Genomic DNA, 72,089 nt, shown 5'->3' on the forward strand with positions numbered 1-72,089 from the left:
TAACCGGATCGCAAATCGATCTTAGAGAAAACCCCAGCTCCTTGTAACTGGTCCATGAGATCATCAATCCTCGGCAATGGGTACTTATTCTTTATGGTGATCTTGTTCAGCTGCCTGTAATCCACACAGAGTTGCATACTTCCATCTTTCTTCTTTACCAGTAACACTGGAGCACCCCACGGGGAAACACTTGGTCGGATAAAGTTCTTACCCAACAATTCCTCTAACTGAGACTTTAGCTCGGCCATCTCTAACGGTGACATCCTATAAGGAGCACTTGAGATTGATCCCGCCCCAAGCACCAACTCAATAGCAAACTCGACCTCTCGGTTAGGTGAAAATTCCTCAATATCATCGGAAAACACTTCCGGAAACTCACACACTACCGGAATCTGATCCAACCTTTGATCATCACCCGAAACACCCGCGGTTAACAACAGGATACCCTGACATTTGATTCCAGAACAGTTCACCATCATCGAATTCAAGTAATAATTATTCACCACGACCGGCCCTTCTGTATCTTCCGGCATAAAGTACACCGACTTTGTAGAGCAATCAAGCAGGACATGGTTCTCGGATAACCAGTCCAATCCCAAGATAAGATCAAGACCGATCATCGGTAAGCAGATTAAATTATGGACAAAATCACGCTGCTTGAACCTAAACGAAACTTTCGGGCATCCTAGCCTAGTTACCATGGCTTCATGGGTAGCATTATACACTTTTAAGTCATAACCTAAGGTTATGATCTTCAATCCTAATTCATGGGCTTTCTCAAATGCAATAAATGAATGCGATGCTCCCGAATCAAATAAAGCATTTAAAGTTTGACCAGCCATTTCACAGTTACCTCGAATGAGTGTCTCAGATCCTTCTGCACCCACAGCTGAGGTGGTGAACACCCGACTAGTCTATTGTGCTTTCCCAGCACCTTACTTTTGCTTCTCCGGACAACTTGTGGCTTTATGCCCCGCTTTTCCACAATTGTAGCACAAACCCCATCCGGCCTTGCATGGTACTCCCGGATGGTGACTTCCACACCTAGTACAAGCTTGATCATTCTGAGGCTGCTTCCCAAACCTTTTCCCTTGGGAGTAGTTGTTGTTGGGCCTCCTAAAAGAACCTCCCCTCTTGAAAGACGGACCTCTAGGTGCAAAGCTCTTCCCTCGGTTCTGTGGAAATGATCCTTTGTGACTTCCTTTCTCAGCGGCTGCCCTCTTCACATACTCTTCAGCAACTCTACACTTGTTCACCAATTCGGAGAAAGTCCTAATCTCCATTGGCCCCACTGAACCGAAAATATCGCTCTGGAGTCCTCCTTCGTACTTAACACACTTCCACTCCTCATATTCCACCGGAGTCCCTTGACACATACGAGAGAATCTGAACAGCTCCTCAAACTTGTCAGTATACTCAGATACGGACATGGTACCCTGCTTCAGCTGCAACAATTCAAGCTCCTTGGCCGTCCTAGCAGAAGTTGGAAAGTACTTCTTATAGAACTCCTCTTGGAAGACATCCCAGGTGATATAATCATCACCCTGCTGCAGGAGGAGTCGGATTCCTTGCCACCAATGCGACGCTTCCCCAGTGAGCAAATAGGTAGCGAACTCTACACGCTGCCCTTCAGGTACCACCTGCGCTTGCAGTGCTCGTTTCATGGCCTGAAACCATGTATCGGCTTCAGTCGGGCTAGTAGTTCCTTTGAACTTCGGTGGATTAACCTTCAAAAAGTTTGCCAGTGTCATCGGGCCCTGAACTCCACCTCCATCATTACCATGGTTGTTCATCTGTTGACCAAGAGCCTCAGCAGTGGCTTGCATAGCAGCAGCCATGTTCTCCAACGCAGTCATAAAGTTCACCGGATCATTAGGGTTAGTCTCTGGCGCATGAGCATTCGTATGTCCTCTCCCACGGCCTCTACCGCGTCCACGAGGCGCCATCTGGTTCCTATACACACCAAACAATCGATATTAAGTTGATCAGTCTCAATATCGAAAGTTTAGTGCTTCAAAGTCCCAAATGCATGCTCATGAACGTTTATGCCAACTATATCAAGTAGATATACTAACAGCACATGACACACATACAGAGAATGCACAGAAGCATAGTCAGTCCATTCCTCAGGCTCTACAGGAACGAACTGCTCTGATACCATAATGTAACACCCTACCATACAGAGTCTTATGCTTAAGTCATAATTCAGAGATGGCAAGGTATTACGACCTCTAAAATAAAAATTTAGTACGTATAGTAGTATGAATAATTGATTATAACTAGGAGCCTTGTAGAAAAGGGGGTAAACAAAAACCGTAACTCGAATGCGCAACACTCCGATCGATAACGTAACGAACAAGGATAAACCAACGCGAGATAATATATATAAAGGAGTGTCAAAAACAGGAATATCAAGACTCAAAATCCGGCTGCGAAGAGAACCGGTCCGAGCATAGCAATATATACATATGATAAAATAAGGAAACCCCAAAGGAAACCCAAAGGGACACAAATACAGAAAACCTATTCTCCAAAAATCCCCTCTAGAAGGAGTCATCACAGTTTGTATTATTTAATGGAGATAAAAGTATCTAAACAAGATATATAACCCAAAACAGAGTCCCGAGAACAAAGGATCTTCGCTAATCCAGAAGTCTCCAGCATGCCTCAACGAGAAGCCTCGCGTCCTGCATCTGAAAACCACAAAATCCGCATGGGTGAGAACCAGAGGTCCCCAGCACGGTAACAGCTTCCACATATATAATACATAATAATAGAGGAAAGCCAAAGGCAATCCTAGAGCTTCCTCCAGATAATATCAAAGCTTATAAACAAGTTAAACCGTAAGTGGCAACTGGCTAAAGATTCTTCAGTCTAACTAATACTTCCCTTTCCAATTCCTTCAAACCTCCTAACCACCAGCAGGAGTATAATATAGCAAACACAGTTATATCAGACAAGAAATTTACAAATAGAAACAGATAAGGCATTTAGACAATTAGCAAGTAATATGCAGTCAAATAGGCAATCTCAAATAATTCATGTAGTATGATTATGATGCATGCCTGTCCCTAGTGGCTGATGATATCATCTGTCGGTTATAGAGCCAACCCGACAAGTCCTGGTAGCTAACCATTGAACTGTCCCTCTGTCGTGCATCCCCAACTCGAGTTATACTCATCATAAACTTGATCATAATCATGATCCATATCCATCACCATCACTAGTGAATATTTATCCATCACCATCACTGGTGAATATTTATGGGGGCGAGCTCATCCGGGCCTTTCACAGTGCCCGGCCACACTTACGACATTGGGTTAACAGAGCTTCGAGTCTCAACCTGGAGCACATGGTGGCTAGCCATTGCTACTACCCAGGGAAACCCTCATCTCCAATGGTGGAAGTGCAAGCATTCACAATTTAATCAACAGCATATATGCATTTATACTTGGCCATAAACATGGCTCCGCCGTAACACGGCAATAATCTAGCCATCCGGCTCACGGTTGAATCCATAACCAGCCAATTCATTAACAATTATGGCCCTTCGGCCCATGGCATAATAAGCATTTCCACCGCCATTCTCCGCATCTCACATTTTCATCTTTGATCCTCAATGATCATTCATTTTTCCCTTGCTTCACTCGCAAGTTACCAAATTCACTAGCCCTTTTTCCTCATGCTAGGCATATCATAATGATTTAAGATATAAGTGGTGAGATCGGAGGCTTAGAAGTATGAAATTTGGCTTTTAAAACTCAAAAATCAACTTTGGGATGAAAACAGGGCCACGCGTACGCGCACTCCACGCGCACGCGTGGATGGCCTTAAAACTCATCGACGCGCAAGCGTCATACGCGCAAACGCGTGGGTTGAAAATTAGCCAAACGGCGCGCACGCGTCAGCCACGCGTACGCGTGGGTACTCTTGCGCCCCAGGCACAAAACTGACACAACTCTCTGGAAAATGGCTGGGCATTCGATGCAGCGCATCGACGCGCTCGCGCACACCGCGCGCACGCGTGGATGGTGCTTTCTCGAAGAACGACGCGTACGCGCCAAGTGCGCCTATGCGCGGGGGGTCATTCTGCTAAAGATTTTCTAAGTTAAAAACTGCAGAATTCACAGATTCAGCCCCCAATCTTCCGACGGACATAACTTTCTCATTTTAAATTGTTTTTCACCCGTTCCTCAAACGGCATGGACATCCCGGATCCAATTTCATTTCTAAATAGATTTGGCACAAATCAGAGATCCGTAGTCCAAGTTATGTCCCGTCAAAGTATGCCCAAAAACCATGTTTTCATACAAAACCACAAAGTGCCATTTTCAAAACAAACCACTTTCAACTCTTTTCGAAATCAATCAAAACATGCCAATTTCATCCCTTTTCTTTGAAATCAATTAAAATGTACCAAAATCAATATCAAGCCATCCTCAACTCACACATTGGCATTTTACCAAAATTCCCAAAACCACATCCAACCATTTTAACACTTCTCGATCAAATGGCTAAAGGACAAACACAATATCATGTCATACATCCTTCCTCATCCCAATTTCCAATAATACCATTTCCAATCAACCATCATTATACATGATCAACATCATACTCACCATCAACATGGTACCACCCATCAATTCAACCTCAATCACCCATCAAGCATATATCACAACATGCATTTCTCATATATTACACAATCAAGGCATCAATATTCATAATCACATATATGAACACATCATATGTCTTAACCATTCAACAACACCAACAATTCAATGCCTATCTTAGGGCCTCTAGCCTAAGTATTTCCTACCACATTACATATTAGATACGGGAAACCGAAACCATACCTTAGCCGATTTCCCAAGCTCAACCGGAGCACTTCCAAACCACTTTTCCTCAAGCTCTCAAGGTCTCAACACCTCTAAGAACAGATTTTGTCACACAAAACCCTCTTCCAAGCTTTCTAAAATCACCAATCAAGCTCCAATATTCACATATACACAACCTAAGCCACAATCATCATACCCATACACAACATCTCAATGCCCAAACCTCATAGAACAACAAATTACACTAGGATTGAGAATCTTACCACACCCAAGGTCCAAGGAGACAAGATTAACCTTCTCCTTCAAGAGAGTTGGGTCCTATAACATCAAAGAACCCAAAATCTCAATATTTTTGCTCATGAAACTCGAAATCAAGGGCTGGAATTTCGAACAGTAAAACGTGGCTTACCTCAAAATTAATTGTATGGGTTTTGTAGAGCTCTCCGCGGTGAACGCGTGGCCGCAAACGGAGCGGCAATCGGAGCTCTAGATCAAAAGTTATGGTGGTTTGAAGATCAAGTGAGAGATAGAACTTGAGAGAGTGTTCTTCCCTTCCTCTCCACCATTTCAGCGTGTTTGAGTGTGTTGTGAGGAGAGAGAGTGCTGAAAACTAGGGTTTTGGTTTAGTTTAGTTGGGCCAAGGGCCCACTTTGGGTCCGGTTGGCCCGGTTTGGCCCGTTCGGTCCAATCTTGGTCCGATTTCTATAAAATTGGTACCGAAATTCTCGTCTTAATCTCCTCTATCACATTTAGCCATAAAAATAACATTTTTGGCTTTCTAGAATAAATTCTCAATGGGTTAATTAGCCGTTAATTAACCGGGTCTTACACTAAACAAAAAAATGCACATAATGACAAACCCATAATGTTATACATTCAAAAGAAACAATTACTAGCAAGTTTTCAACTAATCAAAGGTGAAACTCATCAAAAATCATAATTATCATTAACTGTTCCAATATCTCCATTATAAACAGGTAATCCAAAGCCACCATTATCAGAAGTACCACCAAAAGAAGCTGTATTTGAAGAATCAGCAACATTAGGCAAATCCACATCAACTTTTACATCTCCTCCATCTAATAAAATAAAATAGAAAACCAAGAAAAAATTAAAGTTATAACTTTACATAAGATATCTTTAGTAAATGAAACAAGTTTTGCTATTTTAATCACCTTTAGGATATGAAGGCATAGCATTATCCGTGTAAATTAAATTTTCAATGCCTTCGATGTCTCCATTAGTAAATTCAGGATTATCTTCATCCGGCATTACCCAAAAATCTACTGTGTCAATGCTTTGAATGTCAATTGGATCATTCTTCTTCTTGCGATGCATTCTAGATTGAAGGCGTAGATTATAAATGACATAAACAATATCACTTAGCCTTTGATGCTCTAATCGGTTCCTCCTCTTTGAATGGATTTGTTCAAAGAGGCTCCAGTTCCTCTCACATCCGGATGATGAAGATGTTTGATGAAGAAGACGAATTGCCATTTTTTGCAAGTTAGGTGCACTCCCACCGTGTAGCCTCCACCATTCACCTACCAGGATGTGAAAGTCAACCATCAATTCTCATTCAATATTTAAAAAACCTTCAAAGTAAATTGAACATAGAAATATAATAACTTACCAGGTTTACGTCTCTTGATTGCTTTCAAAGCACTTTCCCTTCCAAAACTTCCTTTTCGATCTCGATACAACTGTATCTCTTGCATTGCGGCAACTGAGTCATCGCAAAGAGTTTCAATATCAAATAAATCAAGCAAAGACCTCAAGATATTTGCCTTCTCAACAAACCCCTCACTATAGAAGAAATCTGGATTCAAAAAGTATGCTGCTGCATGGAGGTCACGCTTCAAATGCTTATCCCACCGTATTTTCAAGATACTTGTATAAGGTGTGTATGCAGATTTCCTATTTCTAAACATTGTCTTGATAGCAATTTTGGCTCTTTGCATGCCCTCATACATGATACCCAGAGAAGGTTTCTCATCAGCATCAACAAGCCTCAATAACTTAATAAGAGGACCAACAAGCATAGTAGTAGTAAAATAATCCTCCCAAAACTTACTATCCAAGATAATTGAGCTAACCATCTTCCCATTGACACTCTTGGATAATTTATGAGAAGTGAAATATTTGTCCACCACCAATGATTGCAAGTCTTCTTTATGATCATATATACTTTTCAAAGTAATGAAAACAGTAGCAAAACGTGTAACTCCTGGTCGAACAATTTCTTTCCACTCTTTTCTTTTTCTAAGCCATGACAAGAAAATCATATGATTGTAAACAAACACAGACACTTTTGAAGCACGAGAGGCAAGGTTAGCTATGTGAGGAATACTTGCTATGTCTTTCAAAATAGGATTGATGCAGTGAGAAGCACAAGGAGACCAAAAAATGTTTGGATACTTTTCATGAATGAGTTTTCCAGCAGATACATAATTCGCAGCATTATCAGTAACCACATGCACAATGTTACTAGACCCAACCCACTCAATAACCTCAGCAAACAATTTAAACAAGGTATCGACTGTTTTTATCATATCAGAAGCATCAACAGACTTAACAAATAACATAGCAGCAGGACAATAAACTAGAAAATTAATTATCGTATGCTGCCTTTGATCAGTCCAGCCATCTGCCATCAGTGTATAACCAGTCTTTTTCCACGAGCTCCTATAGCCTTCAACAAGCAACTGACACTCCTTCTTAAGATCGGCCAGCAAATGAACTCTCATTTCATCATATGACGGTCCCTTGAAACCAGGTCCAATTGCAGCAACACCGTCCAAGACAGGTTGAAAGTAAGGTGATTGAATTGCATTGAATAGAATCTGTGCATCAATGATCCATCTTGCAAGCCCCAACTTAACCTTGTGCACAACTTGTTTACTGGCCAATACACTTTTCAAAGTTGGTTGAGAGCCTGGCGTAGTCCTTTCCTTAAAATAACTTCCAATTGGAGTAGCAGCAATCGCTCTTCTCTTTCCTTTGTCTCCCATTGTTGCAGGAGCCAGAGGTTGTACAGGATTAGGCGCTTCACACTCTTCTTCCACTTGTGTTTCACTTTCCACATCATAACAATCAGCTGTAAATTTTCTTTTTTCTGCCTTATTTTTTTTGTTTTCCTCCAAAATCCTTTTGAATTGAAGTTCAACATCTTCAGTTACTTTGTTACAAACTTTAATTTGTCCAGAAATTTTTGCAAGATGATATTTCATTCTATATATACCCCCTCCATTGTAAGTATTCAAGCAGAAAATATATGTATATTGAGCCTTGTTATTTTTGTCATACTTCACTGTAAAATATTGCCAAGCTGGATCAGATTTACCTCTGGATGAACCAGTTTGAGAATCTTGAACAGCATTATCTTGTGGCTGTGGGTTACTTTGTGATTGTTCCATCTGTGACAATCAGAAAATCAAATTGGATCAGCAGCAAACAAAAATCAGAAGCAGCAAACAAAAATCATGAAGCAATAAAAAACAAATTCATCGATGAACAAATAACCTCAGCAAATAAATCAAAAACATTCAAAGAAAATCAAATTCATGAAGCAGCAAACAAAAATCATGAAGCAATCAAAAATAAATTCACTGATGAACAAATAACCTCAGCAAATAAATCAAAAACATTCAAAGAAAATCAAATTCATGAAGCAGCAAACAAAAATCAGAAGCAGCAAACAAAAATCATGAAGCAATCAAAACTCAATTCACTGATGAACAAATAACCTCAGCAAATAAATAAAAAACATTCAAAGAAAATCAAATTCATGAAGCAGCAAACAAAAATCAGAAGCAGCAAACAAAAATCATGAAGCAATCAAAACCCAATTCACTGATGAACAAATAACCTCAGCAAATAGATAAAAAATAATCAAAGAAAATCAAATTCATGAAGCAGCAAACAAAAATCAGAAGCAGCAAACAAAAATCATGAAGCAATAAAAAACAGATTCACTGATGAAGGCAAAATTGCAAACAAAATCAAAAAAATAAATCATAAATAAGAAGGCAGCAAAATCGCAAAGAAAATCAAACACAGAACCTCAGAAGGAGGCGAGCTCATAAATCATAAACAGAAGGCAGCAAATAAATCAAGAACAGGGTATTACCGGCGGCGAGTAACGGCGAGGAAAGAGACACGGTGTCGGCGACGCCCCAACGAGTAGGCGAGCTCAGCGTCGCTCGGCGAGGACGACAGAAGAGGCGGGCTCGGCGAGAAGTAGGACGCGGTGGTGGTTGCGGTGGTCAACGTTGTCGCTGCTGTGGATGGCTGGCTGCGGGATGCGGTGGCGATGGCGATGGCAGTAGGCTTCACTGATGGCTGTGGGTGGTTGGGTGCTGGTGATTTCGAGCTCTGGAGAGTGGAAAGTGGAAACTGATTGCTATTAGGGCTTCCTTCCATTTACGCGTTTTCTCTTTTCCTTTTTCTTAAGCCAAAACGACGTCGTTTAACATATTAGCTTTCAAACCAAAAACCGCTAAAAAACCGGACAGTTCTTCCGGTTCACCGGTTAACCACCAGTTCGACCGATTTTTTCACCGGTTTTTTGCCAGTCAATTTTTTACGTTATCCGAACCGGCTAGGTGACCGATTTCTGGTTATTCCGGTTGAACTGACCAGTCCGGTTCGATTTTCAGAACCATGCATTTTATATACCATTCGGGGAGTGCACCATTACATTACAAGATGTAGTATATCAGCTAAAACTTCTGATCGATGAGGACTACGTGAGTGGATGTTGACAAACTTTGAGAGGTTTATTGAGGATGGTCGACCTAACCTACCTGGACTTGGTTCGAGGAGTAACTCGGTGTGTTACCTCATGCGGACTACATTGATAAGTTTACTATGAGGTGAACATGATTCTGGGAGACATTCAACGAGCTTTCTCCAAGTGAAAATGAGGAGACTATAAGGAGATATGCAAGGGCGTACATTATGATATTATTATCAACTCAACTGTTTAGTGACAAGTCTGTGGTCACTAGAAATTTTGTGGCCAGATATGTATGAGATTCATTACACCTTCTGACCTCCCAAATACCCTTTTGCTGGCAAAGAGTGATCTGAATAAACCAACTGCAACATTTTCCAAATTTCTTATGCTTTCCATAGTATTTGATGTGATTTGACACTCAACCCACAATGGATATTATAAGTCTTGACACTTAACACAATTTCTTCTTTACTCTGAAACTGTTGACTAATTTGGAACTTAGTTGGAGCTAATATATCTTGTGCATCTCTACTCCAAAATCCAAATTCTATGTCTGAAAAATCATGTTGTGTCAGCTGAGTTCTAGAATTCGATTGTCCACCCTGATCAACTGGAATATTTCTCCCTAGATTATTATTGCTATCCTCATCTATCATGGCAGGTTTTACATCATCGTTATCCCACAATACATCTTTCATGAGATATGGTTTTCTATCTCCTAAAACTAGTATCATTTCAGGAAATAGTAACCATCATAATCGCAAGCGCACAAAAAGAACGATTATCACCAATTTCTCCATCATTAACACAATTTAGATTAACTGTGAAGGACAAAGATGTCACCAACACTGCTTCTGGAGCAATTACAGACATAGAAAAAGAGGCAACAATAGACATTAAACTAGAGACTCCTGGTATTGCTATAAATTGAGAATTCCAATTTGATCCTCTTGAACTAGCGATCACATTTTCAAATTTGGCCAACGGTTCATGGGTTCTCACCTTGGATAAATGACAACGACAGTAAAACAAACTTGCAAGTCTTCATCACTATCTATTACAAAGGAGTCATACTCCACACCATCTGGTACAATAGAAATCAAAATCATAAAAAATAATTTTTCTACCAGTTTGACTCCATGAACTCCTAGGTTTTATATTATAGTATTTTTCAGCTGAGCAAAACTCGTGAAAAGTTTGATAAAAACACTCATTAGATCTTTATCAATAAATTTTATTTTCTCTAGTATTTTTTCTTAATCGTCCTTCTATAGTGCACAAAAACTAAAAAATTATCATCACTAGTAATTATTAGTGCCACTGTGATCAAGAGCATACATTTTGGTTGTATTTATAGAATATACTCGTACCTAAATCAAATTAACCAATTTTGATTAAAATTGAATTACGTATGCAAGTAAATCAAAGCAGAGTATTCGATTTACCCTTATTGCTATAAAACCCTATAAATCGAATTCACTTGTTTTGATTTAGTATGTAAGATACTATTTCTCTAGTAAATCAAACTAACCTATTTTAATTTACTATGATAAACGCTAAATCAAATTGACTTAATTTAGTTTACATGTAAATAGTTAAATCAACTCTAATTTGATTTATATAGTGTTATTTAGAACAGGCCTGCAACCTATTTGTGTTGAGAATATATATCTATGTAATTTTGGCCACCATTCACTTTCCATCATCATCATCATACTTTTTTAGTTTTTTTATTTAGTTACAAATTTTTACCACTTATTTTTTTAATATATATTTGTACTTCTCTTCTTTCAAATATTTATTGCATATGACTTGGAGAGAATACTAATATTGTGATTAATAATTCGAATTAAAATTTAATTGTTTCAAAAAAATTGATTTTGAGTTAATTTTATAACTAACAATATAAATTTTTTATACTAATATCTAATTATACTTTTATATATATAGAAAGAAAATATTATTCTAAACAACAAGTATAAAAATTAATTATTTTTATTTGCACAACAGACTTAACAGCTAATTAAATATAAAAATATAGACATTAAATTTTTTTAAATTTTAGATAATAAATGTTAAAATTAATTATTAATAAAAAAATTAAACTCTTACACATAAAAATAATAACTAAAATATTTATTATTTTATTTTTTTTATCTACAGAGATTTTTCTTTTCTTAGCCAACGAAAATTTTTATCCCCTATGACCTTTTTAGAAAAGTAGTTTAATTTTAAAATTTTTTTCTTCCATAATCTGTAACGTCAAAATAAAAGTTGACATAATTTTAAAAGATTTATATGTTTATAATGATATTATAGACAAAAACACTAATATCAACTAATTTCAATGTGGTGAAGAATTTGGGTGGTGTCGGATATTTTATAGAACGGATTCCTTCTTGTGACCCTAATCCAGTTTCAAAAGTTCACTACATTCCAAAGCAGAACAAGAGCAACCTAAGAGCATGGCCTCCAACATCATAACAATAAGCTCAAGCTTGGTTCTAGCAGTGATAGTGTCTCTCACAGTTCAAATCTTCTACTTCTCTCCCATCGATCCACTCCCTCTGGAGCTTCCACCTTCATCTTCTACACCAGGAAACCAATTACAGGTTCAGAAAATGCATATCATATATTTTTTTTTAAAGAAAAAAAAGAGCTAATACTTATAGTGGAGCTTATTATAATTGAAGAATTAAAAAAATTAAAGAAATAAAAGAGAGCTAAAGTGCTCCGTAATTAATATTTAAATTTTTGTTATATATTACTTTGTTTCCTTAGCAGAACATAACTAAGCTTGGAGAAGGGGCTCTGAAGGATCCAGAGGATGTGTGTGTGGACAACGACGGAACTCTCTACGCCGCGACTCGCGACGGTTGGATCAAAAGATTGTCCAGAAATAACGAAAATTGGGAGAACTGGAAGCATATTGACAGTAACACTTTGCTAGGAATCGCTGCTTCTAAAGATGGTGGCCTTTTTGTCTGTGACGTTGAAAAGGTAACCACTGAATCTCTCACTCATGTCTTAATTTATTGGTTCAGAGCATAATAACATGGTTAATTATAATTGTTTATATTACAGGGTTTGTTCAAGGTTACAGAAGATGGTTTTAGCCTTCTCCTTTCACAAGTGAATGGTTCTCGGTTAAAGTGAGTTCTTACTCTCCTAATATTTTGCTTCAATAAAATCTGAACTGATTTCAAATACGGATCTAATTCTTCACTCAATCTGCTTCACCCAAATGTTTGCACCTCTATTTTGTTTGTAATTTTTTTATCTTTTTATTAATGAAAAGAAGGAAGGAAAATAAAAATAAATAAAATAAAAAAACGTTAAGCAAGCTGCGTCAGTAACTTTAAATTGTATGTCAGTAGAGTCATGATCAGAAGTTCATAACACATTCACTTTAAAATGACCTATCCTTTTTATCCAGCCAGTGCTTTCAACTGCAGTGGTGATAAGTCATCATTTACATTTTAGAAGATTTATCACTTTTTGTTTTTCGTGCGAGAGAGAGAAGAGTATATTTTTCAATGATTAGAGTGTATTTTTTAATGATGTGAGAAGAGAAGTGTTTAATTTTGTTATGGGAACTACAAATCGGTGCCTCCAATTTGTTTTATTTTTTTCCCAAACAATCACAAATCGGACCGACCGATTTGTGATTTCGAAAATAAAAAAAATTTTAATGTTAAAATCGGACCGCCTGTTTTTTATTTTAAAAAATAAAAAAAAAATAAAAAATACAAAACAGACCATGCGATTTGTAGTTTTTTTTTCAAACAAATCGGACCCTCTGATTTGTAGTTTATTTTTTTCTTCAAACAAATCAGACCGTCCGATTTAAATAAAACACCATATAAAAAAAAAACACCTAATCTTTCAATAACAATATATTACACATATATTTAAACAATATAAAAAAAAATTAGCCAAGATTTATAGTTATTGTAGCTTATTTTATTATTTATTTTTGGGTAAACTAATAAAATAGTACTTGAAACTTGAAAGTTTAAATTATGGATCAGTTTAACAAAAATACTATTTGTACACTAAAATTAATTATTATATATTTCTATATAAATATATATAATTTAACTTATTTTTAATTTATATTTTATATTTTAATGTGAATTGACTGAATTCTATTCTAATAACTAATTTTAATAGTTAATTTGAACGTATATCTAATACAGCTGAAAATATCATTACAAAAGGTATGAATAATAACTAATTAGTTCTAAAATATTTAAAAACATAACAAAACTAAATATTAAATATAGTTTTTAAAAAGACTTTTGAAATTATATTTTAATGTAATGTCTTGTAAATAAGATTAGAAATATGGGATACTTTTATTTTTAACTAGTAATTTTATACAAGGTAAATTTTTTGTTTTTTTTTTTCTGTGTATAACTGAAATGTTTTTAAAAAATGAAGAAAATATAGAAATCGAATTTGGTTTCAATTTTCCGCATGCACCTTTTAAATAATTATTTAAATATTTATACAAAACTTCAAATCAAATAGACAAGTTATTTGTCCGAAAAATAGTTTGCCACTACTTAAAGAATGATATTTTTATTATTTTTATCGCGTTTTTATAATTTCTTTTCTGAATTTATTTGTGTTTCAAATTTTTAGAATTTTTTTAGCAAACGTAAACTTTGGAAAACCATTTTAACTTCTTTATTTTTCTCTAGCAATTTGAAGTCCATACGTCTCTGCTACTTGTTGAGGCCCATTTGTTTTGATGCATTACGTTGCAGTTAAAATTATGTCATACCAAAAAAAAAAAAAAAAATTTATGTGAATTTATCAATTTAGCATACCAATTGTTACAGTTATGCAGCCGTATTTCCGATTTCAGACTGTAATTTAAAATATGGCATTGGATTAACACACATTAGGCTAGTCTCATATCACTCTAATAATAAGTTAACGTGTAACAAAAAAATTCATCTCCGTACGAAAATGATACAGGGAAAGAGGGAAATAATTTTAAGATAGGCACGTGCAAGGGAATAGCAAGATGCCAATACCATTTGTCAAGGACACAATGAATTAATGATATATTGAAATGGACGTGGCTACTAGATTCTGTCAAGGAGGAATACTTTTCTGCTGGGACCATTTAGTTATAGTGATCCATCATCTATCGAGTATGTACAAGCATAGTTATCAAAGTCCAACTCGCCAATTGATCCCGTTAACTTATTGAATTATTGGTGCATACTATGTTGAAAAAAAATGGTGAAGGGATAAAAGATTTATTTTTATAGATAACTAAATATCTTTTAAGAAAATATGTCATTTTATTTTTGTTATTTTTTAAAAAAAATTATACACACTACTTTTCATTCTCTTTATATAAATATCTTTTCATCATAGAATTATTTTGAATTATTAGATCACTTATTTAGCGTGTATATAGGCAGAATAAAATCAAATTTGCTTAAATTCAGACCAAGTCAATTTTATAGGATTTTATAGAATTTTAAACCCTATAAAATACTGTCTCTTTTGAATTAAATTAAAATAAGCTATAGATATAATATAAACCTAATTGATCTCACATTTAGGAATGACAGAATAACTTTGTGGGATGTAGGAGCAATAAAATGAACCAAATTTGTCGGGCCGACTTGTCAAAATTATCAAAAAAAGATGGATCGGTATGAGATTTTGAACTCATTAATTTTAAAAAATCGCCAAACCCACATCGCCAAACTCATGAGCTTTGGCAAGGTCAGGTGGGTTAGCTCGATGAGCCTGTAATATTGTTAATTTTTTTAAAAAGAGGACAATGTTGATATTTAATTAAAGGATATACATACCAAAATTTAGGATTTCAAAGCAAAAGTTTAGTCTCACACTCACTAATACTCTCATTTTCTCGTCAAGTCACCACATCAATGACTAACCTCATTGCCTCTGTCAACACAATCTCTCTCTCTCTCTCTCTCTCTCTCTCTTAACTTTCTACCTTTCTCTTTTTCTCTCTCTCTCTTGCCATTGCTAGTGCTTAAACCTCCTCACCCCACTTTCTCCCTTTAGCTTCCAACTCGAGTTCGCACCCAGTCTCATTTTCGTCTAGCTTTTCATTGCCTACAGCCTTGTCTAGTCGTCGTTCATATCATCACCGTCTGTAACTATCCATTCCTCACTATCTCCAGCTCCTTTTCCATCTCCGAATCTGCCAAAATGATTATTGTGCATTGTGAGTAGCTGGGTCGGTGGTGCGAGAAATTAGAACTCGCACAACTGAACCGGCAAGTACACCGAATCGTCCAAGTAATATCTCAGGTGAGTGAGGGTCGATCCCACGAGGATTGTCGGATTGAGCAATAGTTATCTTGATAGACTTAGTCAGGCGAATAGAAAAGATAGTTGTTGTTGTTGTTGTATGTGCATGAAACAAAATAAGAACAAAAGTAATATCGAATTGACGTAGAACAAATGATGAGAAATCAGTTAAGGCCTCGGAGATGCTTGTTCTTCCGGATTAATACTTCTTACTGACTATTTTAAAAATGAATGATTCATTCAGTGGCAAGGCTGTAAGTGATTAAAGCCAGGGTCAGTGGTCATTAATCTCCTCTGATCCACACCAAACGCCAGGATCAGTGGTCATTTGATCTGAACGAGGGTGAAGCTCACGCAATTCAATCTCTGGTGATCCTACTCAAAATGTCACAGACAAAGTCAGATCTTCCGAATCAGAGAATGAAGCTCAGGGTTCTAGCCTTTGCGCCACAGAAACCTCAATTACCCATGACTAACGAGATTTTATGTCACTTATCCCAATTAGCCCAGATACTCTATTGGAACCTGTGATGCATTCTCAAGCTGCAGCTCAATACTATCCTGTCAGGGACTCGCAAGAACTCATGTAGAATAAGGGGCCATACTTCTATTCCATCCCAGATTCATAAGGATGAAGAACGAAAATACATCATAGAATAGAATCAAACATATATTAAAATAGAAAAGTAATGATATTAATCCATGGGAATGAGCAGAGCTCCTATCCTTAACTTAGGAGGTTTAGTTGCTCATACTTTATAGAAAAAACAGATAAGAAGGTGTAATGTAATGTGTCTGTGCTTCTCTCCTCCTGGGAGGCATGATCCTCAAGAGGAAGAAAGTCTCGTATTTATAGTAAAAACTCTAAGACTAAACCTAAAAGATATTGTTCTTAATTAAAAATTACAAAAAGAAAATAAAATAAGCTAAGAAATACTAAAATCCACTTTGGGCCCACTTTGGTCATGTGCTTCGTATGTCTGGCGTTCAACTTCGGCTTCTGGGTGTTGAATGCCTATTAGGGGGTGAGCGTGCTGTTTCCTTGCTCCCTAGGTGGCGTTGAACTCTAGTCTTGGGTGTTCAACGCTGGACTTGCTCCTCTTTGAGCGTTGAACTCTAGTCTTGGACGTTCAACTTGGAGGCTGGTCCTTCTTGGGCGTTGAACTCCAGAGGTGGACATTCAATGCCCGTTTTGGGCAGTGATTCCAAAAGCAAAGTTTAGATAATTATATATTGCTGAAGCCCTGGAAGTTAGCTTTCCAAAGACATTGAGAACACATCAATTGGATCTCTGTAACTCAAGATATGCTCGTTGGAATGCACGGAGGTCAGGATTTGACAGCATTTACTATCATTTCTTTGTCTCTGAATCAGACTTTGCTAAAACTTGCCAATTTCATCCAAAAATCCCTTGAAATCATAAGAAAAACACAAAAACTAAAAGTAGCATCCAAAAGGTGAATTTTGCACTAAAACATACTAAAACTTAATAAAATTTAATAAAATATAGGGTTAACTACCAAAAATGCCCCAAATTATTCAAACGCTAATAAAAATGCACCCGAATTTTACTATCGACAAAAATACCTTTAAATAATTTTAAAATGCAACAACAATACCCAACAGTAAGTATGTATTTTCAAAAATTACCTTAGAGATTGAATTTTAATGCAATTTTGTGTAAGCATGATTACAAAAATGAGATATTATTATTCTTAAAATTTGGTAATTTTTTGGTGAGTATGTATTTTTTTGTGATTTTTTAAAAGTATTATTGGTTGTTAACAAAATAATTACAAAAAAATTATATACTTAACAAAAAATTACTAAATTTTAAGGATAATAATATCTCATTTTTTTAATCATACTTGCTAAAAATTGCATCAAAATTCAATCTCTAATGTATTTTTTGAGAAATACATATTTAATGTTAGATAATCTTGCAAAAAAACTAACATTAAATATGTATTTCTCAAAAAATACATTAGAGATTGAATTTTGATGTGATTTTTTGCAAGTATGATTAAACAAATGAGATATTATTGTTCTTAAAATTTGGTGATTTTTTGTTAAGTATATATTTTTTTGTAATTTTTTAAAAGTATTATTGGTTGTTAACAAAAAAATTATAAGAAAAATATATACTTAATGAAAAATCACCAAATTTTAACGATAATAATATCTCAATTTTATAATCATGTTTGCAAAAAATTGCATCAAAATTCAATCTCTAAGGCATTTTTTGAAAATATATATTTACTGTTGGGTGTTTTTGTTGTATTTTTAAATTATTTGAAGGCATTTTTGTTGATAGTAAAATTCGGGTGCATTTTTGTCAGCGTTTGAATAATTCGGGGGTGTTTTTGGTGGTTAACCTAACTAAAACTAAAAATACACTAAAAATACTGTGAAAAAGGGGTATAAGGTACTCCGTCATCAGAACACCAAACTTAAACTGTTGCTTGTCCTCAAGCAACCAAAAACAAGATAGGACCATTGGAAGAGAAAAATATAATAGGTCTCAGAGTTCTCAATGAAACTCAGTTCCAAATATTGAATGGGGCTATTAGCTCTTTTCTTCTAAACAGTTTTGGCATCTCACTTTCCTTTAAAGCTCAGAAATATTGACATCCCTTGGAATTAGAATCCGGATGATATTATTGATTCTCTTCTTTTAGCTTTTCTTGATTCTTGAACACAACTTTTTATTTTGGTGTTTTGCATCTTTTCAAGCCTAGACGTGACTCTAAGCGTTTTGTTTTCAAGTATTACCACCAGATACATAAACGCCACAAGCACTTATCTGTGGGAACCCTTTGGATTCGAAGTTAGCTTTGCTTAAATTCCCAGACAGTGGTGCCCAGAGTTCTTAAGCGTACTCTTTTATTGCCTTAGATCACGACTTTAACTACTCAGTCTCAAGCTTTTTACTTGATACCTTCACACCACAAACATATAGTTAGGGATAGCAACTCATTTGAGCTTTTTAGGCCAATTTTGACCTTCCTAACCATTGATGATCAAAGCCTTGGACCCTTTTCTTGGTTTTCTTCTTTTTTTTTTTCTCTTTTTTTTTGTTGTTGTTTCTTTTGCTTCAAGAATCAATATTTTTTATTTTTCAGAGAACCAATAATACTTCTCTAAATTCACTGTTCTTCAAGAGCCAACATGCTTAACTTCAATGTCAATTATGCACAGTTAATTCATACATTCAGAAAGTAAAGGCAAGGCCACTACATCAAAATAATTGTAATAACTCATGATATAACTCAAGATCTTATGTATTTTACTACTTTTTTTCAAAAATTTTCTTTTTAAGCTTTAGTGAGTAATGCATGAGACATCTTCTATACATAAAATTTTTTAAATTTTCAAAATTGAACTACTAGACTAGAAAGCAAAGGAAATCTTAATAGTAATCATGCAAGAGCTAGAATGGAAACTGAAAATAAGATAGAGGAAGAGATGATGAAACTTAACCACCTCAGTTAAGATGGTTGCTCAAGCTGTGCTCTTCTGTGAAGATGATTCACCTCCCTTTGGTGCCATTGATGATAATATACACTTAGAGCTCACTCTGCAACACCAAACTTAAAAACTTTGCTTGTTCCCAAGTAAAGAAAACTTGGCTCCTTAGTGGCGTTGAACGCCAGGACTGGCGTTTGAACGGCATAGGGTCCTCTTTGTTCCCTTATGGGCATTGAACGCCTAAGTTCTCTTCCCCCTTCCAGCATTGAATGCCAGTAGGAGTATACTCCAGGGTGTTCTGTTCTCCTTGCCACGCGTTCCTGTTTCTGTTCTAAGCACTGTGCATGATCACAAATAATAGAAAACCTTGGAAAACTTTGAAAATCAAGGAAAAATAAAACTGAAGTAAAACTGAAATAAACTAAATGATACTTATAGTTGGATTGCCTCCCAACAAGCGCTTCTTTAATGTCATTAGCTTGACATTTGATTTTTGAAGTTTCTTCCTCTTCTTCCAGTTGGTTAAGAGAAATGACTCCAAGGGAGAAGAGGAGGAGAATAGTGCCATTGGATTTGAATTCCTCCTAACAAGCTTTCTTTTATGGTTATCAGCTTGATTCTCCTTGCTTGTTAGGGTAGGGTTGTATTGTTTCTTGCTGACCTTTTCTTTTTCATGGATATCATTTTTTGTTCTTTGGTCACAATCCCCTTTTTAGTATATTCCTTGATTATCTCTACCACTCTGAATTCAAGACTTGGGTGTTGTATGATGGGTGGAGTGTACCCTTCATCAAGAACCTCTGGGATTGGTAGTTCAGTAAACTCACCCGCTATTATCTCTTTGCTTCATTAGAGTGTAAATTTCCAAAATTGTCTTCCTCCCTTACACTATCCTTTGTTCGTGCATCTCCTTCTTCTTCTATGTGTGAGGATGGAAAACTCTCTAATTTACTGGGGTATGGACTCCAATGAATGATTTCTTCACATTTTTTTATAGGAATTTGTATTGCTTCTCTTGTGAGGGAGTTTGCTTGTTCCTCTGCCTAGCGTTTGGTAATCACCTCCACATTCCCCTCTACATTCTTGACACTCATTCTCATATCTTGTATGCAATCTTGAGCGACATCCCTTAATTCTTTCATGGTAAGCTCTAAAGCTGATAGTTCTGAATAAGGAGATGATGATTCTTGATATGAATAATAAGATGGTGGCTCTTGATATGAGTAAAAGGAGCATGGTTCTTAGTATAAATAGAGATGTGGTAGTTCTTGGTATGAATATGCAGGGGATGAAGATGGAAATTTTTGCAAAATTTTCTCTGTTATTTGCTCCAGTTCTTGGCAGGCAAGATCGAAAGATGATGCTTTTTTATATGAGTAAGGAGATGATGGTTCTTGATAGACGGAATATGAAACATTGACATCTCCTTGCTCTTGACCTTGCCAACCAAAATTTGGATAATTCCTCCATCCATAGTCATTCGAATCACTCCTTGGGTGTGAGTAGTAACCCATGTGATCCCTCTCCATGATTGTTCCTCAACACAAAATACCAAACAAAATTAAACGCACCAGGTGGTAAACAGAAAAGTAAGGAAGAATTTTTTTAAAAAAAAAAATTCGAAAATAAATAATAAAAAAATAAAATACTAATTTGAAAATAAAAATAACTAACAATTTCAAAAAAAAATTAAAAAATTAGAAAGAGGGAGGCTTAAAATTTTTTGAAATTCAAAGAGAAAGGAAAAAAATTAAAGAGACACCAAACTAAAAATAAAACAAGATAAGATAAATAATTAACTAACAAGATTTGAAATTAAAGATGGAAGAATGGATTTGAAAATTTTCAAGAAGTTGGAGAGAGAAAAAGTCAAATGAAGATTTTGAAATTCAAATTTGAAAGAAAGAAAAACTAAAGAAAACACCAAACTTAAAAACTGAATTTAAAATTTGAATTTAAATGAAAAATCAAATAACTAGAATCAAGGAAAAGATAAATAAGATAAAGATTAAGAATCAAGAAAGATAAGCAAGATATGATTTGAAAATCTTAAAAATAAAATTAATTAAAAAGAAAAAGAAAAGATTTGAAATTTTTGAAATTTATAAAGAAAAATAAAATATTAAAAGATACCAAAATTTTAAAATTAAAACAAGATAAAGCAAGATTTGAAATTTAAGATGCAATTTTTGAAAATTAAAAAAATCAATTTAAAGATTTTGAAATTTAGAAAGAAAAAGTTAAGGGAAAGAAACAAGGTAAGATAAGATTTGAAAATTAAGAGAGGAGATTAATTTTTTTAAAATTGGAAAGAAAAAGTCAAATAAAGATTTTGAAAATTTGAATTTGAAAGAAAGAAAGACTAACAAAATACTAAATTTTTAAAATTTGAATTTAAAATAAAGATAAGATAACAAAATTTTGAAATCAAAGAAAAAGATAAGATAAAGATCAAAGAAGAAATGATAAGCAAGAAAATTAAATTAAATAAAAAGATTACTAATGGGACACCAAACTTAAAATTTGAAACCAAGATAGAAAAAGATTTTCAAATATATATATATATATATATATATATATATATATATATATTTCGAAAAAATTAAAAAGAAGGAAAAACACTAGACGGACACCAAACATAAGAAATTTTGAAATCAAATAAAACTAATTTCGAAAAATTGAGAGAAAAAAACACTAAAAGATACCAAACTTAAAAATTTTAAAATCCAACAAGGAAAAATACTAAAGAAATTCGAACACAAAGAAAGCAAACAAGAATAATTTTTGAAAATCAAGAAAGGAAAATCAACCAAAACCAAAAGGCACCAAACTTAAGATATGAAACAAAAGTTGAAAAAGAGAAAAAGATGATTAAGATAAATTTTTGAAAACTTTTAAGAAGATAAACAAAGATTGTTTGAAAATTTTAACAAGAAACAGAATTAAAAGAAAAATAGTAAAAAATACCTGATCTAAGGAGAAAGAGAACCGATAGTTTGTCAATCTCGAACAATCCCCAGCAACGGCGCCAAAAACTTGGTGCGCAAAATTAGAACTCGCACAATTGAACCGAAAAATGCACCACGTCGTCCAAGTAATACCTCAGATGAGTGAGGGTCGATCCCACGAGGATTGTCGGATTGAACAAGCAATAGTTATCTTGCTGGATTTAGTCAGGCAAATAGAAAACATAGTTGTTGTTGTAGGCACATGAAAAAAATAAGAACGAAAGTAATACCGAATTGACGTAGAACCAATGATGAGATATCAGTTTAGGCCTCGGAGATACTTGTTCTTCCGGATTAATACTTCTTACTGACTATTTTAACAATGAATGATTCATTCAATGGCAAGGCTGTAAGTGATTAAAGCCAGGGTCAGTGGTCATTAATCTCCTCTGATCCACACCAAACGCCAGGATCAGTGGTCATTTGATCTGAACGAGGGTGAAGCTCACGCAATTCAATCTCTGGTGATCCTACTCAAAATGTCACAGACAAGGTCAGATCTTCCGAATCAGAGAATGAAGCTCAGGGTTCTAGCCTTTGCGCCACAGAAACCTCAATTACCCATGACTAACGAGATTTTATGTCACTTATCCCAATTAGCCCAGATACTCTATTGGAACCTGTGATGCATTCTCAAGCTACAGCTCAATACTATCCTGTCAGGGACTCGCAAGAACTCATGTAGAATAAGGGGCCATATTTCTATTCCATCCCAGATTCATAAGGATGAAGAACGAAAATACATCATAGAATAGAATCAAACATATATTAAAATAGAAAAGTAATGATATTAATCCATGGGAATGAGCAGAGCTCCTATCCTTAACTTAGGAGGTTTAGTTGCTCATACTTTACAGAAAAAACAGATAAGAAGGTGTAATGTAATGTGTCTGTGCTTCTCTCCTCCTGGGAGGCATGATCCTCAAGAGGAAGAAAGTCCCGTATTTATAGTAAAAACTCTAAGACTAAACCTAAAAGATATTGTTCTTAATTAAAAATTACAAAATAAAATAAAATAAGCTAAGAAGTACTAAAATCCACTTTGGGCTCACTTTGGTCATGTGCTTCGTATGCCTAGCGTTCAACTTCGGCTTCTGGGCGTTGAACGCCCATTAGGAGGGTGAGCGTGCTGTTTCCTTGCTCTCTGGGTAGCTTTGAACTCTAGTCTTGGGTGTTCAACGCTAGGCTTGCTCCTCTTTGGGCGTTGAACTCCAGTCTTGGGCGTTCAACTTGGAGGCTGGTCCTTCTTGGGCATTGAACTCCAGAGGTGGGTGTTCAACTCCCGTTTTGGGCAGTGATTCTAAAAAAACGTATAAACTATTATATATTGTTGGAAATCTCTAGAAGTTAGCTTTCCAACGTCGTTAAGAACGCATGAATTGGACCTCTGTAACTCAAGATATGCTCGTTGGAATGCACAGAGGTAAGGATTTAACAGCATCTGCTATCCTTTCTTTGCCTCTGAATCAGACTTTGCCAAAACTTGCCAATTTCACCCAAAAATCGCCTGAAATCATAAGAAAAACACAAAAACTCAAAGTCGCATCCAAAAGGTGAATTTTTCACTAAAACGTAATAAAACTTAATAAAATATAACTAAAAACACACTAAAAATACTGTGAAAAAAGGTATAAGATGCTCCGTAATTAGTCGGCCCACCCTTTTGCGAGGTGGTTTAGGAAGTCTATTCTGTATTGATTTGGTAGGGTAGGGCCTCTCGCCTCGTTTTAGGGAAGGGTTATGCCTAGGCATCTTTAGTTATTTTTTAAGTTCTTTTTTGAATAGTTTTCTTAGATTTAAATCAAAGTTCTTATATTTTTAGTAAAGTTTTTATGACTAATTATATGTTTGGATTTATTTTAAAATGATTATATTTTTAGAACATGTTTAAATAAATCAGGATGAAATTTATATGAAAACACAAGTGCACTTCTAGGGAAGAAACACAAAGCTGGTGCCAGGCTTCAAGAGGCCAAGCCTAGCGCCAGGAACAGGCGCCCAAACTCCCTACTCCAAAGTCCGATGCCTTCGTCCCCTGGGAAGACCCAAATGGGCTGGCCCCAACTCCTAGAAGTGGTGCCTAGCACCACCTAACTTCAAAGTACTGGGCGCCCATCGCCCAATCCCGGTTCCAACTCCAAGTGAATTCGCAACTCCTAGTGATCTAAAATTCATCAGAGCCCAGAGCTAGTGGATCAAGCCCAGCACCAAGATGATAGTCCATTCCCAATAAGCTCTAAATTCAATCGAAAATTCAAGACTTAAATAATTAGTCAGCATTCACTTCTTTTTGAAAGATAAAATTTGGTTATTAGGATTTAGTTTAGATTATATCTGAATTATTGTTTGAATTTGAATAAGTTATTATCTCATTCTTCGGAGAAAAGAATATAAGATTAGTTTTTGAATTTCAATAGTTAGGAAGCTAGAATAACTAGATTCAACCAACACCTTATTAGTCTTAGGTTATTTTCTTTTCTATCATAAGTAACTAAACCTCCTCTGTTAAAGGTTAGGAGCTCTATTTGATTTTATGGATTAATAATGTAAGTGTTTTCTTTATTTTGATTCATGCTTTTTTACTTTTTCAAGATTGAGTTTCGTTCTTCATTTTTAATGGTTAGAAGTATTGGAAATTATTCTAATTCTGTCTTGGATTCTGTTATTACATTGAAAAATTTAATATTGGAATTAGCTTAAAATTCTTTCTCATAATTTTTAACTTGACTAAGAATAGTATTTTAAAAGTTGTGTGGCTTTAAATCGAAATCTTGTGTAACCTCTTCTCTTAATTTGTTGACCAAGGAATTGACATTTAATTAAGTTAAGAGAAATTAAATTGCTAAGGAATTGGAATTTGGTTATAAATGATTTGCTGTGAAAAGAATTTTCCATGAGTGAAAGTAGAAAAACATAAGAATTACTTTTTCTAAGAGTCAAACACCTCCAAAGTCTTTAACATACCATTCTTTGATTACTTTCCCAAAGTTTCTAAGCATTTATTCATTCACAAGCACAATCTTTTTCATTGTTTTTTGCTTCTATTTCAAGATTCACAATCCTCTTGCTATTTTTTATTGATCTAATTAGAAATTCAATTAGACATTACTTGATTCAGTTTTTTAATCCTCGTAAAAATGATATCCACTCATTGTGGTATTACTTGGAGCGATTTGGTGCACTTGCCAATATAAAAGTGTATCAATTTTAGCTCATCACAGGGTAACCCGCTTTTGCATCCCCTAGTGGAGAGGGTATCCCTCCCTTTCCACAACCCCATCTTTATTAAAAAAAAATGGCCCTCATTTCTTTCCTATCTTTGTCACATGATCTTTATATTAATTTTTGTTAGTTTAGTAAACTTCGATGGATATTTAAGGATATTGATTGAAAAAAATTTCAAAAAAATTTCAAAAAACTAACACAAAATAATAAACATAACACAATATAATCTTACATAATTTACTTTAGAAGATAAATATTCATAATTTATTCTTTAAAAAACACAACATAAAATTAAATATAAAAGTTCATATATATTATTTAGAAGTCAAACCATTTCAAATATATAATATTATTTATGTTATTGTCTATCCCACTTCAATGATAATATTATCTAGATCTGATATTAATAAAATAAATAAAAATGATTATCACTACAAGAGAGGAAAATTTTTTCTACGGCAAAGCCCTTTTGCCATCGAAAAAATACCATCAGCGAAGCTGCTATTAGTAAATCCAGATCATTATTACCAATGACTATGGACCGTTGGTAAAATATGACATGGGAAAAATATTATTTTCATTGTACTAACGGTTAAACTATCAATAGCACTAATGGTAAATAAAAGAAAATATATTAATTGAATATTTCTGATGGACAAGCCTCCAGTAAAATGCAAAAGTACCTTTTATTATTTTTTTAAAACATAATGTACTAACAGCTAAAAGTATGGATTTTTTAAATGATATATACATATTTAGGTCCTTAACTAAAATACAACGAAAAAATAAAAATAGGAAAATGTCGTCAAAACTGAAAAGGAAAGTACAGTACTTGTAATCATCTAAGATGAATTTGTCATCATCGTCGTTGGCTCCATCTGAGGTCCTGGGGTTTGTGGTGGCGCTGGTGGTACTGGTGGTGCCAGTAGTTGAGGATCAGATGATGTCGTTGGAGGATATCTAGGCGGTAGAAGAGGTGGCATGGATGGCGTACCATTGGACAAGTCTTTCGCTAGCTTTTCCTGCATAAAGGAATTCATGTCCGTGACCGTATTCTTCAACTAGTCTAGATCGGACTACTAGTGTATGAAGGTCTTCTGAAGGCTCTTGATCTCCCCATCATATCTCTAGTGAGAATACCTTCACTCGTTCGATACTATTGCAGTTCTCACTCCATGTCCTGTTGCATTTTCCTGTTAAGAAGGATAACTTGCTCCTTGATATTCACACCTGCACTGGCAGTAGACTCAATATTATTAGAGAATCATGGAGTAGTCATGGTGGATTAATGTCCCATGCTATGTATCCTCCCTCGCTTGTGGCCACCAACTGTCTGCATCTATATCTCATCCTTAGATATTGGTGGTGGCTCTGGTGCCACTATACCATCTAAGTCACACGCTTTTCCTAGACCTTAGCTAGCGAAATGTCAACTCTATCTAAAATCGAATAAAATTGATGAAGATAGAGTTAAATAAACAAACAAATATAATTTATTGAGATATATTTTGATTTATTAAACTCACAGAAGTGTCCTAAGACCATTTCTCAACCCACCTCATATGATTTTCTTTCTTCATCTGCGTCCTCTGAAAGACCTCACTCCGACGAAGTTTGCAAGAAGCCCGATATTTTGTCCATAGGGTTTAGAATTTCAAGAAGTCATTATATTAGTTTCAAATTTATTAATAATAAAGTAAACAAATTAAGTTAACAACCTCCCGTGTGTATAGATCCACTGGTCTCAGATGCTCGACTGGCTCGGGCCTTAGTCTGAATTGTCCGATAATCTACTGTGTTCCAATACTCCTTTAGATGGGTAAGGATATCGTCTGAATCCAGTCTGTAAGAGCACTCTTATTGTGGATGTCTGCTAGCATCTCCTAGAGGCGCTTGGCAACTCTCACTCGCCAAGCATTGTATATCTTCTGCTCCTCATTGTGGATGAAGACAAAGTGGTCCTGCAATATCAAACGCAAATGAATCATATCAATATAAGTTTATAATTTGATGTTAGAAAAATACTTAATTACCTTAAAAGGTCGCCACCAAAGATCTTGGATGCCATCTAGAGCCACACTAAACTTGGGTATGAACCACCTATTGTGGTTCTTCAAAAACCCAAGTAATTTCCTCTATCTTCTGTCTTAGGGGGTCCCAACTATCATTAAATAAACAATTTTCACTACAAATGCATGTTATACTATAAAATTAATTAAACCCATAAATATAAAACATACTAGTCACCTCCATCCCACACTAGCTTCTATTTAATAGACTGTATAGATAGGGGTCTGTGGTTATGGTTGTAGTTGTAGCTGAGGCTGTGCCTAAGGCTGCGGCTACGGGTGTGGAGGTGTCTGATGTTTGCCACCTGCCTCTGAGGATAACCCAAATCAAGTAGGATACCTGTATTTTCCTAGACTGCCCCCTACAACGACCACCAACCCGCCCATCATCACCTCGCCTTTTACCCTTGCCACTTGTCATGTCATCTAAAGCTAGTAAAAGTAAATAAAATTAGACCATTAGTGCTTAATTCCTCCTACATTGTCCTTATAAGAAAAGTATACATTGTCCTTATAAGAAAAGTATACTCCGAATGATGTTCCAAAATTAGCAAATTATTGACAAAAATATTTTTAAAATTTGTTAATAATAAAATATTCTCAAAATATTTAAAATACAAAAAAATAACAATACAATACAATTTTAATAAGCAACAAATGACCTTAGATTTAGCAAATGACTTGTGTATTTAATTTGAAATTTTGGAAGAAAACTTGGATACAAATACATGCAAAAAACTAGATCAAGATTTCTCTCTCTAGATTTTTATTTTTAAAAATAATTATGACCATTGACCAAAAAATTGAAAAAAATATCAACATACCTAAAATAATTACATATTAAAAATAAAAATATCTAATTTTTAATCATATTTGAAAAAACCGTAACAAAATTTAATATGTCAATACTTTTGGAAATATAAATTCAATGTCGGATATTTTTATCATATTTAAAATAACTTTTAGAATATTTTTGTCATTAATAAATTTGAAAATTTTTTTTGGTCAACTACTTAATAATTTAGAGATATTTTTGGTGGTTTACTCTTATAAAAATTAGATTTTCCTTTTGAGTTATGCTATATGGTTCGAGTTAGAACCTTAACTTGGTTGAGAATGATGACTAAAAGATATAATTTGTGTTTAGAGTCTCCCATATTTAGGATGAAATTCGGTCAGGTCTAGCTCAAATTGAGTGGTCATTCTAGGTCTTTGAGACATTTGACCAATGAATAGTTGGTTTAACCCTTTTTTTTAGGTTTATTAATTAGAAATAAAACCTAGTACATATTTTATCATACATTCAATTAGAATTTTATATTAAACACTTGATTGTGCTCAAACTATAGTACACTTCTAATGGAAGAAAAAGTTATATTGAATTTTTGGAGCTTCAGACAATATGACAATTTTGTATGACATTAATGATGACTTGTATAACCAGGTGACCACACCAGATCTCTAATTTTTATGTTGAAGCTACTTTTTTTTAGTACAACACAAACACGATCACACACACTACATAGATTTATTTTCATTTTTGGCTAAAGTCATATCCAAATTCAGATGTGGCTGCATTTTTTTTGTCAAACATACATACACACACACATACACTCACTCATACATACACACACACACACACTAATTTACTATAGCCTAACTACTATTGAGTATCAAACTTTGTATGGCACATAATCTCCTAGATGAACCAGGTCTCTCACCTCCAATCAAATATTAAAGCCACTTCTTAAGTGAAATTTTAACTGAACAGTTATGAGGTTAGTTTCACTCCTATACCATTTTTTTAGCTGCATATATACAACACAAACAAAAATAGTAAAAAAAATGACATAGTAGCCTAGAAAACCCTAACCTACAATAGCGCAAAAATAAGCAAATTCATACTCTTTTACTATGGCTCCTAAATAATGACTTTGTTTTAAGGAAATAATAGATAAGATAAAGTAGAGTTTAAACGCTACGTTAACCCTATCTGTGAGTTTAAATCGCTCAACTCAAGCTCTACCCGCACCTTAACTCTCTCAACCTAACCATACTCAACTTGACTCGCATAAAACAAATTCATTTCTATTTAAACATAATATTTAGTTTTCATATTTTATAATATCAAATACTATTTATATATTATTAATAAATTGAATTATTAGCTTAGTGACACTAAATAGTTGTACAAAAGAGAGAAACTCGAGTTTAAATACCTACTTGTTTATCGTATGTATGTATGTTCATTATATATTATATATTAAGAGTACGAGTTGGAATAATAGAGTTAGATAACTAGTACCTCAACTCAACTCTATCATTGCAGGTCGGGTTGCCAACCTACTCCCATCGGGTGAGAGTAGGTTGGATACCTGCAAGTGTAGGTATGGCTACTAACCCTAACATTTTTTTTTTCAAAATCTTAAAAATAGAATATATTAAGAACAAAAATGCAAACCAAATATACTCTAAATACTTAAATACAATGGTGTATGCTAAAAGTTTCAATAAATTTTGGCAGAGTCTAAATAGAAGTGAATTGATAGTTTGCCATTAATATGTAAATGCTTAAGTGTCATATATACACATCACACACACATCCTAAATTTATTTTAAAGTTTGATTTGTCTATGATTCTACATATTAGTATCTATATTAGTATCTGGATTACCTCATAGGTTAAAATTTAAAAGTATATTTAATTTGTTTCAAATGGTTGAACTAGATTTGCAGATGATGTGATTGAAGCATCAGATGGAATTGTATATTTTAGTGTTGCAAGCACCAAGTTTGGTCTCCATAATTGGTATCTGGATCTGCTAGAAGCAAGGCCTAATGGACAACTTCTCAAGTACAATCCATACACAAATGAGGTAGATATTGTCATAGATAAATTGCACTTTCCTAATGGAGTTGCACTCTCTAAAGATGAAGATTATCTTTTGGTTAGTGAAACCTGGAAGTAAGTGCTTGTTTACATATATTTCTTTTTTTTTTCTACCTCATAATATATCCAAAATTGGGTGTTATATAACTATATATATATAATCAGATCAAGAGTCCTTAGATATTGGCTAAAAGGAGCAAACAAGGGCAAAACAGACATTTTTATTGAAAATCTTCCAGGTGGACCTGATAATATCAATCTAGCTCCTGATGGCTCTTTCTGGATTGCTTTGATTCAGGTAACATTGAATTTGGTAATAATTCAATCATGGTAAAAATAAATTAGGATAAAAAAAATTAGTGTTATGTCTTGGAGTAAAAATAAGGGTGCATTGAACTTAGCCATGATATTTGAACTGGTAGGATGAGAGTGAGTAGGAGAAAAATTGAAAGAAAAGAAAAAATATATCTCAAAAGTAGTTAAAATGTGTAGATAGATATAGGTGACTCTCGCTTCAAAAGTGAAAGTGCCTAAAGAGATGAACGATTTTTGGCCAATTAATATGATTGGAAGCATCTATAGAAGTAATATAAAAATTTTTGGTCAAGAGAATGAAAGGGGTGATGAGCAGTTGGTGCGCGAAATTAGAACTTGCACAATTTTACTGGCAAGTGCATCGGATCGTCCAAGTAATACCTTAGGTGAGTGAGGGTCGATCCCACGAGAATTGTTGGAGTGAGCAAGTAATAGTTATCTTGCTGGACTTAGTTAGGCGAAATAGAAAAAGAGTGGTTGTTATAGGTGCATAAAACAAGATAATAAAGAAAGCAGTAAGAACCAGTGTAAAACAATAATGAGAAAACAGTTAAGGTTTTGGAGATACTTATCTTTTTGGATTAATACATCTTACTGTCTAAATTAATAATGAATGATTCATTTTATGACAAAACTGTAAGCGATTAAACCCCAATTCCTTGGACCTTTTTAATCTCCTCTTATTCTCATCAAAAACCAGGGTTAGTGGTCATTCAAATTGAACGAGGGTGAAGCTCAATGCAATTCAATCTCTCTTGATCCTACTTCAAATGCCATAGACAATGTCAAATCATTCGGATCGGAGAATGAAGCTCAGTATTCTAGTTTTAACGCCACAAAAACCTCAATCACCCTAAAGCTAACCGGATTATGTCACATATCCAATTAGCCCAGGCAATTTACAGTTTAGGAGATGTATTCTCAAGCTATAGTACAATACTATCCAGTCAGGGACTCGCAAGAACTCGTAGAAAAAGGGGTCATACTTCCGTTCCACCTCAGATTCATTAGATAAAAAAGGACAATACATCATATAATGGAATCAAATTGATATCAAAATAGAGAAGTAATAACATTAATCCATAGGAATAAGCAGAGCTCCTAACCTTAACCAGGAGGTTTAGTTACTCATGCTTTACAAAAAAAATAAAAAAACGTAAAGAGGATCTGTCTGTCTAAGTCTGCCTGTCTAACCTAAGTGATGTCCTCTTTAAATAGTAAAAGCTAACCCTAAAAAGATGTTAATGTTAATTTAAAAGTTACAAAGATAAGACTAGATAAGTTAAGGAGTGCTAAAATCCACTTTGGTCATGTGCTTCGGTCAAGCATGGCGTTCAACTTGGAGAATGGGCGTTAAACACCCATTAGGGGGTGAACTCGTTGTCTTCTGCTCCCTAGCTGGTGTTGAACACCAGTTTTTGGGCATTCAACGCCAGGGCTTAGTCCTTCTTGGGCGTTAAACGCGAGAAGTGGACGTTTAATGCCAGTTTTGGCAATCATTCTGGAAAAGAAGTATAGACTATCATATATTGCTTGAAAGCTCTGGAAGTTAGCTTTCTAACTCTGTTGAGACCGTGTCAATTGGATCTCTATAACTCAGGATATGCTCATTCAAATGTACGGAGGTTAGTATTGACAGCATCTGCTATCCAAGATTCTGCCAAATTCGCCCAAAAATTACCTAAAATCATAGAAATAACACAAAAACTCAAAGTATCATCCAAAAAATGAATTTTGCACTAAAACATAGTAAAAATGGATAAAATTTAACTAACAACAACTAGAAAAGGCTATGAAAAAGGGTACAAAATGCTCTGTTATCAGCAGTTTAGTTGGAGAGGTCCAAATAGCATTTATTCAAGATAGACATTACTTGTGAAATGGTAACATGGCTGAAGAAAGACTATGAGTATTTTTCTGATAGATAACTCTTTGATAGAGTTCATTAATATATGAGCTTATTAGTTTTCCGCCATCGATTTGAATAATGGTCTCAATTCCCATGAGCAAAAGCTCTTATCATAATGAATGCATTCGTTGGTTAATAGGGGCATCTCGAAAACGTCCGCATCGAAATATAGCTTTCAAATTAAGTTCCAAAGAATTTATAAATAGATATAAATCTTTGTTCTAGTCCTCCATACTAAGATATATTATAAGGCCAGTGGAAGTCCCATTCCCATATAGGGATTGGATAATGAGTAATAACCCCCAGTAGAGACTAGTACGATTCCATTCTACATTTGTTTCAAGAGATATATTGATCACTTATGATTATTTTTTCATTGATTATTTTCCCCCAATTTCTTTGCTACCATGCGCTTTACGCAATTGATTGGATCGTGTAGATATCCCTTCAGCACAATGTAGGTCAACGAAAGGGTCTCGAAGACTCACCTGAATTCCTTGTACTGCAGTACTAATCAGTCATAGTATATATAGTGAAGAAGACTATTTTACTTTGCATTTTTTCAACCCAATAAATTAGAGCAATATGATTATGTCATTATTTTACGTATAGACAATTCCTCAATATCTTGTTCAATTTGGAACAAAATAGACAAAGGCAGAGTGTTAGAGTATTTTTATTGATCGGTCATGTCATATAGGCTCGAACCATGAACGAAGAAAGACATGAGATAAAAGCATACCATAGAAATAGGTCAATATCTCTATTGGCAATCAGGAGAATTCCAAGTGCATGCCTAAGTACTTATAACTTCTTGGGTCGTAATTGCTATAAGTAATGCAACTAGGAATCTCATAGAGAGTCGATCCTGGCTTAGGATGAATGCTGGCGGCTGAACATGATGAGCTGTCTCGTAATAAACCCACTTGTTGCTGATAGTTTCTTCTCGGTCCCTTCTTGCATAACCGAACTCGAAGAAGGAAGAGATAAGAGGGCCGTATGGAGTATGTACTCAGAAATCCGATATCTTGGCAGCATTCCGAGTAACTTCTCAATCTGGTGTTCCTTCGGAAGAAGCAGGTGCCATAAACAAAGGTATTCGCGCGTTGATTGTGGCTCAAGATTAGCCTCATATACTCATGGTTTGGCAAGTTTCTATTTGCTTGATGAAAGTATTCTTTTTCTTTTATTGGTTTTGGTTGGTTCAGTTTTTTCGATGCAAAGTGAAGAACCTTACCAAGGCCTGACATACCGCGAATCCTCTTGAAAGAGAAGTCTTTCTCGATCAATCCTTTTGTCCCATCCCGTTTTTCGAGAAGCAGAAATATCCTTTTTCAATCCAGTTTGAATTGGAAATAAAACAAGAGAACAATAGTCTGACAAAGGGTTGTAGTGGATTCTTCTTTTTTATCAATCAAAAGGATAAATCACTCCCGAAAAGGAATCTATTGATTCTCTCCCAATCAATTGGATTGGACTGTAAGTGCGATGATTTACTTCACGGGTGAGGTCTCTGATTCAAGTCTAGGATGACCCAACTGCACTAAGGAAAAGAATAGAAGACTGACTCCTTCATGCATGCTCCACTTGGCTCAGGGTCTACTTTTGTGATTTGTAACCATCAAATAGTCATCAATGATGATTTTAATGGTGTGAGATTGGTGTGAGATTTTATCCAATAGTTCACTTTTCTTTGCTGGTTACATGCTAGCCGAAATTTTAAAAAGTTGCTAGTCCTCTACACTTTTCTTTTCTTTTTTAGCATTAAACAGATATCTATGTTTGGCAAATTTTGAATCAATAGAAGGGGTAATTGTAAAGTTGGACTTCAAAAAAGCGTATGACACAATAAGGTAGTCTTTTCTTGATCATGTACTAGAAAAAAAATGGGGTTTTGGACTGTTTAAAGAGGATGGATACAAGGTCTTCTCAACATAGCGACAATATCTTCTTTCATAAATGGTTCTCCACCTGTGCCTTTTCTAATGAAAAAGAGATTGAGACAAGTGATCCAATTTTACCTTTTTTCTTTATCTTGGTAGCGAAAGTGTTAAACGAAATACTAGGGTTGGCAAAGGAGAATGGAATCATTAGGGAATTGGAAGTAGAAAGAGACAAAATACCTTTGTCCCACCACTAATTTGCTGACGACATCTTATTCTTTTCTCCTAGAACTATAGGAGAATATATTGTGCTTTGGTCTTATGTCGGGGATTGTAATAACCTATTAGAAGTCAACACTTACTCTCCTTGGAGTGAACCCCATAAAGGTTGAGACTTGGAAACCGATGATAAATAAGATCGAGAATAAGTTAAGTGGAAGGCGGGTCTACTTTCTAAAGCAGGAAGAATTACTATGATTAGAGTGGTGGTTAACAACCTCGCGCTTTACTATCTAAGTTTATTCAAACTCCCTAAAACTTTAATCTGACTTTTTTCTGAGGGACTAAAAATGGAAGGAAAAGAATGCCAACTATAAAGAGGAGTGTGATTCAAAGACCTAAGAACATGGTGGGTTGGGGTGAGTATATCACAATTAAGAATGAGACATTATTGTTCAAATAGTAGTATCCTATAATGTGGGTCAACTGAAAAAACAGGTAGTACAGAATGGAATACCAAAGTCGAATGGACCGTGGAGGGATAGTGTTAAGGTGGTGAATGAAGACAATGGTTTTAAGGAGATAGCAATAAGAGGGTTTAGAATGTGTGTTGGAAATGAAAACAAAATGAGATTTTGGGAGAATGTGTGGGTGGGAGAAAGGAGCCTAAAAGATAAATTCCCAACACTCTATTCCATTTCAATGAAAATATCTAAGCTGATTATAAACTGCGACTTCTGCGATGGTCTTTCTTGGAATTGGAATCTCACATAGAAAAGACGTTTCTTTGAGTAAAAGTGTAAATACTGTGAGAAACTACATACTACTTTACAGAATATTGTCTTGATAAAGGTACAAAGGACAATAATTTGGATTTTTTCAGAGAACAGATGGTTCTCAACAAAATCATTGATATAGATGTTTCTCAGTAAAATCATTGATAAGTACATCCGTGTGAGCAAAGTTAGGTGTGGCAAAATCAAAGTATTTTTTTTTGACAATATTTGAGAGGGATGGTTCCATCTTGAATTGAGATGATAGGATGGTTTACTTACTTTGCAAACTAAATACAAAGGCAAAGTTTGCAAGGATAAACATCATTCATAATGGGAATCTAATTGTATCCTTTGTAATGTCTGTGTCAAGGATAAGAATCATTTGTTTGTTCATTGTAATTTCATTAATAAATTGTAGTGTTTAGTCCTATGTATAGGGGTTTGACCCAGGTAAACGGTATTAGGGAGTTTTTGAAATTTGGTATGATAAAAAAAAAGACTAGTTATGTGTACTAAAAAATGGGTGAACTTGTTTTTTACAATCATATGGGTGACATGGAAGATTAGGAGTTGTAGAGTCTTTGATAATAAAGAAACTCTAGTAAAAGAGGTTTGGGAGGAGATATTAAGCCATTAGAGAGAGTGAAAAAAGATATCATAAGAATGGTGTTGTTTGTAAAAATAAATAGGTTGGCAGACCAGTAAATAATAATTGAACTACCTCAAGGGATGCACAAAAGACAATGGTGGCTATGTGTTGAATTTATTCGAGAAAAATATCGATTTTCATTGGTGGCTATGTTTTTGATGATAATAATAAGCAGCTGGTATTCGTAACTGAAATGGTAGATGTAAAAAATAAGTTTATAGCAGTGGTGTGTGGAGTGGAAGTAGTCGTTTAATTTGTCCTAGGAGAATCCTTGGGAGTTCCAAATGAGCTAGTGATTAGAACAGATGAGGAAAGCATTATCAAATGGTGAAATGAAGACAAAAAGCGACATTAGGCACAATATTTTAAAAGAAATAGATTCAGATATCTAATACAAGAGGTGAAAAAAGTAGAGTTTATTTTGACAAATTCAAAAGAATTCTCTTTCCTAGAGAGATTGTGACAATAAACAAAATCGTAGGATGATTATGGTGTGATTTGGTGTAATTAATGTTGAAAATTTTGTTGGGTGTGATTTACAAATATTCGTCGATGCCAGTGCTACCAATTGTCTTGATGGCAATGGCCAAGGGACAAATCAGTAGTTTCGATGATTTGTGGTAGAGTCTTCTCCTTTTAGTAATAGAGTGATAATAGTAGGAAGAGAAATACTAGTAGGACAGTGCTTCATAAGTTGTTTTTTCTTTTGAAGTAACCTTAAGGGTCGAAACTCTTCAAGAGTTATAAAAAAAGGAAAAGTTTAGGGGCAGTAATTTTTTAAATTCTGACCAGCATGTAACCAGAAAAAAAGTGAGCTATTGAATAAAATCTCACACTAATCTCACACCATTAAAATCATCATTGATGGTTATTTGATAGCTATAAATCACAAAAATTGCTGGCTCCTAACACTCCTCATTAAAAAAAAGTGTAAATAAATAAGAATTAATTTAATTTCAATGTTTTTGTAGCCAAAAAATCAATTTAATCTTTAGGTTTTAAAATATTGATTTGAAATTTTATAAGGTTAGCTCTTTTAAATTTATCTAGTCAACATTGTTAATAGAATGCTAATATTTTTCCTTGTATATAGCCATGCACATTTTTATGGCATTTTTTTTATTTTAAACAATAATGCTATATGACTAGTAAAAATTTACAATTATTTTTATAAATATTAGTATATAATTTGCACCTATAATTAATTAAATTTATGAACATAAGTCAACATGACTTGAATATAAATTTATGAAAGTTTACACACATAAATCAATAAAATTTATTTGTTAAAGATAATTTAATATTCGTATGGATCAAATATTGATTAAAATTGACAAAAAAAAAATGCTGATTCCAAGAGTTTCTAATATTTAATTGGCCTTCTCTCTTGTATGGCGTGTACTCGAATCACCTTTTTATTAAAGTATTTTTCTCTAAAACGAAGGTAGAAAGATCAATCTAATATCATGTCGATTAAAAGATAGAAAGATGATAAAATTTTTTGCAAATGAACTTTGTTTATAATTTTATAGATTTGTTACTGTATATTTTTTTAATAAGAGTATCAATACTTTGATCTAGTCAATATAGTTTAAATTCATTTTTAAGATTTTTAAAATTTTAAAAATAACTAAGTTTAGTTAATAAGACTTGTAACAACTTTTCAACTACATACATATTGATATTCTATACTTTTAAAGGATATCGTGATAATTCCCATAATTTTAATCATTAAATTCATCCACGAACTGATTAACAAAGTGAAAGATTATGATAAAACCATTAAGGTGGTATTAAATTGGTTGTCTCTTATGTTGTTCAGCAAACTATTGAAGGATTGGAGTTTGTGCACAAATACAAGGTCATTAAGCGCGTGTTGGCTACATTTCCAAGGCTATATAAAGTGATCAATGGTGCAACGAAGAAGGCAATGATTGTACAAGTGAGAAATGATGGCAACATAATCAAAATGTTTAGTGATAACAATGGGAAAGTAATTAATTTCGTGACGTCAGCTTTAGAGTTTGAGGACCATGTTTATTTGGGTAGTCTCAATTCCAACTTTGTTGGAAAACTACCACTGCATATTGATTAGAGATTTAAGCCATCCTCCAATAAATTAAACAGTAACACTAATATCCTCAATGTGCCAATGTATGTGATTGCTTATGCCCCAAATATATTATAATTATGGAGTGTTAATTTCCCCGGTTGAATGTGAAGATCGGAAATGTAAAATATAACATTAATAATTAATGTTTAAAGGAGATGCACATGGAATAAAATGTGCCACCTTAGCATGCTTGATACTCGAATATAATGCGTTGTAAAATAATACTAATTTAGATTCTCATGTAATGTATACAAAATTTCTATTTAATTTATATTTTTTATAATTTTTAGCAAATGAATATTATCATTCCTATTTTGATAATATCACTCTTTTATTTTTTACAAGTTCATGCAAATATATAATGTAAAAAAAAATCATGTTTAAAAGGACATTGTCATTTTTTTTAATAAGAAAGTTCAATATAATAAGTGGAGCAAGAGCAATAACAAACAAATAGAAAAATTATAAAAAAAAAAAATTGCAAAAAACTCATCAACTATTTTTAAAATTATTTTACTAACTTATTTAATTTGTATAAACTCTATTATTTAAAGGTGTGGAAGATCTATATGGGAGCCAAGTACGGGGTTCGTGCAGCGATATTGTCGACAGTTTAGAAGCGCAAAACAATATGAACGGGTGTGACCAAAGGCCAGTAGTATATAGTGGAGGGCATGATGGAAAGAACAATGGTCCAGGAAAAACAGAGGGGTGAAAGGGTGCAACTGTAGGAAAGGGAGAACAATGAGGAAGAAGTAGCAGTCTAAAACAGGATCACAGAAGATGTTGGGTCCGAAACAGAAGCAGAAGATACAAATCCAGGTGCTATGCAGAGAGTTACGAAGGAAGAACAGTTAACTGAAAACAGGGAAACATGGAAGCTAGCAGTGGAGTCAGGTGCGATTTTTTATGATAAAGAAGAAGACATTATGGCAATATTACAAAGTCAGAATGAAACTATTGCGGCAAAAAGAAGGATGGCAAAACAAAAGGAGAAAGTTAGGAGGAGCAGGCCCAAACAACATAACATGGTGTGTAAAATGTCTTTTAAATGATTTATATAGTTGTTGGAATATTAGAGGAATAAGAGGGGATGGGAAGTTGAGTATGATAAAAGAGTTGAAGAAAAAATATAGGTTGAATATGCTAGGATTGATTGAAACTAAGAGAGATGCAGTAACTAAGTTTGATGTAGTACGATTGTGGGCTTGTGACACGGTAGATTAGGATTATGTGGAATCAGTAGGTGCGTCTGACGGTTTATTATTAATGTGGGATGACTTGTTGTTTAAATGATCTAATTGCTATAAAGGGGATGGTTGGCTTTGTGTTGAGGACCTGTTGACAAAAAATAATTTCAACTGTGCATTTTGTTTGGTATATGGAGCACATCTGCGGAGTGAGAAACTGGTAGGGGTGGCAGTGGGGCGGGTAGGGGCGGGTTTTTGCCCTACTCGACCCGTCCCGCCGTCCTTGCACTCCACGACTACCCGCCCCACCTCTACCCGCGGGTAGTAGGCTGCTCTACCCTAACCCGCCCGCCTCGCCCCTATAAAAATTAAATAGCATTTTAATTTTTACACATTCATATATAAATTAAGATAAAAACTTAAAATTCATAACTAAATTAAAATACAAACATAAGATTCATACAATGTCAAATAACTTGAAATTAAAAAAAGATTAATGTTTAATCACTACAAATTTAACAACATAATAAAGAAATTGCATCAAAAGAATCTTCAATCATTATTCTTGTTCTTCTACCATTTAACAAACCTACATTAAAAACACAACATATAAACTAGTTAAGTTAAGCATTATGATTAGTAAACAGCAAACACAAAGTTTTACCAAATAACTTGGCACCATTTTTTAAAAAAAAAAAGTGAAATAATTTTTCAAAAATAAAAGCAATACCATTGAGAAGAAAGCAATACCAAATTAAAATTTCAAAGCAAAGATAACAAAAATAGAAGCAGCCAACACTTATTTCAGAATTGAATAATTTGCATAGAGTTTTCATGGTCAACCAATAAAATAACTCTAATAATGATGCAATTAAAAATTACTATATAACTATATAAAAATATTTACTCTAACTCTAACTCTGTAAAATAATAAATAAAAAAACCAATCTTAGTAATGCCTCATGCTAAGAATATATAAAAAATGAGTCATATTAACCAATCTCACCACTCTTTACCTGTTAATGATAAACTACTATTTTATGGTTTATCTTGTGCTTAATTGAGTAGTTTTTATCTACTCTTTACCCACTTATTCATACTATTTGCATGGTTTTACATTTGACTTCCTAATTATGTGCTTTAATTGAAAACATGTTTCTTTGGCCTTATATTTGCAAATATTAAATCCTCTCTTATCACCATTAGATGCCTTGATATGTGTGTTAAGTGATTTCAGATATTACAGGGCAGGAATGGCTCAGAGGGTAGAAAGGAAGCATGCAAAAGTGGAAGGAATACAAGAAGTTGGAGAAATTGCTAAGTTGTCCAGCCTGACCTCTTCGCACTCAAACGGCTATAACTTTAGCTAAAGAGGTCCAAACGACGCGGTTCCAGTTGAGTTGGAAAGCTAACGTCCGGGGCTTCGATTTGATATATAATATGCCATAGTTGCTCTGACGCTAGGTGACGTGACCGCGTGCTCCATGCGGCCGCATCGCAGTGACGGAAATCAGCGTGTTTGAATTCTTCTCCAGCGATTTCTGGGCTGTTTCTGACCCAGTTTGCGGCCCAGAAAACACAGATTATAGGCTCTAAAGTGGGGAAATACATCTATTCATGAGAGGCTCTCATAATTCACTTTTCATGTTTTAGAGGTAGTTTTAGAGAGAGAGGTTCTCTCCTCTCTCTCTCTCTCTTAGGATTAGGATTTAGGACTTCTCTTAGTTTTAGGAGTGACTCTCAATCCCAAGTTCTTTATTTTTATTTAATTTATGAACTCTTTCATGTTACATATAATTTTCTTAATTAATGTTATCTGAGGTATTTCAATTCATGATTGTTTTCTTTTATTTACATGATTACTGCTTCCCATCTGAAGATATTCTTATTCCAGTAGATTTACTTTTCCCTTTTGGTTTTTGTTAAGAAATCAGTAACTCAGAAGTTATCCAACTCAACAGCATAATTGATAACTGTTATCTTTGCTAATTGAACTGAGCTTCAATAATCTCAACCTTTTCTTAGGAAATAAATAGGATTTGAAGATCAAACTAATTAGTCCCTTGACTTTCTTTTACTTTAGTAAAGATTGACTTAGTGGAATTAAGATTCAACTTTCATTGTTGTTGATAAGAATAACTAAGTCTGGACTTCCAATTTCTCATACCTTGCCAAAAGTTTGCTTTACAGTTATTTATTTATTTTTATTGCTTTGAAAATATACCTGTGCCCATTGCCCAAACTCCAAATTTCCCCAATTTATAAACTCATAGCCAATAATAAGAACATACCTCCCTGCAATTCCTTGAGAAGACGACCCGAGGTTTAAATACTCGGTTAACAATTTTAAAAGGGGTTTGTTACTTGTGACAACCAAAAACGTTTGTACGAAGGGATTTCTGTCGGTTTAGAGACTATATCTACAACGCGACTTTTTTTATGACATTCTTTACTGGAAAAAATTCCAACGTCAAAATGGCGCCGTTGCCGGGGAATTGTAAACGTGTGCCTTATTATTGGTTATTGTAAATATTTTATTTTTGCTTGTTTATTTGTTTTTATTTTTGTTTTTATTTTTTTCTTTTTCTTAAGTTAAGAGGTTATTGGTTTTTATTTTAAAATTTTTATTTTATCTTATCTTATTTCAAAAATCAAATTTCAAAATTCAAATTTAAAAATTTTTCAAAATTCAAATTTAAAAATTTTCAAATTTTAAATTTCAAAAATTCAAAATTCAAAAATTTAAAATTCAAAATTTCAAAATTTAATTTTCAAATTCAAAAATTTAAATAACCTTTTAATTCAAATTTATTTTTATTTTTGTTTTTAATTTTTTATTAGCTACTATGAATTCTCACCCCTCTCGCTTCAAGTTTGATTCCAATGTTGTTGTTAGGAATGGAAACTATAATGAGAACAGGCATCAAGGTTGGAACAATCAAAGATGGGAGGAGCCACAAGGATTTAATCAACCCTCATGGCAACAACCACCTCCAATGGACTATCAACAACCACCATCATATGCCTATAAACCTCCTCAATATAACTTGGGACCACCATACTCACAAGTCCTTTTCCACCACTTACCTCCATATGACCCTAACCCTCATCCATCATACCAACCACCTTATGAACCAAATGAACCCTCCTATCTACCCCAAACCTCCATGGAGAAAGCACTTGCCGATCTAAACTCTACTATACAAGCTCTCTTCACCCAAATCAGACCACCAAATACCTTCAACAATCAACCCTCAAACTCTAGTGCACTTCCTTGTCAACCACAGAATAAACTCTCCATCCCATCACCACCATCTATGGAAGAGCACCCACATCCATCAATCCAAGAGCAAAATGATCCCAATTATGCTATTGATATGGAACAGGAAAGAAGGAATCATCTTCGCGAATCCATACTTCATAAAGAGCTAGAGGAGGCCCTACGGGTAAGGGTAGGAGAGACCCTTGAAGATGAAGGAATAGTTGAAAGGAGTTGTCATAGAAAGAAAAACATCGAGGATGAGTACGATTTTATACTTAAACAACTGGACAAAGCAGCAATTATTAAAAAGGAAGAAGTGGTTGCGGACTTAAGAGATGCTGTACCTCCATTGGAAAGTCCAGTCACAGAGCCTCCTTCCATGATGTTTGATGTTGATGTTGAGAAGAGCGTACAACCTCCAAGGCAGATCATGGTTAAAGATTTTGTAGAGGTTGATCAAGAGGTAGAAGATGTCAAAGAAGAGCACAAGGGAGTGGAGCTTGAAATTACCTTGCCAAAGTTGTTGGAAACCCCTCCCCCTAAGTTGCCATCATCCTTCACAATATTCAAGTGGGTAAAATTCATATTCCATAGCTTTCTAATCCCACTTGAATATGGGCTACTGGAGACGGATGGTTAACTTAGAGCTCTTTGTGGCATTAAGAGTAAGAGGAATATGGCCAGTGATAAGAATTGTCAAGCAAGGTTCCACATGGTTGTGTGCTCAAAGTTTAAATGCAAAGGTTGGTGTAAAGCTCAACTGAATGGGTCTAGGAAGTTGTTTGGCCGCTTACGTGAGAATTCAGACTGCTTGCCACCCGAAGGGAACAATATTGCTCAACCAAAAGACGGGTGCAAAGGCAAGGTCTGGGACCCCGGAATTCATCCCAGAAATCAACACTCTTGGGGCCTTGTCACTTGCTTTAACTTGCTTGAAGGCTTTCTGCGCCTAGTTTGGGATCCCGGAGGCCATTGGAATCACAAACATTAGTGGAGATTCCTGGATGAGTTCAAGCACAAGCCTCCATAACAAAGGACTCCCCAAATGTCCAACTTAAGAACTTTAACTAAATGTTAGGTGGGAGACAACCCACCATGGTATGATTGTTTCTTTTTCATTTTTTATTTAGTTTTATTTGTTTTCTAGTTTTATTTTATTTTATTATATTGAACCTGGAGTTTTGCATCACCTTCATATTAACACTACATTCTTCATTTTTCAGATTAAAAAAAAATGCCACGCGACGCGACCGCATCAGCGACGCGTCCGCGTCGCAAGGAGAGGGGAGAAAAATAAAAACAAACAGAGAGTCACGCTGGAGCGTGGCTGGAGGCGTGCCAATGGCACATTTCTACCCACGCGGACGCATGCCACACGCGTCCGCGTCACCTGGGAATAATGGCCTCCCACGCGACCGCGTCACCCACGCGGCCGCGTGACCTGAAAATCGACGTCAACCGGGTGCATGGCCGAAAGTTGAGCTGGAGTTGGGTTGGAATCGTGCTGGAAGCCCAAGCCTCACCACACGAACGCGTGCCCCACGCGTCCGCGTCATATCCCCATGATGGCTACTCACGCGATCGCGTCAACCACGCGACCGCGTCACCCAGATTTTTGGCAAAAGGTTTTGGAACAGAGAGTTGCGCGACCGCGAGGCTGCACTCGCGCTAATCGCACAAAACAGGTCACGCGATCGCGTGACCCATGCGTCCGCGTCACCTGACCTTGTCACGCACCACGCGACCGCGTCACTCACGCGTCCGCGTCACAAGCGGCGCACAGAATATCCAGATCAGCCAATTTTCTTATCTTTTCTTCTCTAATCCTTATTTTTCTTATCTTTTCTTATTTCTTTCTTCTTCCTTTCTTATCTTCTTTCCATTCTCATTCTTCTTATTTTTCTTTTTATTTTATTTTACTCTATTTGCATACTTTCATTCATTGCATTATTTTCATTGGTGTTAGAAATTTATTTGGGTCATTATTTCTATATTTTACTTGTGGATTATTAGAGAAATTATTTGACAATTATATATATTTATTTTTAAAGGGTTGCTTGCATGTTCAATTTATTATTTTCATTAGATTATTTACCATGCATGCTATGTGTTTGTAAAAATGCCCATATGGCATTGTACACTGCTTTTCAGTATCTTTTATCCTACTACTCTGAATGCCTGCTTTTCACAAAACCTTTTTTCATATCATATTCATTCAATATAATTGTCATTACAAACATGTTGCTAGTTTGAAAGACTTGGTAATCTAACTTGGACATTGAATGCTTGATCTATGCTACTCATGCCTTTGCCTGCATGCCAATAAACACCTTGCATTCAATTGTTATCATATGCACTAGCTATTTTCCATTGATGACTTTTCACATGTACTCATGAGCATGTGTTAACGTCATTCTTCTTTATTGTGTATTGATTACCACCTTTCCCACTCTCTTCCTTGCTCTAACCCTTAGCTTTAAAAGTCACTTTCTTTTTCCCTTTTTAGGATGGCCACCAAGAAGGGTAAAGAGAAAGCTACTCCCAAACTACCGGCAAGGAAAGGAACAAAAAGAGCCCCAGCTGAGGAACCACAACCCCCGTCCACTTGCAAATCTCAGCATGCACCGAGGACGGTGCAATCTTTAAGTATGGAGAGGTCGATACCGACTTCCAGGGGTTAGTTACCTTCTTTTCAACACCAATATTTTCTTTGTTAATTGTTGCATTTGCATGTTTGATTGCATATTTGTTTGATTTTTTTGCATATTTTACCACTTGGTTGAAGTAATATTTTCTTTTTTAAGAAAATTTTTAGAGCATTTCACTAATTTGAATAAAATTTAATGTTACACTTGTTTGAAGAGATATTATACTGGAACATGGTTTAGAGCTCGAACACACAAAACCTGTGAGATTTTTGAGCCTATTTGAATTGGTTGCATTTTATCAACCAAAAATTTTGTTTTAGTGTGTATTTTTCTATCTAAAATTGTGATCTTTGTCTTGCTTAATTCTATATTTCCATTGTTTAATGTATGCATACACTTACATGATTGAGGCCTTTGTTTCACTGAGCTTACATACCCATATGGTCTTAACCTTTCATTATCCCTTGCAAACCAATTTTGAGCCTATTTTACCCCTTTGTTCTTTACTTTAGCTCATCACTAACTCTAAGCAAAAAATAATAATGTCCTTAATTTGAATCCTTGGTTAGCTTAGACTAGTGAAAGTGCTCATGAATTAAGTATGGGAAAATTGGGATTGAAAACATTTGATTTGATAATTGAGTATGTTAGAATTTTCTGAAAATGTGAAAGAAATGTTTAGGACATGTTCATGCATTCAATAATTTAATCATATGCATTGAGAAAAATAAAAGAAAAAAATATATATAATAAAAAAAAAGAAAAAGAGAAAAAGAGCAAATAAGTAAAAGGGGACAAAATACCCCAAAGTAAATGGTGAAAGCAATGCATATGTACTGTACTTGAAATTAGAATGCATGAATATGTGGAAAACATGGTTAATGGACAGTTAGATGTGGTATTATGATTACATGGATTGTCTAAAGTTAGGTGAAAAGTTTAAGTTAATTAAGGATTCAGATTTTAGTCCACTTGGCCAAATGCAATCCTACCTTGACCCTAACCCCATTACAACCCTTAAAAGACCTCTTGATATGTGTATTTGTGCATTAAATTTTTGTTGATTGTTAGATGAAGAGAAAGCCTTAGAAAGCAAGGATAGTGGAGAATTGAGAGAATCGAACCTTAAACACTTGAGTGATTAAAGTGTATACACTACCAGTGAGGGTTCGATGCTCAATTCCTTGTTCCCTGCTTTCATGAGCTATTTTCTTCTTGCAAGTCTATTTGTACTTCATTTTTATGATTTGAATTAGTGAAATCCAATTCATATTTGTTCTTAAAAGATTTGTTTACTTTTAACCAAGTAGGTAGAAACATTTTGCATGTAGTTGCATTCATATAGATAGGTTGCATTTCATTCCTATTCATTCTTTATAGTTTCTCTTGAGCTTAGCATGAGGACATGCTAATGTTTAAGTGTGGGGAGGTTGATAAACCACTATTTTATGGTTTATCTTGTGCTTAATTGAGTGGTTTTTATCTACTCTTTACCCACTTATTCATACTATTTGCATGGTTTTACATTTGCCTTCCTAATTATGTGCTTTAATTGAAAACATGTTTCTTTGGCCTTATATTTGCTAATATTAAATCCTCTCTTATCACCATTAGATGCCTTGATATGTGTGTTAAGTGATTTCAGAGATTACAGGGCAGGAATGGCTCAGAGGGTAGAAAGGAAGCATGCAAAAGTGGAAGGAATACAAGAAGTTGGAGAAATTGCTAAGCTGTCCAGCCTGACCTCTTCGCACTCAAACGGCTATAACTTTAGCTATAGAAGTCCAAACGACGCGGTTTCAGTTGTGTTGGAAAGCTAACGTCCGGGGCTTCGATTTGATATATAATATGCCATAGTTTCTCTGACGCTAGGCGACGCGACTGCATGCTCCATGCAGCCGCGTCGCAGTGACGGAAATCAGCGTGTTTGAATTCTTCTCCAGCGATTTCTGGGCTGTTTCTAACCCAGTTTGCGGCCCAAAAAACACAGATTATAGGCTATAAAGTGGGGGAATACATCCATTCATGAGAGACTCTCATAATTCACTTTTCATGTTTTAGAGGTAGTTTTAGAGAGAGAGGTTCTCTCCTCTCTCTCTCTTAGGATTAGGATTTAGGAATTCTCTTAGTTTTAGGAGTGACTCTCAATCCCAGGTTCTTTATTTTTATTTAATTTATGAACTCTTCCATGTTACATATAATTTTCTTAATTAATGTTATCTGAGGTATTTCAATTCATGATTGTTTTCTTTTATTTACATGATTACTGCTTCCCATCTGAAGACATTCTTATTCCAGTAGATTTACTTTTTCCTTTTGGTTTTGGTTAAGAAATCAGTAACTCAGGAGTTATCCAACTCAACAGCATAATTGATAACTGTTATCTTTGCTAATTGAACTGAGCTTCAATAATCCCAACCTTTTCTTAGGAAATAAATAGGATTCGAAGATCAAACTAATTAGTCCCTTGACTTTCCTTTACTTTAGTAAAGGTTGACTAAGTGGAATTAAGATTCAACTTTCATTGTTGTTGATAAGAATAACTAAGTCTGGACTTCCAATTTCTTATACCTTGCCAAAAGTTTGCTTTACAGTTATTTATTTATTTTTATTGCTTTGAGAATATACCTGTGCCCATTGCCCAAACTCCAAATTTCTCCAATTTACAAACTCATAGCCAATAATAAGAACATACCTCCCTACAATTCCTTGAGAAGACGACCCGAGGTTTAAATACTCGGTTAACAATTTTAAAAGGGGTTTGTTACTTGTGACAACCAAAAACGTTTGTACGAAGGGATTTCTATCGGTTTAGAGACTATATCTACAACGCGACTGTTTTTATGACATTCTTTACTGGCAAAAATCCCAACGTCATTTAACCACAACCATTCAAGTGTTACCCCAGCAAGAATTTCTCAATTATATTGAAAGACCAAATACAAACTCTACAAGACTGGTTCCAAGTTCCAAGTTCCAAGTCAATCTTTTTAAAAGTAAAGCCAAAAACAAATTAGGATGGTTCTTCATTCTTGTTTAACTATTTTGCTAGTTAGTTGTTAAGGGAACGTGGTCTAAACTAAATTAAAAATTGAAATTAGAGTTGGTCTACGGCAGCCGGTAACTTCAATCTTTCAACAAAGGAGGGACTTATCTTGGTCAATATAAATCTTTGGGGGCCGACATGTGAGTTTGAACAAAACCACCATAAGACAACTTGGAAGCGAGTCCTTCATCACATCATCAATTCATTCATGGTGCTATTATATCTACTTGTATGCACAGCAAAATTATTTTTGCAAAACTGCAGGTTGCATTCAAATAAAAAGAAAAATGTTGCAGACGAAATGAATGTTTTGCTTGTTTGAATAAACAATATTATAAGTCTAGTTTGATAAAATCAAAGCATCAATAATTCAAAATAAAAAATCAGAATGCACACAATCGAAACATCAACAACACAAGAGAAAACAATAAAAACTCTAATTAGTCAAATTCTAACCAGAACTATGAAATTAAAAATAATTGAAGCTACATATATAATTTCTTCTTTGGCAACTATTCTTTGGCTTTGGGATGATTTAGAAAATGCTGAGGTACATATATCTTTTATAATAATGCCATATATAATAATTAATTTGGCAAGCAATCGTATACACTAATACACATACTGTGAAGGAAAAATTCTTCATCTAATGATCTAAGAAAAAATAAACTCATACATGCAATATGTGAAGGAAAAAAAATTGGTACGACTAAAATGACTATTACAATAAAAAATTGATTATACTTAACTAGTTAAAAAAATTAATTTTCTATATTTTATCTCATATATATATACTTCATGATTCATAGATATTAACCTTTTTGGATGTTGATTTAATCTGATCAAAGAGGGCAGTGCAAGAGACTTAGAGACAGGAGAACTTACGTGTTGGAGGAAGACAGCGAGAAAAAAGGGTTCACTGGTTCAGTACTCGGTAGCTTCGGTAGTGCAGCAACGATGAGTAGGTTCGAGCATTTGGCAGCGGCGTCACGGCGTCAACAGGACGACAGCGCAGCGGCAGTGACTCAGCGACGGGCTCGGCAGGACGGTAGCACAACGACGGCGACAAGCTCGGCAGAAGAGTCGACAGCGTAGTGAAGGTGACCAGATCTGATGTTGTACTGGGGAGAAGAGGAAGTGACTTTCCTTCCCTCTTCTCTGCTAGGGTTGGGGCTAAAGGGACGTGTTAATGAATATGAGGAGTGAGGACAGTGGCTGTGTCGCTGTGAGGATTAGGAACCCTAGAAACTTAAAATTGTGTATATATACATGTACTCCGGGTCGGGTAGGGGCGGGTTTAGCCTGACCCCGACCCCGCCCCGTCCCGCTCATCCACCCGCCCTGATCAAAACCCGCCCCGCTTTGGGTTGGGTTTGAACCCGCCCCGATCGGGTTGGGGCGGGTCGGGTACCCGCGGGTTCGGGTACTCCTGCCACCCCTAGAAACTGGTGATGTGGGAGGAGTTAAGTTACATAGTGGGTTTATGTCAAGTTCCATTTTGCTTCATGGGAGACTTTAACGAGATACTAAAGTTGGAGGAAAGGAAAGGGGCGGATAGTCTACCAGCATCTGCGGAAGAATTTAAGGAATGGGTGCAAGATCTATAGCTAGTGGACTTACCGCTAACTGATCAAAAGTTCACATGGTTTAGAGGTCGGTCTTGTAGCCTCATTGATAGGATTCTCGTCAGTGTGAAGTGGCTTGAAGAGTTTCCAGATACTCAGTTGAAAGGGGGACCTAGAGGTCTATCAGATCATTGCCTGTTGATTTTTAGAAGATATAAGACCTAGTGTGGGTCCAAGACCTTTTCGAAGCTTGGATTCCTGGTTTACACATGAAGAATTCCTGAGGATGGTAAAGGTGGAGTGGAGGAATCTGGGTAAGGATCAGTTCACTAATAAGTTGAAGGCCTTGACAACACCGTTGAGGAAATGGCATAAGGACAATTTTGGGGACATGGACAAGAGAATAAAGCAGTTTGAGGAAGAGATTAAGAAGATTGATGATATGGTTATTGCTGGCAGGTATGACGGAACAGTAGAGGCTAGACGGAAGGCTCTTGTGACTTGTTGTGCGAAGTGGTATGCCAGAAAGGAGATTCATTGGAAGCAGATGTCTCGATTCCAACATGCTAGAGATATGGACAAAAACACTAGATACTTCCATAACCTAGCGTCGGCTAGAAGGAAGAATAACAGGATTGATTCTCTGGTAATCAATGGTAGATTAGTGAGGAACCAGTCCAGAATAAAGGGTGCAATTACGGGATTTTATAAAGATCTGTATCGACGGGAATTGGCTCCTACGATTGGGATCTGTGATGGTTTGGTTAAGCAGATTGAGGACGAGGAAGCAGCAATGCTAGAGACAATGCCATCGCCTGAGGAAATACGAGAGGCAGTCTGGGATTGTGAGTCCAGTAATGCACCAGGTAGTGATGGGTACAATATGAATTTCATAAAGAAATGTTGGGGTGAGATTGGCCAGGAGTTTACTACAGCTGTATTGGATTTCTTTCAAAGTGCGAAGCTACCAACGGATGCTAATGTAACATGGGTGACACTAGCTCCAAAATTTATGGGAGCTAAGGAAATCAAAGACCTGAGGCTTATTAGCATGGTTGGTTGTGTCTATAAGGTGATATCAAAAGTTTTGGTGAGAAGAATGCGATCAGTGGTGCCAGGTTTAGTGGGGAAAACTCAATCTGCGTTTGTAAAGGGTTGTAAAATACACGATGGGGCACTCATAGCATGTGAGACGGTCCAATGGCTGAAGGTACGCAAGAAGCAGGCAGCAATTATCAAATTGGACTTTCAGAAAGCGTACGACAGGGTGAGATGGAGTTTTGTAGATATTGTGCTGCAGAAGATGGGTTTTAGTCTTAGATGGAGGACATGGGTAAAGGAATATGTGACTACAGCGTCTATGTCGGTGTTCATCAATGGGTCACCATCTAAGCCGTTCAGGATGAAAAGAGGTCTTAGACAAAGAGACCCTCTCTCTCCCTTTCTGTTTGTTCTTGTCGTTGATGTACTGCACAAGATGGTGGGTGAGGCAGTCAAGAATGGACGTATTTCTCCACTGTTGGTAGGAAGAGACAACATAGAGTTGTTGCATCTCCAATTTTCAGATGACACAATCTTATTTTGCCCCCAGGAAACAGAGATAATAGTGAATTATAAGAGACTACTGCATTGTTTTAAGTTGATGTCTGGCTTGAGCATTAACTTTGAGAAGTCCATTTTGATCTCGATTAACTGTGAACAGGAATGGGTGACAAATATGTGTGGTTTGTTGGGATGTGCGGAAGCCACTCTTCCTGTCAGGTACTTATGTATTTCCCTAGATGCAAACCCTCACCTGGTGAAGACTTGGAAATCGATCATAGACAAGGTGGAAGACAAGCTTAGCTTATGGAAAGCGAAGTCTCTCAATAAAGCTGGTAAGTTGGTCCTCATAAAATCTGTTCTTAATAGCTTGACGGTGTACTACTTGAGCTTGTACAAGATGCCAAAGGTAGTTGCAGAAAAGATAATTGGGCTACAGAGAAGGTTTTTTGGAGTAAAGAGGGTGGGAAAAATGGTATACCACTTGTGAAATGGGAGATGGTGCAGACTCCGAAAAAGTTAGGTGGTTTAGGGGTGGGGGATGCTTTAATCAGAAATGCATCGCTTTTGTTCAAGTGGTGGTGGAGTTTTTCGAAGGAAGATTTCCGTTGTGGAAGAAGGCGGTATGTTCTTGTAATCATTTGAACCCAACTCTAATGTTGTCAAAACAGACATTACCATCAAGAGGTGGCCTGTGGAAGGATATTTGCCAACTTAATATTAAAGAGCAACAGGTAAGAGATATGATGATCAGTGGTTTGTCTATGGAGGTGGGGAATGGCAGATGTATTCATTTTTGGGAGGATGATTGGCTACAAAGTGGCTCCTTAAAAGATAGTTTTCTGAGACTCTTCTCTATTTCAAATCAACAAGGATCTGTCATAGGGGACTGTGGGTTCTGGGATGGGTTAGAGTGGGTATGGAATTTTTAGTGCATGAGAGAATTATTCCAATGGGAGCTAGAGTTGCTCAATCAACTTCATGAGCGGCTACGGCTAGCTAGACTATCATCTGATAGAGAGGATACAGTTGTATGAAAATTTGACAGAACAGGTGTTTTTTCTACTAACTCTTTTGTGCAGGTGCTACAGCAAGAGACTCTCTCAAAGGACATCACAAGCAATAGTTTCACCAGTACCTTATGGAGAGGATTGGTTCCCCCAAGAGTTGAACTGTTTGCACGGTTTGTCTTAGTAGGCAGAGTCAACACTAAAGAGAGGCTCAATAGACTAGGAATTATACATCATGGTGATAATATTTGTGTTCTGTGCAAAAAAGAAATAGAATTTGTGAATCATTTGTTTCTTGGCTGTGAGTTTACATGGCAGGTGTGGTGCGCTTGGTTGATGACTGTCGATAGATCTTGGGCTGTTCCGAAGACTGTCAAAGAGCTGTTTGAGAGCTGGATTGAAGCGCCTGGTCGTAAATCTGAGCAAAAGAAGTGGCTGATAGGGTTCTTTACGATTATCTGGAACATTTGGTTGGAACGGAATAGCAGAGTATTCCGGAACTGCGAGACAGGTGTTGATGGAATCAAGAATGGGTCGTTTGTGAGTTACAAGGAATGGTGTGGTGTTTCCGTTCAGTTGTTGATGCAATGCCGAAGATGACAACGGATTATACCATATTGTATGGTGTTTATTTTCTTGCTTCATTATTCTGTTTTACATCCTTATATGCTCCAATTCATTGTGTTGAACTCCATTTGTTCAATATATATATATATATATATATATATATATTACATTTTTGTATAAATATTCTTCAATAACTACTTAAAAGATATAAATCCATTTTACAATATATAATTAATAAAAATCAACACGTCGCAATATTGCAATACAATAGTATGATTATAATAGAATGAGTAAAATAGTAGTGTTTAATATAAAGTTTGAACGTCAATTGTGATGTGTAATTCACCAATGGAGTAACTCGGAACATTGCCTTCCTTAAGTTTATGAGTTGTGGTTGGTACTTGTAATGTCATTCTGATGCTTAAATGAGTAAATAGATTTTAGCAGTAAAATAATTGTAAAAAGCAGTGTACCTCTTGTATCCAGCTTTTCTTATATATTTTTCTTTTGCTAACAGTTTTCTTGCCATTTAGTGGGTATTTATTAGGCTTTATTGTAAATCACTAGACCGTATGATGAATTACACATTACACATTGCACATTAATGGTCCCAGATTTATAAAAGACCTAGCACAAATGTATGCCTTTATATTCCATTTTTGAAGGAAATGTATGCCTTTATTTGCATTAAAAGACCTAGCACAAATACCAAGCAGTTCATTCATTACAAGAAATTTGCTGAAAACAATCAAAATTATCTACTAATTCTGTGTCAGCCATTACCAGCAGATTTACTGTTGGTGACAGTTTCATCAAGCTGTTAATATTACCATCGAATTAAAGAAATCGTTGGAAAATCTAACTGTAACAGTTAGTCTGAATTCAAACTAAAATGGTGTGCTTATTACCGTCAGAATTTACGTCATATAAATACAACGATAATTAAAAATTCAAAATGCATCATTTTACTTAACGAAACCAATATTACCATTGGATATTTTTGACGAAAAATCCAATGGTAAAACCTAACCTAAATTCAAATACGCACCCTCCCTCATTTATGCATCTTCCCTTTCTTTCCTCTTTCCTATCTTCTATTTTCTCTCCCTTCTCCCACTGCCACTGCCATGAGCCTCCATTATCTCCGCCAGTGACGTCCATCGCAGCCACCGTCAGTTTCCCCTTCTGTGTCGCAGCTAGTAACGTCCACTGTGACCACCATCTCTCTCCTCTCTCATTTCTCTCTTCTCTCACCACCACCAACTTTCATTCTCACCACAGCCACCATCACTCCATTGCCACTATCCACATCTCTGTCATCATAGGTGGGTGCTACGTGAGGAAAGATTGTGTTCAACCTCCATCAGCCGTTGCTGCCACTATGGAGATGCGCTAATTTATTTACATCTTTAGTAGTTATTCTTGCATTATTTTCACATGTTTATATATTTAATTACAATTTCTTTCATATAAACTAATTGATTTGAGAAATTATTTATTACTAATATATTTTTTAAGTACTTTAAAAAAAATACAGGTAAAGAGAAGAAATCCAAAGAACAAAGAAAGCACCATTCAAAGGCAAGCAAAGAGAGTGGCATGCAACGCCACCCCAACGGCGTGCAACGTCCTCCAAATTAAGAAGAGTGGCATGCAACACCACCAAGGGCGTGCAATGCCCTCTAATTCAAGAAATCTGGTGTGCAACGCCTTCGAGGTCCATCAAGCTAGCGTGCAACGCCATAAAGTGGCATGTAACACCTCAAGAAAAAAGAAGAAGTAGTGTGTAATGCCACCTATGTAGTTACACGCCTTCGAAGCCTAGCATGTAAAATAAGTTGGCGTGTAATGTCATTTCAAGGGCATGTAATGCCTTCATGTTCTGAGAAGTTTTGCAAGAATTGGTGTGCCACGCAAAGCCCAGGTGTGCAACGCCTTGAAGCCCAATAAGTTGGTGTACTACGCCACAAGTCCAAGTACAATGCCAAGCAAGCCCACTCTCCTGGAAAGTGCAATTTCAATCAGCGTTATGGAAGATTCTATTAGGATATGATTCAAGTTGATTTGGTTTTATTTAAGAATTGAATTATTGTTATTAATTATCTTATTCTTCCTAAAAGATGAGATAAGATTTAGTTTTGAATTTGAATTTTAGGTAAATCTAGGATATAAATAAGTGAACATTGTTCACAGAAGAGAAGTTCGGAACCCTAGCCGCATCCTTTCATCTTTGTTTTTCATCTTTCTCCATGAGTCACTAATTCCTTTTGTTAAGGAATTAGGAGCTCTGCTTATGTTTTCATGAATTATTAATCTAAGTTTCATTCTATTTTGAGGTTATGCATTGATTTATTTTCAAGATTGAGTTTTTCTTCATTCTTTAAAAGTTAGAAGTATTGAAAAATATTCTAATTCTATTTTGAATTCTGTTTATTACTTTAGAAAATTTAATATTGGAATTAAAGCTTGAAATCTCTTTCTCACGACTTTTTGAGTTGATTAGGAATAGTAATGTAAAGAGTGTGCGACGTTTTCATAATTTTCAATTGTTTAGAACTAGTTTTGAATACGTGATTTATAATTTGAACTAGAACTACTTTTGAATCTTATTTGAAACTAAATCAAAATTGTGTTAAACATCTTTACTTAATCGATTGACCGAGAAATTGGCGATTGATTAATTAAAGATAAATTAAATTATCAAGAAATTAGAATTTAATTATTTATGATTCGTTGTGTAAAGATCTTGCATACCTCAGAATAGATAAACACAAGGTTTAATCTTCCTGAAAAATAAACATCTTCGAAACCCTTGAGATTCACAACCATTGCTTTCTCTCAATTAATTGCATGTTCATCACTACCTCCCTTAAGCATTCAAGTATTCAAAGTTCCAAGCAAGACACAATCTATACCCTCATTGATCCAAGTTCAATCGATTTAATTTGTGATTCAATCAGATACTTTTTTTTATCAATCCTTTAATCCTCATTGGAACTATATCCACTCATCGTGGTATTACTTGAATGATTTGATGTACTTGGCAGTATCCGTGAGCATTATTTTTTTGCTCATCATGCGTTGCTGTCATTGTAGTTCCACACTTTCCTCCTAGGATAAGCTTCTAATTTTTTTATTTTTTGATTTAGTTTTATTTTTTATTTTTTTTTTCAAAACTCTAACTTTAGGTTCATATGTTAGTTTAGTGGTGCACGAAATCGTGATTGTTCATTCCTTGGTAACAGTGCCAAAAACTTAATACGCACGTTCATAATCTTAGTTCTTTTTCACAACTTCGCACAACTAACCAGCAAGTGCACTGGGTCGTCCAAGTAATAAACCTTACGTGAGTAAGGGTCGATCCCACGGAGATTTTCGGCTTGAAGCAAGCTATGGTCATCTTGCAAATCTCAGTCAGGCGGATTCAAATGGTTATGGTGAATTGATAGTTAAAATATAATTAAAACATAAAATAGGATAGAGATACTTATACAATTCATTGGTGAGAGTTTCAGATAAGCGTATGGAGATGCTTTTGTTCCTTCTGAACCTCTGCTTTCCTACTGCTTTCATCCAATCACTCATACTCCTTTCCATGGTAAGCTGTATGTTGGTGTCACCGTAGTCAATGGCTACTTCCCGTTCTCTCAGTGAAAATGGTCCTATTCGGAGTACCATAGACAAGGTTTAGACTTTCCGGATCTCAAGAATGCTGCCAATTGATTCTAGCTTATACCACGAAGACTCTGATCGCAAGGAATTAAAGGCTCTGTTGTCAGGAGAGGCAATCAAACGCATGGACCAGGAATCCAAGAGATACACATTCAAGCTTGTTTTCATGTAGAAAGGAAGTGGTTGTCAATCACGCGTTCATGAGTGAGAATGGTGATGAGTGTCACATAATCATCACATTCATCATGTTCTTGTGTGCGAATGAATATCTTAGAATAAGAATAAGCATGAATTGAATAGAAGAACAATAGTACTTTGCATTAATACTCGAGGAACAGCAGAGCTCCACACCTTAATTTATGGTGTGTAGAAACTCCACCATTGAAAATACATAAGAACAAGGTCTAGGCATGGCCGTGAGGCCAGCCTCTCCAAATCGCATATGAATTCAAAAATAGGGAAAAAGACCCCTAGTACAATAGTAAAAAGTTCTATTTATACTAAACTAGTTACTAGGGTTACAAAAATAAGTAAATGATGCAGAAATTCACTTCCGGGCCCACTTGGTGTGTGCTTGGGCTAAGCATTGAAGCTTTCACGTGTAGAGGTCTTCCTTGGAGTTAAACGCCAGTTTGTAACTTATTTCTGGCGTTTAACTCTGCTTTGCAACTTGTTTCTGGCGTTTAACGCCAGAATAGGGCAGAAAGCTGGCGTTAAATGCCAGTTTGCGTCGTCTAATCTCGGGCAAAGTATGGACTATTATATATTGCTGGAAAGCCCTGATGTCTACTTTCCAACGCAATTGAGAGCGCGCCAATTGGGTTTCTTTAGCTCCAGAAAATCTACTTCGAGTGCAGGGAGGTCAGAATCCAACAGCATCTGCAGTCCTTCTTCAGCCTCTGAATAAGATTTTTGCTCAAGTCCCTCAATTTCAGCCAGAAATTACCTGAAATCACAGAAAAACACACAAACTCCTAGTAAAGTCCAGAAATGTTATTTTTATTTAAAAACTAATAAAATTATATTAAAAACTAACTAAATCATACTAAAAACTATGTAAAAATAATGCCAAAAAGCGTATAAATTATCCGCTCATCATTTAGGTTGGATTAATTTTGTTAGATTAGATTATGTTTAGGGTTTAGGATATTAATATATAAATTTTGTTAGATTAGGATTGATTAGAGTTTAATTAAGGTTTATTATTGAAATCATTTAGAGTGATTAGTGTGTAATTAGAGTACTCATTGTTTAGTTTAATTTATTATTTGTTAGTTAATTTTTTTTTATCAAGGTTTGATATAGGCGATGAGCAAAAATTAAATGTGCTCGGATACTGGCAAGTACACCAGATCATTCAAAAAATACCACGGTGAGTGGATATTATTCCCTCGAGAATTAATAGATTGAGGCAAGCAACGTCTAATTGAATCTCTAATTAGATTAATCAAACCTTGGATTGTGGACTGTAGATCTTGAAGAAAAGAAAGAACAATGAAGAAGAGAATGAAAGAATGCTTTGTGAAGTTGGAAGAAAATCAATGGATGGGGATGTTGAAGGCCTCAAAGATGTTTGATTCTTGGAAGAATAATGCGTTTGCTTTCTTATCTTAATTCATGCTAAAATCGTTTCATAGCAAATAATTTATAATCAAATTCCAATCTCTTGGTACTTTAATTTCTCTTAACCTAATGAATCGCCAATCCCTAGGTCAACAAATTGAGAGAAGAGGTGAAGAACGGTTTCGATTTTAAGCCACACAATATTCAAAAATTATCCCTAGTTGAATTATATTTCACATATTCAAAACTAGTTCTAAAGAATTTAAGATTGATGAGTTTCAAGCTAATTCTGAAATTAAATTTTCTAAAATAATAACAGAATCCAAGACAGAATTAGAATATTTTTCAATAGTTCTAACCATTAGTGATGAAAACAGAAACTCATTCTTGAAAAAGTAAAGAAGCATGAATTAAAATAAAGAAAACACTTACATTATAAATTCATAAACTAAACAGAGCTCCTAACCTTCAACAATGGAGGTTTAGTTACTCATGATAACAAGAAAACTAAAGCAAAAGAAGAAGATAAAGGTATGAGATCTTGGATTGGAATCCAAAGATTCTCCCCCAGATGTCTCTCTTGTGAACCTTGTTTTACTTATTTATATCCTAAGTTCTATCTAAAATTCAAATTCAAAGACTAACTCTAATCTTATCTTTAGGAATGATAAGATAACTACCTATTTGAATTCAAATCAAATCTTTATAATAATTCAAATCTAATCTAGAATTAAACCCTAACAACTAAATCTTTATCTTTCTAGAAAGAATTAATGCTAACTAAACTCTTGAATCTTGAATTTTTGGAAGAGATTAAGGCTTCCCATGATTACATGTTGAAATTGGGCCTTAACAAGTGCTGCATCCTGGGAGTTGAGGCTTAGGAGTGTCGAGCTTACTGTTTGGCCACCGGGCGTTGCTCTCTCTTTTAGCATATGGACGTCGGGCTTTGGTGAAGGCTGTCGGGCATTGCTCTCTCTTTTGGCATACGGACACCGGGCTTGTGTGATGGCCGCTGGGCATTAGTAGTTGGAGGCCGGGCATGGGTGATGGCTGCCGGGCATGCTGCTTGTTAAGGCTGGATATCTATTTGGGAATCCAGTTTTGAGGTTTTGGATCCTGTCTGGGCCTCCTTTGAGCTGTATTTGTGTTTTATTGTCAAAAAGGCTTTAATCCTTTGAAAAAGTAAAGGAAACTAAATCAAAACAAGCAACAAAACCTAAATCTAACATGAATTTAACTAAATCTATCATAATTCTAGAGAGAAGAAAAAGCTTCTCTCTCTAGAATACGACCTAAAACATGTTTATAAGCTATCCTAATTGCTCTCCTCTTGTTCCTTCTTGAGTTTGGCTTGAAATACTTCAGAAAATGAGTTGGATTAGGCCCAAAAGCCCTCAGAAACTCATGTGTTCTCTTTAATGAGGCACGTTCTGTTTGGCTTGCGTACGAGAGCTTGCGAAATTTCATTGTTGCGTACGCAGACACAAACTTGCGTATGCAGGACCCTCAAATATTCCAAACTCCATTTCTTCATGAATTCTCAACTTTTGCCTGTTTTTTTCTCACTTCTTCAATCCATACTTGCCTTTTAAACTGGAAATCACTCAACGAACGCATCAAGGCATCGAATGGGGTTAAAGTGAATTAAAATCATCAATTTAAGTCCTTAAAAAGTATGTTTTACTCTTAAGCACAATTTAGGAAGAATTCACAAAAACATACTATTTCAGTGAATAAATGTAGGAAAAGTTGATAAAATTCACTCAATTCAACACAAGATAAACTATAAAATTATGGTTTATCAATGCCTATGTGCTAATTTTGTTGCTTAAATATACTTGTATCTTATTTGCTTGTCTTGCTTGTGTTCAAACTACTGAGAGATTTTTCATGCTGGTGGTGGCGACGCTAAAGGTTGTTTCTGATATGCGGTGATGAAGGTTGAGGCAGGATGGACTAGGTATTGTTTTATTTCTCTACATTATGTCTTGGATGGATAGGAATGAACGATGTAAGTTGTTGGGTAGGAAGTCCTTAGGCACGTCTTTGGTCCCTTTTGTTTCTTTAAACTATTCACCTTACTGATTTGTCAATTAAAGGAGTTTCTTTATGACCTCTCAAAGTAAGTTTTTCCACAAAGTTTTTCCAAAAGGTTATTTCAAGGGTAAACTATTTTTATAATGAAATTCTTTCTCTTTGCAAGTATTTCTTTACTTTGAAGGTATTACTTTTCCTATTGAGAACCTGCGAGGATGATGTTCTCCCCCTACAGATTTTCTTTTTCAGTGATAGGTTTTTGATGCTTTGGAGCGAAGTCGCAACAAATCTACAAAGCTTTATATATGTTTGTATTTTCTGTTGTTAGTTTAGTTGAGATTTTATCCCTCGTCATTTGGCATTTTAAGTTTTTAGGGGAGCAAGACTTGTATTTGAGGATTGTTGAATAACGTTATATATATATATATATGATTACGTAGTTTAAAGCAAAAGGCTTTTCGTTTTCATAATTAAAAATCTAGTATGTATTTGCAAAGGCTCAATATTTAATAAACATAGTACTAAATTAAATAAGTAGAGGTAGCTAGTGTCTGGACTTTTAGTGTGATTATGAAGTGCTAAAAGTTAGGGTGTTACAGTTGCAGAGTCTGTATTTGCAGCTATGAGTCGGAGCCTCAGTTGACCCAACTCAAAGTTAGAGTCTTTTTGGTATTTGTGTGTGATGTGAGAAAATGGGATGTGGTTTGGTTTTAATTAAAGAAATGGCAGAGAATATAAATTTGAATATGTGATAGGGATAGTAAGATTTTGACTAGAATATGAATATGAATAAGTTTCTACTTTGGAATTCAATTTTGTCCTCTGTGCTTTGAAGATTTTTGCATGGAAGAGTATGTGTTCATGGCAATGGAAGATGAGTTTGAATGTTTGTGTTTTCTCTCTTGAATCTTATTCAACTCTCTTTTTGTAAATCTACTCTTAATTGGAATAACCTACTTCAATTCTCAACTTCTATCAAAATCAATACACAGCCACATGGTACAAGTTGTACATCGTAGAAGTTGGAGATTGGATTGAAAGTGGAGATAGAATTAAAGGGAAAAAATGACGATGGTGGTGGTGGCGGTGGTGGTAGACTAGTGGTAGGTAGGAGAGTTTGAGGAGAGATGTTTTAAAGAGAGAGAAAAACAGATTTTGGAAATAATGATGATGGTGAATAGTTTTTTAAAGGGTAAAATTGAAAAAAATATTGTTGACTATATTTTGACTTGAAGAATTTGAAGATAGGGGTAAAATTGATGCAAATAAAAAACATTAAGGATAAAATTGAAATAAATTAAAACTTAGACGTATTTTTGAAATTTTTAATAAAATTCGGGGAAAAAATATACTTTATCCTCATTGGATTTATTTTAATCTGATTTTAAATTGACTCCGAAAAATTAAATTAAACTGGTTTGACTGGATATAAAATTAGTATATACAAATTTATAAATTTTATATAATAAATTAATACAATTTTACTTTTAAAATTAAATTTGACAAATGTTACGTCATATTTATATCAAAATAAATTATTTTAAAATTAAAATAATATCATATAATATAAAAAATATTAATTGAAGTATAAAAATATAATATTTCATTACTAATTTTACTCTAAAATATAGATTTTATTAACAAAATATAATTTTAGATCGGACGGGCAACCCGAAGCATAGACTAAACCCAACCCAAAAATAACATCGGATAGAAATGACAAATCCAAACCCGACAAAATATGTCTTATTTTTAGGGCGGACAAGGTTTTGAACACCCTTCACCACAAGTCCACAAGCTACACCACGCTATGGCCACCTTCTTCTTTGTGTATCTCTTTTTCTATGCGTCTCAAACTGTTCAAGTAGAACCTCCATTGTTCTCAATTGTCATAGCTCCTAGGCTAGAAATCTCCAAAACACCTTCTTTTACATCTGCTTCACCACTTTCCTCTTTTTCATAAAGAAAACAAAGCCAGGGATTAAGATCGAGGAGCCCTTGAAGGCCAAGGATGAAGAGAGATGCTAGACCGAGAAGGGGTAAATGGTAAGAGAAAATAAAGTTGCACTAGATGATAAGAGAATCGAATATTATAGTCGATTGAGTATTTTTCATGGAGGGTATCATTTTCGGAAGGAAGAATGCTAGAGGGCCATCATAATTTATTATTTTTGGCCATTAATTAACCATCAATATTTAAAAGTATGGAATAAAGTATGTTGTTGGATTATTAAAATAAAAGAACTAGACTAAAAAAATTGAGTTGATAGCTAAGTGATGACCTAATACAATAAATTATGATGGCCTCCTAACATTTCTGTTTTGAAAGTTGTGCAAATAACTAGCAAGATTTAAGAGTTTAAAACGAAAACTAGCCAAATGAAATTTTTAGAAAATAAGTATAAAAAAGTAATTTTCAGTTATTAATTAATTTATTTTTTTAAATATTTAAAACTTATAATTGAAATTTAATATTAACATTTAAAATTTAACATTTAAAGTTTAAAATTTAAAATAAAAAATTAAAATGTTAGAACTTGTTTCTACACTGGCCTATTATGAAAGTCAGGCCCAAAATGATTAAAAGCTTAGTCGACAGAGTAAGAGTCCAAACCACCCTTTGGAACCTACCCGACCTCATAAAGGTCAACCCATGTGGCGCCAACTTGGCCCGACTTATTCAAATAAGATGAATATCAACTAACCACTACAACTCCTACTCATCTAGAAAGGAGATCTCAACAACCTCTCTGACAAAAGGAAGTAACTGACTCACCACTAAAGATGAAACTACCCAAAAGGTGGTTATTGACTATACATCTATACTTATAAATACTTTGAAATCTTCATGTATTCTATGAATCCAATCAACTAAAAAACCTGCCTAAAACCCATGATAACTTAAGTATCAGAATCCCTTGCAGGTACCACCCCCACCTCCTCACGAGAAACTTGGACGGTGGCACCTTGACACCAGAAAACATCGGACGCTACCCAAAAAAATTCTGGACCTCACATTCAGACCCAAATTCATCCGTTTCAGGTAACTCTCAAAATATTGGCGCCGTTGTCAAAGAACTGGAGCTCAACTCTTGATAATGGTGGATGATCAAGATCAAGATAGACCAATTGGACAAGATAAAACAAAATGGAGACCGCTCTATTGCCATATTAAAATTAGTGGCACAATTATTTTCAAATGATCCAAAACCCCCAAATGGTTGGTTCAAAGAGAAAATATTCTGTGTCTCCTAAATATCCAAATACTAGTGGCATGAATACCATTGGGGTACATTATAATGATTTGTCTTTATACGAAACAAGGTATTCTCAGACATTCAAAAGGAAAAGAAAAGTGATGGTCCACTTTGAAGATTCTTGCTTCCATGATACAGTACCGATATACTCACCAGGACAAGAAAATTAACCACAGATACCCGCTCATGATAATGGAGCAGTTGCATGTTCCAAATTCACAAGTTTTATAAAAAAAATGTCCTATATTGGCTTCGACGGCAACATCCTCCCTCACGACAATTAACTCGTAAGCTTTTCGTGAGAAGGTAGTCAACCTTGATCCTCTCTATCACACTAACCTTGATCTTTCTCACCGAATGATGATCTTGCAATCCGACGACACCGTAGCTTTGCTCTTCGGCTACTTTGTTCGCCGGTGTCTCTGTAACCTTTCTTGCCATCATCATAGCTTCTCCCTCTCTCATCTCCACGTTCTTGTCACCTTTGCCAGTGTCGCAACAAAGACGCACTTATCACTGTCACCACGAAGACGTTTAGAACATATGGGACGAGTACGACCATGCCGCACGCAATCAAAGCCCCTAATCTGTTGGTTTCTGCCCCTTCTCCTTTCCCAAATCCTCCTCCACCGATAACACCTCCCGAGTCGGCAGCATTAGCTCCCTCCTCAATGGCTATGTTAAACGCAAGAGCTGGTTCCTCGACGCCTTCAACAGCAGCATCTCAGCCCTCAAGTGAGGTCATTCCTAAGCCTTCTCCATGATCTGGTGATACTCCTACTTTTGGTCATATGAGTTTTTCCCAACTTATGCTCATGCAAGAGAATGCAACATCAACCAATTTGAATGCAACCCAATCAAATCAATTATATCAGTGCTAATCAGTAAAAAAATGGTGTTGTTGTAAAATTTGATGCTGTTTGCACACTGTTAAAGATGGATGGCCTCCAAGAAAATAACCATGACCTAAGCCAAATAAAACACCACAACCAAAACAAAGGGGAAGAAAACACTATCCCAAGGTCATTGCAGAAAGCAAACTAAAATAAACTCGAAAGCCAATTGACAAAAAGAATATTCAACTAAAAGAAAATTCAACTGGCAAGAAAAAATATATGAAAAGAAAAGGAGTAAACAAGAGCCCTATTACTCTAGCAGAAGAAACAACTGGTCTGATTGAAGAGTTAATACCAGAATCTACCAAAAAGTCTTGTAGGAGGACTTCATTTGACAGATTTGCTGGCACAGAAAATACAATTGCACAACCAAACAAGTACAATGAAATTGGAAACAATGTGAATGTAAGTCTTCCTTGTGGTATAGTCACTCCCATGAAGGAGGCATCAAAGTTAATATCAAAAGAGACACAAGTCCCGAAGTAACGAAAAAACAAAAAAGAAAAGGAAGACAAGAGTTCACCGAGCTCGAAGATTACTGTGAGTACCATCGAGTCTATGGCCACTATACCAATGAGGACTATGACTTAAGAAATGTGATTGGAAAACTGGCTAGAGAAAGTCGGTTGGACAGATATATTGCTACAGTGATGCTATACCACAAAAGAAGATAGGAGTGCAAAGATAGAGAAAGATCGCCAAAAGTCTATAAGAACTCTGGATCGTGTGTCCACGTTATCACAAGAGGACTTACTGAAGACAGAACAATTAAAGTCTCCTCGGAAAAGAGTAAAGACGACTTGTTATCCGACTTGGCAGAAGTATTCCATACCATAAGGTAGCACGAAATGAGGCTAAATCCTACAAAGTGCACCTTCGTCATAGAAGTAGAGAAATTTGTAGGGTTCATGCTCACTCAGAGAGAAATTGAAGCTAACCCAGATAATGCAAGACCATCCTATACATGAAAAGCCCGACCTATGTAACGGAGCTTCAAAATTTAAATGGTAGACTTGTAGCTCTAGTTTTGTCCTACTACGAAAGAGGCATGACTTCACATAGACCCAGAAATGTGAGCAAGTCTTCCAAGAATTCATAAAATTCTTGTCTCAGCCTTCAATTCTTACCCGACCTAAAACAGGAGAAGAGCTCATCCTATATTTAGCTGTGGCTGATAAAGCAGTAGCATCTATACTATTCAAAGAAGATGACAAGGTAAAAGCTCACCTACTTCACCATTAAGGTACTACAAGGAGCTGAGCTCAATTATTAGAAAATTGAGCAAGTTACATATGCTTTGGTCCTGGCATCCCGGAGATTGTGCCCCACTTTCAAGCTCATACCATCAAAGTCCGTACTAATCAACCCTTGAAGCATATCCTCCAAAAAATTGATATTGTAAGGCAGATGCTACAGTGGGGTGAGGAGCTGTCCGAGTTCGATTTGAAGTACAAAGCTCAGACAGTTATCAAGTCGCAATACTTGGTCGACTTCCTTGTGGAATATACTGGGAGCAAAAAAGGAGCTCCACGACTTGGAGATAATCATCAAACAAAGCTGGTAGTGGGACAGGGATCATCCTCGAGAATGAAGAAGGAACACGAATAGAACTCTTATTAAAGTTCGACTTCCCAACCTCAAACACACCAAGCCAAATATGAAGTCGTATTTCTCGGCCTTCGAATGACTAAAGAACTTGACGCCTTAAAAGTTGCAGTATTTAGCAACTCACAAGTAATAACCTTACAAATAAGTGGTGATTACCAAGCTAAAGATCCTAATACAAAGAGGTATTTGGAAAAAACTTTGGCCCAGCTAGCCAAGTTTCAGGAAGCATAGGTTAGGCATATAACTCGAGAGCAGAATGGTAAAGCTGATGCTCTCTCCAAGCTAGTCAGTACAAAGCCTAGGGCAATAATAAAAGCATGATCAATAGATACTGCAGTCACCCTAAGTATCCATAGAAGTCGACAAGTTGGATGTCCTACCTCAAAAAACTGAGAAGTTCCTAGATGAAATCCACAATGACATTTGTGAAAATCATATGGGGGAAAGATCACTAGCAAATAGGTGCCCACCCTTGCAGAATGATGCGGCTGATTCTGTAAAGAGATGGCCGCCATATCAGCTACACGCAAATTCTCACGTGGCATCTCTAGAAGAGCTCATCAGTGTCATCGCACTATGGCCCTTTGCAAAAGGGATTTAGACTTGCTCGAGACATTTTTTCAAATGTCGAGACAAGTGAAATACCTCATAGTAGATGTATAAACGCTATAATAAAAGTTTTAACTTAAGCAATCCCGAAAGCAAAAAAGTCAATATGTTAGAGCTCGAGTTGAGACTACAGACACATTAGACAACTCCGCAATCCATAGATGCGGAATCATCTTAACTACCTTCATACGATATTGAATCAATAATCCTAATGGGAGCAAATGAAAAAAAAATATAAGGATTGGACTCTTTCCTAAGGTACAACCTCTGGAAGGAGCTTCCAAGCAAAAAATGGCTATGAAATATACTAAGAATATCATATGAAGAAGCTTTTAAACTGGAAACCTCATCCTGATCCAAAATGACATCAAGCCAAAATCGGGCGAAGAAAAGCTGGCAACAAAATGAAAAGATCCCAACAAAGTTACTTAAGACTTAGGAAAGAATTACTACAAAATATCCGACTTGCTAGAAAACAATCTACCTAGACCGTACCATGTTTACAACTGAAGAGGTACTACAGCTAGAAAGTGAACCTTACTCTCTGATGCACACTTTTCTAACTTGAAGCTATGAGGTTTGAGTTTAAGGATGGATTGTATAAACGAATCGAAGTGAAATTGAAATCTTAAAAATAATCCTATAACCCGCAAACTCGTACGAAAGACGAGTTAGAAAAAAGTTAGCAATGACAAGTCAGATGCATGCAAGATAAAGCATGCGTCGTAAAAGCTGATAAACCCCTAAAAAGGGTAAAAGCAAGAACGATAAGAAAAACAATCCTTCAACTAAACAAAAATGAGTTTGAAATGAAGGATTGTAAATATTCCAAACAAAATCAAAATGTAAAAACAATCTTTTAACCAAATGACTTGTACAAAAACGAGTTGGAAAGGAATGGAAGGATGATAAAAGCGTTTTGAATAAAATCGAAACGAAAAAAATCCTCCAATTAAAAAAGCTTGGGTAAAATGAGTTGTATCATATACAAGGATGACAACCTTTTAAAAACTAGAAAGGGGAGGGAATAAGTATATAATCCCTTCACCTAAGGCGCCAATTTATGATCGACAAAGCTGACTTTTTAAATGGTCGTTTGGATAAAGCAACGTGGTTCAAATTGCTATCCAATGGTTATAATATGGCTTGATGATTTAAAACAACTCAAGCTCACGAGTTGAACGGAATCGAGTCAAAAATACCATATGTTCTAAGTGATTTGCATTAAAAATAAGTCGTATAAAATTCTATCACTCAACAAACAACTCGAATCGAACGAGTTGAACAAATCATTGAAAGACTTTATGAAAATTTGACTTTAAAAATCTGACTTGACGATCCGACACACTTGATCGCTCGAGTCCGACCTCATGAAGCTCGATATCGGGCAGGGACACAATGGATAAAGCAACGAAGACCGATGGTTATAAAGATGATCTAATACTTTAAAAGGACTGAAAGTAAACAACTTATACTTAAAACAAGTCGTGAAGTCCTAAAAACAACTTGGATTTAAACGAGTTGTATGAAATCAGACCAAGAAATAGCGACATTTCAATTAAACGATTTGAAATGAAACAAATCATAAAACCTTAAAACTGCTCTATTGAAAGATCTAGACGAGGTTATTCTCATAAATAATTACCAGTTTTGAAATAAACGATTAGTATCAAAACAAGTCATATGAAATCAGAACTACAAGTCTAAAAAATGATTTGTATTAAAACAAGTCATTAAGCTACAAAACAACTCGAACTAAATGAGTTGCATGAAATCTGATAAAAAAAATTCATGCCTCAAAATAAGTGATTCGTACCAAAAACAAAGTCGTGCAATAATTCTACAAATTCTCAAAGCAATTCGGTATAAAACGGTTGTACAAAATCAGTATAAATTTTAAAAAGGTGATTTGTATTAAAACAAGTCATGCATCCTTAAAACAACTCGAACTGAACGAGTTGCATGGAATGTTACAACATCCAAATCACGTCGAGCCAACCAATTTTCTTAGCTTCATACCTCAAACTAATAAACAACTTCTCCATAGCTCAAAATTTCAACTTGGTCATCTAATTGCTCGAACCCGACTTCATAAAGCTCGACTTCGAGTAGGGGGCACTGTTCATACTGACCTATTATGAGAGCGAGACCTAAAAAGATTAAAAACCTAATCTACAAAGTAAGAGTCCAGACCACACTTTGGGATCTACCCAACCTCATCAAGGTCGTCCCACGCGGCGCCAACTTGACCCGACTTATTCAAATAAGATGAATCTCAACCAACTGCTATAATCTCTGCTACTCATCAAGAAAGGAAATCTCAACAACCTCCCTAACAAAAGGAAGTAACCAACCCACCCCAAAGGTGGAACTACTCAAAGGGTGGTTATTGACTCTACATCGATATTTATAAATACTCTAACACTCTCAAGTATTCTTCGAACCTAATATACTAAAAAATCTGCCTAAAATCCATGCTAACTTAAGTATCGGAGTCTCTTGCAGTTACCACTCCCCACCTCCTCACTAAAAAATCTTGACACTAGAAGACATCGGACGCTACCTAGATGGAGTTTGGACCTCACGTTTAGGCCCAAATTTATCCGTCTCAGGTAACACTCGAAACCGAACTCATATTTGAGTGAGAAGTGAAGTCTATGGTGGTCAACCCAATCCCATGGCTATGCTGGCTATAGCCTATTGACAAATGAAAATACAACACGTGGCAGGTGCATTGATTGATGATCACCAGTTTAACCATAAGAAAGTACAATAACTTTCATAATAAAACACGGTAAACTTTTGAGAGAGAATTAATTTAGCAAATGAAATATGCAAATAAAAATAAATTAAATAAAAATTAAAATTAAGAAGATAAAAAAAGAAGTGTAATGAAAATAAAAATTTGACAAAATTAAAAAGAATGCTTGCCACATACGAGTTGTTAAACTAAGTTACGATCACATTGTCAAATATAAATTTTTACCATCTTCTTTACATATTTTTTCTTAGTCTCACTTAAAGATGCATATATAATAAAAGAAATCACACTTGACAATTAATTGGGAGAATTCATTTCTTACAATGTTATCTTTTTAAAAATATTTTAACAAAAATATTTTACTTTAATAATAGTGATTAGAGTTTTTATTTTTTCTAAATGAATTTTTCTTTTAGAAATACATAAGAATAAATTTGTAAACTTAATCTTTTTATAATTTTTTTTCTCTCTTCGACTACTATTTATGGCAAATGTAGGTTCCTATTAACTTCTCAAAAAAACACACTACTCAATTTTCTGTTTGTGGATTTTCTTGAAATACATAAACAAACGAATCTATTATGACATGATACAAAATGACCGATTCCCTTGAGTATTTGAAGTGTTTATCTAACTACCAATAATACTACATGCTTCTATTCTATATAACAAAGTTCTAAGCACTGTGCAAAGGTAATTTTCCAACAAAGTTGGAATTGAGACTGCCCAAATAAAGATGATCCTCAAACTCGAAAGCTGAAGTCACAAAATTAATCACTCTACCATCATTATCACCAAATATTCTGGTTATGTTGCCATCAGTTGCCACATTGACCACTGTTGCCTTCTTGGTTTCACCACTCGTAAGGCCATATAACCTTGGAAATGAACCTAGTAAGTGCTTAATTACCGTGTATTTGTGCATAAACTCCAATCCATTATTAGTTAGCTGCAGCATCAATAATATTGGAAAACAACCAATTAAACACCTTACCTCGTAATCATTCAAATAATTCAAATAAAATACCAAGTTCCTTTGAATGAGTATAGCATTTTATATAATTACCGAAACCAAAGCTATCCAAAATGAACCATCAGGAGCTAGATTGATATTATCAGGTCCACCCGGAAGGTTTTCAATGAAAATATCTGTTTTGCCTTTATTTGCTCCTTTTAGCCAATGCCTCAGAACCCTGGATCTGATTCAAAAAAGAAGATGCCAATGCCAATATATATGGAGTATAACCAAATATCTAAGGCCACACTTGAATTCTGTTTCTAAGATACAAGCATATTAACAATAGACACAAAAAATTATTTGATTATGGAAACAAAGATACAAATAATTTTTCTATCTTAGGTATAGAAAATTGTACTTTGCGTACATTTGAGGAAAAAAAAAAAAAAGAAAAGAAAAGAATAGAAAAATGTGTTTCTGTTCTCAATTTTTATATTTCTATGGTAGATACCATTTAAAATATGATGCTCCATTGTTGAAGAGGGAAGAATTCCAGTAAAATCTAAAAGAGTAAAGTAATAATTAATTAGATCTTTAATGATTTTATTTTTGACTAATTAATTTTAAAAAAATGAACAAAAAGTAGACATAAAAAATAGACATGTATGTTTTTCTGTCAGATAGATAATACAAAATGAAAAGAAGTTGTCTATGTATTTCATTATTTATAATAATGGTGCATGTTTCTTTCATATGAGTACGAAAACGATGTAGTTTTGGATAGTAAACATCTATTATTTTTTGAGTTTTCATATAACTTTTATCAACTACTATCTATTTATCATGAATCCTACCAAAACAAATAAAATTTCGCTTCAAAAATAAATAAATACGTCACAGTAGTTAATAGTGCATATAGGTACCACCATTAATTTTACATGATGAATTGATAGGATATATCATGTTCATTATTTGCTATAGTGGAAAACAAATTAATACTTTTTTTTTCTTCAATAACTAATTAGTCTAAGGTTAAAATATCTAAAGACCTAATTCTCACTTGATTCGATCTATAATTAATTCTCAATAAATTTTTTGTGTTTTTAGTTTAGAATAGAAATTTTAATGATTAAATTAATATCTATAATTTTATTTATAAATAAATTAATTATCACATCATATTGTTCTTTTAAATAGAGATTAATATGAAAATTTTAAATTTTTTTGAAACTTTATATGTTTATTATGAGCTTAATTTTAATAAACTGACAGTATAAAATGTTTTACACAGTTGTCTAATCGCATTCGTTCTTTTGGATGAACGTTCATGCAGTAAATATAAAAGATAGTTATTTTTGTTGATGTGTCGTTATTTAATAGGATATATATGTAAAATTACTTTACAAAGTATATCAAAATTAAATTTTTATTAAATAACCATTGAAATTAATTGATATAGAATTAATTTGTGTAACATAATAAAAAAATT

At 35.1% G+C, this 72,089-nt stretch overlaps 3 protein-coding genes across 4 annotated transcripts in view; 1 reads left to right on the forward strand and 2 right to left on the reverse strand.

Moving 5' to 3' along the window:
* Positions 1 to 5,762: 5,762 nt before the first annotated feature.
* On the reverse strand, positions 5,763 to 7,846 carry LOC140177604 (uncharacterized). The gene is made up of 3 exons (XM_072210737.1): positions 6,469 to 7,846; positions 6,011 to 6,379; positions 5,763 to 5,914 (listed from the first exon to the last, which is right to left on the reverse strand). Exons 1-3 carry the CDS (start codon positions 7,844 to 7,846, stop codon positions 5,763 to 5,765), a joined length of 1,899 nt encoding a protein of 632 aa, XP_072066838.1.
* Positions 7,847 to 11,871: 4,025 nt separating this feature from the next.
* LOC112738352 (protein STRICTOSIDINE SYNTHASE-LIKE 4) lies at positions 11,872 to 38,673 on the forward strand. 2 transcript variants are annotated; one of them, XM_025788764.3, is made up of 6 exons: positions 11,872 to 12,185; positions 12,358 to 12,573; positions 12,658 to 12,725; positions 30,381 to 30,617; positions 30,708 to 30,840; positions 38,116 to 38,673. In XM_025788764.3, the coding sequence occupies exons 1-6, from the start codon at positions 12,039 to 12,041 to the stop codon at positions 38,386 to 38,388; spliced, it is 1,074 nt and encodes a 357-aa protein (XP_025644549.1). In that variant the 5' UTR covers positions 11,872 to 12,038; the 3' UTR covers positions 38,389 to 38,673. The 2 variants fall into 2 exon arrangements, with proteins under 2 accessions (XP_025644549.1, XP_025644548.1); XM_025788763.3 differs by having other exon boundaries at positions 11,910 to 12,185; positions 12,355 to 12,573.
* A 31,473-nt stretch (positions 38,674 to 70,146) lies between these two features.
* LOC112738353 (protein STRICTOSIDINE SYNTHASE-LIKE 4) overlaps positions 70,147 to 72,089 on the reverse strand; it is a 6,405-nt gene continuing 4,462 nt past the window's right edge. Inside the window, exons 5-6 of the mRNA XM_025788765.3 lie at positions 70,709 to 70,841; positions 70,147 to 70,591 (exon numbers count right to left, since the gene is read on the reverse strand). Coding sequence (XP_025644550.1) covers positions 70,319 to 70,591; positions 70,709 to 70,841 — 406 coding nt within the window. The 3' untranslated portion in view covers positions 70,147 to 70,318. The remainder of the gene's footprint in view (positions 70,592 to 70,708; positions 70,842 to 72,089) is intronic.

This window comes from Arachis hypogaea, chromosome 13 (assembly GCF_003086295.3).
Source record: "Arachis hypogaea cultivar Tifrunner chromosome 13, arahy.Tifrunner.gnm2.J5K5, whole genome shotgun sequence".
Taxonomy (NCBI): domain Eukaryota; kingdom Viridiplantae; phylum Streptophyta; class Magnoliopsida; order Fabales; family Fabaceae; genus Arachis; species Arachis hypogaea.

Coding starts and splice junctions, on each gene's coding strand:
- LOC140177604 (XM_072210737.1), bottom strand. CDS start 7,846: ATGGGAGACAAAGGAAAGAGAAGAGCGATTGCTGCTACTCCAATTGGA. Junction 6,380..6,468: donor AATCAAGAGACGTAAACCTG/GTAAGTTATTAT, acceptor ACATCCTGGTAG/GTGAATGGTGGAGGCTACAC. Junction 5,915..6,010: donor TATGCCTTCATATCCTAAAG/GTGATTAAAATA, acceptor TTATTTTATTAG/ATGGAGGAGATGTAAAAGTT.
- LOC112738352 (XM_025788763.3), top strand. CDS start 12,039: ATGGCCTCCAACATCATAACAATAAGCTCAAGCTTGGTTCTAGCAGTG. Junction 12,574..12,657: donor TTGTCTGTGACGTTGAAAAG/GTAACCACTGAA, acceptor TTTATATTACAG/GGTTTGTTCAAGGTTACAGA. Junction 12,726..30,380: donor GTGAATGGTTCTCGGTTAAA/GTGAGTTCTTAC, acceptor TGGTTGAACTAG/ATTTGCAGATGATGTGATTG.